This window comes from Chenopodium album, chromosome 9, assembly GCF_948465745.1.
Source record: "Chenopodium album chromosome 9, dcCheAlbu1.1, whole genome shotgun sequence".
Lineage (NCBI taxonomy): Eukaryota > Viridiplantae > Streptophyta > Magnoliopsida > Caryophyllales > Amaranthaceae > Chenopodium > Chenopodium album.
The window spans coordinates 45,135,849-45,207,937 of NC_137842.1; the positions used below are offsets into that span (position 1 = coordinate 45,135,849).

At 36.4% G+C, this 72,089-nt stretch overlaps 1 long non-coding RNA gene across 3 annotated transcripts; it reads left to right on the plus strand.

Annotated features, from left to right (window-relative positions):
• Positions 1 to 22,693: 22,693 nt before the first annotated feature.
• Positions 22,694 to 26,623, plus strand: LOC145559792 (uncharacterized). 3 transcript variants are annotated; one of them, XR_014092958.1, is made up of 5 exons: positions 22,694 to 22,886; positions 23,763 to 23,852; positions 25,029 to 25,180; positions 25,857 to 25,931; positions 26,015 to 26,623. It is a non-coding gene; the product is annotated as an uncharacterized LOC145559792 (long non-coding RNA). The 3 variants fall into 3 exon arrangements; XR_014092957.1 differs by having other exon boundaries at positions 26,147 to 26,623; XR_014092956.1 differs by having other exon boundaries at positions 25,857 to 26,623.
• Positions 26,624 to 72,089: the final 45,466 nt, after the last annotated feature.

The window sequence follows — 72,089 nt, forward strand, 5'->3', positions numbered from 1 at the left end:
TCATTTGGAGTATGTTGCATAACATTAACTCAACCTCTGTGGTGGAGATGTCTAAACTAGCCAAGACTAGATTATAAATGCCAACATCTACCAGCACTTCCAAATGCTTCACTCATAGCAGGCGAGCCTTTTTTAAACCTTGTTTTAGTAATGATAAGAAAAGAGTGATAGGCCAGGCCCTTTAACTTTAGAACCAAACCCGACCACCCAGTTCTCCTCAGCATTCCGTAATATGAACCCACCCCTACTTTTAAATGCACCATCGGAGATAGCTGCAAAGGAGAGTGTGTAAGGTTTTGAGTGCACCCAAGGATCAGTTATTCGTGCCCTTGAAAATATGTCCATTAAAGAAAAAAAACCCCTTTGGCCTATTGTCCATAATGTTTCGGGAATCGCAAATGAAGGAATTCTAGATTCAGGTATTTTTTGGAGGAAACTTTCTTTAAAACGCAAATAGCTTGATGGCCCACCCATTGCTGCCTTAATCGATCATGAGAAGCAAAATCCGATAAATTTAACCAAACCTGGTTAGCTGAACTTTGGCTCGGACCCTTCCCTTCTCCTAATAGAACCTCTGAGGAAGTCCTACGATGCGAAACATAGGCAGATAAACTTATTGAATCTGCAGTCACTTGGTTTATAGAAAAGAAATATGTTTCACCCCACAAGAATAAGATTTGGTGGGAGAGGGCCGGACCCGCGGAAGACTGAGTATGTTCGAATACCAAAACCCTTAGCCACCTCTTCGCCTATTCTAAGGTCCGAAAGAAGAAGCACAAAACAAGTAGGTTGGTATGTTTTGAGTAGCATAAGGAGATGACCGGGAAGTCGAGTCATAGGTTGATCTCGAACATCCCACAACAACAACCTAAGTGCCCTAGGACTCGTAAGGTTGACAGGTAATGGGGATGTCGAGCTAGAACCCTCTCCGGAGTTATAAGGAAAAGGGAGTGTTTTGTGACTTATGATGGCAAAAATAGTGTAATTCAAGCTTAAAGGAAATTGTAGACTTAGAGACATGGCTAAAACCGCAGTGTCCGCCACAATTAGAACTAAGAACTCTGAAGGATCACTCATACGAAACGTTTGAGAGAAATTACCTACCAACACCGGCCTCACCAAAGGGGTAGGAGAAGTAGTTGTGGGGATAATTTGGTTAGAAAATCCCGCAGGAGAATCAACGACTAAGCGGTCCTCCAACGACATGGAAGCAAGAGCTGCTTCATTTTCCTTATCCCTTAAGTTTTGAAGAGAAGGAGTAGGGTATTCTGAGAAAAATTGGATCAACCTCCTCACACGGGATGAACAAGAACTTTGAGGAGGCAAGTTGAGATCCATGGGAAATATTCCTATATAATAAAAAAAAGTTTTTTTTTATTAGTTCTTTTTTTATCGTGTAATTTAAGGAGGGATAAGGTTACATTATGTTTAAGATAAGTGCTAAACTTATATATAAGCTAGAGTTTGTACTGGACCCACCGATAGTGTGTCACAAAATTCAAGACATAAGGAGATGACAAACAGAATCTCCAAACTTCTAACATAAGCTAGAAGAAAACCTATGAATCCCGACAAAACTTCTTTTTTTAGGAAAAGGGGAATCTTTTCAAATAAGTTTATATAATCATATTAATTGGTATTTTAGGTGTTCATATCTCAATTAAATATTCATTATTTGTATTTCTTTTATGTTTATTTGTTACAATCATGAATACTAACATCTTCCCTTTTTTCTTTTCTTATCACATTATCATGTCATTTTCGTTTACAGGAGTTCTATATGGACCCGTGCTGGATCTAGCCAAGCCCCTTTTAATTGTAGAAGATCCCTTTCTATAGAGTTCTCCCCTTGCCCGATATCAGTCATATTTTCCTCTCCTAGTTGTAGTAGCATGGCTGGAACTTCAAACAAGGAGCAACAAAATTCGAGCTTCAACTTAGATCCTTTCGTGGAACTTAAGGGGATGATGCAAGCTATAATCGAACGACAAGATACTGTAGAGCAAACTGTGGTGAATTTCATAAAGCAAAACACCCAGATGCATCCTAATGCACCAGAATCGGAGGTAGCCTCACCATTCCCACTAGAAGTTGGAAACAATGACAGGGAAATTCCCACCAAGATTGAAGAGGAAATGACTAGGATGAAAGAAGTTTTGAAAGGTATCAATCAGGCCGAACCATGGATGGACATCCATGGACTAACCCTCTTTCCTAAAGCGCGCCTCCCGTATGGTTTTAAAATGCCTGTTCTTTCACACTTCGACGGAACAGGAAGTCCTGCCAACTTCTTAAAACTCTATGTTTGTGCCATGAGCCCTTGGGGTGTAGATGAACCATTGATAGCTCAGTTATTTCAACAATATCTTGATGGAGCTGCTTCACATTGGTTTTTGAATATGGAAAATTCAAAGAAATCCACTTGGGCTGACATAGTGAGAGTGTTTTCCAACCAATATAAATACAATGAAGAAATTGACATCACGAGAAGAGATTTGGAGACAACTGCACAGAACCTTAATGAAACTTTTTCTTCCTTTATTACTAGATAGAGAAATAAAGCAGCTAAAATGATAAATAGACCAAATGAAGAAGAGCAATTGCAGATGATTGTGAAAAATCTCCTTCCTGTATATCAGAAACAAATGGCATATCAATACTTCCCATCTTTTAAAGCTCTTATCTCGACTGGGCATTGGTTGAAGATGCCATAAAGAAGAAAGAGATCAAGAAAGAAGACTTTAACAATGACAACTCATATAATTCAAGGTTCGGGGCTAATAAGAAAGTCACCAATAATGATGCATCTGCTTCAAAGCCTACCAACATGATATACAACATTGGGGCAACCTTAGCATTTCAACTTCGACCCCAAAGAGAATTCACTCCTTTAAATATGACATATGCCAGGCGTTCTCCAAACTTAAAAAGGCCAATCTTATCCAACCCTTGAACCCAAGACCCCCACCAAGGAACCCGTCACCAACCTACAACCCAACCAAACATTGTGAATTTCACCAAGGAGCCGGACACGTCATTGAAAGTTGTACGACATTCAAGCATCGACTACAAGACTTGATAGATGATGGAAGGCTCTCTGTTGGAATCTTTGCCAACAAACCTAATAACACGCAACCTAGCATCACAAATAACCCCCTTCCAAATCACAAACCCCCAACCTCCATAAATGCCATCTCCACCTACGAAAATGATTTTGACCCAATCTAATTGATCACAAGAAATGAATCATGTGAATGTGAAACACCAATGACTGAAATAGGAAAGTGTCTAGATCATGAACTTTCTTCCCATGGAATCATCAAGATAAGGGGTCACGACTATACTCTCCGTAAGGATCCTTTTGTTGAGATTTGTGGGACTATAGATTACGACAATGCATACTTTATAATTAGACCGTGAGGAGGATGAAGATGTTGCATCTGCAATGGCTATTGTTGAAAGAAACACCGGAGCTTATTTCTCCACTCCAAACAACTATAGGCACCCCATATGCCTTGATGACCTTAGTGATGATGAAGTAGTGGAAGTAACTTATTTAACTCGAGCGGGTCGACACTTCAAGCCATCTTACCTTGAAGAAGATAATCCATTAGATGCTTTACGAAGAAAAGAAAAGGGGAAAGAACTAATGGTGGATGAAGTCAACATAGAAGATGATGCTATCAAGCGAATGAAGGAGGTCAATGCTAATGTATCTATATGGAAGTTGCTTATGCACTCGCAACCTCATCGAAGCGCTGTCCTTAAGCATTTTAACAAAGCTTCGGTTGATCCTTCCATTACTCCAGATCAGATGGTAGGCCTTATTCATGGTATATACCGTACCATCATGTTCACGGACAAAGATCTCCCTGAAGTTTAAAACCATAATAAGTCATTACATATCACTGTCCGATGCAATAGATGGACTATACCTAGAGTTCTTGTAGATAACGGATCTTCTATCAATGTATGTCCTTATCGAGTGCTCACTAAGCTTGGTCATTCAAAAGATGATTTGGCACCATCAAGCCAAGTAGTTCGAGCCTATGACAATGCCACCAGGGAAGTTTTGGGTTCGATCGAATTACTTATTGAATATGGCCCGATGGCTAGAAAAGTGGACTTCACAGTGATTGACATCAAAGCATGTTTTAACTTATTACTAGGAAGACCTTGGTTACATGAAAACAAGGCAGTAGCCTCAACATTACATCAAAAAGTGAAATTAATGACCGATCACGGAGCAGTAACCATCCCCGGAGATCCGGATATTATGAAAATCTCACCTATCGGGAAATCTGTGCTCCACCTAGATGAAGAAGAAGGGAGTCGCTTGGACGGTTTTAATGTCTTTTGTATTCAAAGAGGTGGGTGGATAAAAGTATCTGAAGAGGACATTAATGAAGAACCAGAAGACCCAATTGAGATCCCAGAAGAAGGAAATGAACCTCTGTATCAAGAAAAGGAAGAAGAACCTAGAACCCCAAAGGATAGGATTCACAATGAACAACAAGAACGAGAAGGAGAGTCGTGGACTAGCAGCAATAGTCGTGCAAATAGCAGTGACGCACGCGATGACTTTGATTTAGATTTTGATGTTAAACTTTGTAAATTGGAAATTTGCCCAGAAAAATTAATTTTGTTTCCGGGCCATAAACATGAACCAAGATATTAAGATCTACCAAATCTAGAAAAATTTGACGGTACAGGTGACCCAATGATCCATCTCTGTAAGTTTGTCAATGTCCTTGTCCCCTTGGATGTCCCAGAAGAACACCTCCCTACATTATTTGATCGTAGCTTGGAAGGCGCAACGTTATCTTGGTATTACAGTTTTGAACACATTGGTGAAGCAACTTGGAAGGAGGTAACACAAGCTTTTGTTAATTGGGCTTATAATTTTAGGCAAACGGACCCTTAGAAATTGGTCTTAGTCTCAACAGTACAGACAAATCAAGAAACATTCTCTCACTTCTGTTCTCGATGTTCTGTTGTACGATCCAAGCTCTGAAATCCTATCACAGATAAAGATTTTATGCTCATCATGCTTAAGAACCTTAATGATTTCTATTATCGTCAAATGGTTACAATGAGATACAATATTCTTGGGCATATGGAACAACATGGTTTCGACATCGACACATATAAATTACTAAACCATAGGCCGAGAGTCAATCCATGTGCCGAAACATATGAAAGAAGATCATTTACAGAAATTGATGAGCCTCTAAGTGTGGTGTATCGTCGTTTACACAGACAAGGCCTTATAAGAACAAAGGGATACGCATGTGCAATCCCAACGCCCGAAGTAAATGTGGAGAGATATTGTAGTTATTGCAGTCAGTTCGGTCACACAACTGATTCATGTTATGATCTTCGATGCTCTATCCAAGACCTCATTGATCGTAGGATAATCGACCCAATCCACACAAAGCCCAAGTCTAGACACAATCTTGTGCGACGTTGTTCATCTCAACAATGGTGATCTCAATCAGCAATCTTTCGAGGATTACTCGATGAAGGCATTATCAAACCACTTCCTCGACGACCGGGAGCCAGACCTATTGGAGTAGACCTCCACAAATATTGTCATTACCATCAACTTCATGGTCACGACACCGACGGATGTCACGCTCTTCGCTTGCGCATCAAACGTATTACCAAGATATCACATTTGAGCCATAAAAGGTCAATATCCATTAATGTCATATCAACTTCTAATGATATTTAAGATCCTACGAGTCTTATGACATTTGATACTCTAAGTGAAGAAATGGGACGTATGACTGTGATTGAACCATTATCTCCTGCACCACAATCTGGTAGATCACCTGGTGACAAAGAGCTCTTTTGGATGAGTGGTGATGAATTTGTCGTGACTGCCTATGGAGAAGATACATCTGCAACGAAAGTTGCATCTATTCAATTAATCATGGAGCCACATATCTTTCTGAGACGGATCGACAATGAAACCAAGAAAGCATGTACTCAAGTATGTAAAGCGTGGGATAGATGGTTATATAAAATGAAGCAGGATGGTTATGGTGAAGAACCTAGCGAAGATTCAGGACATTAAAAAAAAGAAAAAAAGAAATCATGATCCACTTTTCTGTTCCTTTTTAGCCAACCTTGTTTAAACGTAACTTCTGTATACAAAAATAGAAAACCCAAAAAAATAGAAAAAATCACAAAAAAAACCCAAAAAATAGAAAAACTAACCACAAAAAAAACCAAAAAATAAAAAATCCACAAAAAATGCCTCCTCTTACTACCCTAAGAACTACGTGCAGCTTGATCCCCCATGGCACACTATAACACTAAAACTCCTATGATTACCCTACCCTTCATTACTTTCTTTTCTCACCACGCCATTGGGGGTACGTATGCAACTCAGGCATGAGTCCAACTGCTTAAACACAAAACCAACCTTCCACTTTATATGTGTATTGCAAACAAAATTGAGATTGTGCAGAATTTGGACTCGTACAAGAGACAAGGAAATATGCGATCGCATAAGAAAATTGTTGAATGTCTTAGCTTCCATCGAAAAAAATTATTAAAGGGATACAGGCCCATGTTCTACATCTTTGTCCTTTACTTTCTTTTTTAAAATTGGTATAACATGAGAGATGAACACCTATAAAATCTTTTGTTAACTCATATCATTTCCCTTATTAATTACTAATAATAAATCTTCGTGCTTGCATACCCAAATGGTTTTTGTAGCATGACTAAATGTCAAACAATGAACGAGTTCTAACATCTTAGGTACCTTGTATATAAAGAAACCCCTAATCTAACACCTTAATCAAAATTCCTTACTGAATTTTTCTTTCTTTTATCAAAAATCATTTACGTTTTTCAAACAAAAAATTCATATGTATGCACTTTCTTTCTAAGTTTCCCTTTTTTTTTTAAAAAAAAAAAAAAATCTTATTTGGCATACGAATCTGCATGATTTATACATATCTTTTCATTCAAACATTTGTTGACTGTAATACCCCTTGTATAGGTTACCACCCAGGATAAACATACGTCTGATTTGGAAGCCTTCTCTTTATAAATATGACCAATCACTCTCAAGAAACCAACCTTTCAAACCGACCAGAAAATCCCATCCTTGAAAACCAAGATTTGATATACCAGCCACTTACTAAGGGTCTGCAATTAATGATGAAAATGGGTTACGTACCTGGTCAAGGTTTAGGTCAAAACAGTGAAGGAAGGAGGGACCCCATCCCCATCACTGACAAGAAGAATCGCCATGGTTTAGGATATGATCCTAGCCACGACTTTCACGTTCACAAAAGATCATCTCTAACACTCAATGGACAGTTTGTTTTGCAAAATGATACCGAGCCATACCATGAATTTCCTGGGCCGTGGTATGACTTTGCCTCACAAAAAATACTCCCTGGATTAGAAATCTTCTTCGCTGAGGCTAGAGACGAGGATGTGGTAGAAAAGTGGTTTTACGAGAAGCCTAAACAAAAGGAATACATTGATTGGATAGAGTACTTGAAGCATGGTGTTCTGAGAAATTTATTTTCTACAAAATTTGGAGATATTAAAGACATGGATCCATTATCACTCATAGTACTAGTTGGGGGTGATGTTCAACTCCAAATGAAAACCGAAAAGACTCAAAACCAACCCTACCTAAAAGACCCTTCCCTTAATCTTCTTTTCAAAAACAAATGGTTATGAAACAGATAGTTCTTCATCCAGCCAATTTTCCCTTCACACACAATCTGACTTTTTTTATCACGAAGACATTGAAGCTCTTGTAGAATCTAAACATGTTTGTATGCAAGAAATTAATGTTGATTATCATGAGTTATCTGACAATGAATCTTTCAATGAGCCTAAATCATGCATGACACCTATAGAAGAGTCCATAGTCATAGATATAGGCATAGAAGGTGACAAAAGAGAGGTCAAATTAGGATCTTCCCTCTCCTTGAAGAACAAGTTGCATTCATTTCATTACTTAAAGACTATGTAGATGTGTTTTCATGGTCATATGCCGATATGCCAGATGTGGACCGTAACATAGCTGAACATCGTATTCCTCTCTATCCTAACAGCAAGCAAAAACAACAAAAGTTGCGAAGAATGAAGCCAAAAGTCAGTCTTAAGGTCAAAGAGGAGATCCAAAAGCAGCTTGATGCAAAATTCATCCGACCGATTAAACACCCCGAATGGTTGGCTAATGTGGTGATAGTTCCCAAAAAGGAAGGAAAGGTTCGAGTATGCATAGACTTCAGAGATTTAAATGCAGCATCGCCAAAAGATAATTTCCCACTGCCCCACATAGATGTCTTGGTGGATAATACTGCGGGACATGCAATGTTCTCATTCATGGATGGTTTTTCAGGCTATAATCAAATACTGATGGCGATGGAAGGTACACCAAAAACATCGTTTATTACCCCATGGGGGACATTTTGCTACCAAGCGATGCCCTTCGGACTAAAAAATGCTAGAGCTACTTATCAACGTGCTGCAACAACCATCCTACACGACCTCATTCATGAGACTTTTGAAGTGTGTGTGGATGATATGATTGTTAAAAGCCATGACCGTATGGAACACATATAGAAGTCTTTCTTTGATAGAATTCGGAAATACAACTTAAGATTAAACCCCCAGAAATGTGTGTTTGGGGTAACTTTTGGAAAACTTCTAGTATTTATCGTGAGTCAAGAAGGAATCAAGGTTGATTCAGATAAGGTTAAGGCCATTAAGGAATTGCCTCCTCCAAAGAGTGAAAAAGAAATAAGAGGGTTTTTGGGAAGAATTCAGTACATTAGCAGGTTCATATCACAACTTACAACTAGATGCGAACCAATCTTCAAACTTCCTCGAAAAAATGTGCCAAAAAAGTGGAATGATGAGTGTCAAGCTTCATTTGATTCAATGAAAAATTATCTTTCTAATCCTCCAGTTTTGATGCCACCCAAGCCCGGGGAACCTTTGCTCTTGTACCTTACAGTGACGGAAACTGCCATGGGTGGATTGTTTGCTCAATATCAAAAAGGTACCAAGAAAGAAATTGATATTTATTATCTAAGAAAAAAGTTCTTAGAATATGAGACTAGATATACTCCCTTAGAAAGCACATGCATTGCTCTAATCTACGCAACAAAAAAATTCCGACATTATCTACAAGATCATACAACATTCCTCATCTCAAGATTAGACCCTATCAAATATATCTTTGAAAAACCTATTCTGAGTAAAAGATTTGCGAGATGGCATGCTATTCTCTCATAATTCGATATTCAATGTGTTAGTCAAAAATCTGTTAAAGGGAGAGCCATATCTGAAGCGTTAGCTGATGGGCCTATATCAGGAGATGAATTTGATAATGACTTTCCGGATGAACATTTATTCAATATCACTACATCACAATGGAAGATGTACTTTGATGGAGCATCTAATAGAAGGGGGAATGCTGCAGGTGTGTTACTTATTGATCCTCATGGAGTTCATATTCCCTTTTCAATAAAACTTAGTTTTCCAACAACCAATAACACTGCTGAGTATGAAGCTTGCATCTACGGTGTAAAGGCAGCCTTAGCAACAGGGGCAAGAAACCTTATAGTGTACGGTGACTCAAACCTCATTATATCTCAGACAATTGGAGTGTGGAGGGTTCAAGATGAAAGGATGCAAATGTATACTGACCATCTCCAACAATTTATCCCCTGCTTTGAGGAAATCAATTTCAAACATCTACCTCGGGAACAAAATAGTTTCACTGATGCGCTAGCAAATCTGGCAGTAAATTTAACCTGGGAAGATAACGTTAAAGTTCGGTCTGTATCTATAGAAGAAAAAAGTTCCCCGGTGATCATGGATGAAAAAAATGATCGCATCATTAACTATACGAGATGAAGAGGACGCTTGGTATAGCGACATAAAAAATTTCTTGGCCATCCCGAAGGAAGTCATAAAAAAGATCAACTTGCAATCCGAAGAGTAGCCGCTCACTTTGTGATATTAAAAGATCAATTGTATCATAAAGGTTTCGATGGAACCTTGGAACTATGTATTCATGGTGAACAAGTCCGAAAGGTCATGGGAGAAATCCATGGAGGAGAATGCGGACCACATATGAACGAACGAATGTTAGCTCGTAAGATTTTGCGAGCCGGGTATTATTGGACCACCTTGGAGAAGGATTGCATACACTTTGTAAGGACTTGTAAGAAGTGTCAATTCTTTGCCAATCTCAACCATATGCCACCCTTCTCACTACATAATCTCACTTCACCGTGGCCGTTCTCAAGCTGGGGCATCGACATCATTGGACAAATTCATCCGAAAGCTTCAAATGGGCATCAATACATTTTAGTAGCGATTGATTATTTTTCAAAATGGATTGAAGCAGCATCATTTTCCAAATTAGGTGCAAAACAAGTCTCGAAATTCGTGATAAACAACATTATTTGTCGCTACGGAGTACCTTTTGAAATGATTTCGGACAATGGGTCGCAATTCGAGGGGCAATTGAAAGAAACTCTTGAAAAGTATAAGGTTAGACATTATCAATATTCTCCTTATTGCCCTCAAACCAATGGAGCAGTTGAAGCAGCCAATAAGACCATTTGGACGATAATCGCAAAAATGACTAAAAAGACAAGGGAATGGCCTGACAAGTTGCCATATGCTCTTTGGGGGTATAGAATTTCCATTCGAACCCCAACAGGAATTACTCCTTACTCCTTGGTGTATGGGATGGAACCCATCCTTCCCATAGAAATCGAAATTCAATCCTTACGGGTCATGAATGAAAGTGAAATCTCTAAAGATCAATGGCTCGAAATTCGGAATGATGAAGTTGCCTTAGCAAATGAACGAAGGTTACAGGCTCTTCACAATACCCAACTTTACCAACGACGCATTGCTCGAGCCTTCAACATAAAAAATTCGAGATAGAAACATCCAGGTGAGTGATTTGGTGCTAAAAGAAAACCGAGCTCCTCTTCATGATCCTCGGGGAAAATTTAAACCAAATTGGTCAGGACCATTCTTGGTCAAACATATCACTCCTACCGGGGCGGTAAAGTTAGTCGATATGAATGGTGATAGCTTCTTCCATTTCACCAATCTTGATCAGCTCAAAAAATATTACGCTTAGTATCCATACCCAAGTCAATGAGGGTAAAAAAAACAGAATATATATATATATATATATATATATATATATATATATATATATATATATATATATATATATATATATATATATATATATATATATATATATATATATATATATATATATATATATATATATTCGTACGTACTGTGGTCAATAAAATGAGGAAATTACTCGTCAATGTATGACATTCAATCAACTCTAAGGGTTGCATACGAATTACATTTTTTATAATCCCGTCTCTTTTAGATTTATCGATTGTATATTTAGACTTTAATGTCATTGTCTATACTTTTGACCTCCATTTACGGTTAAAGGACATGATTGGGCTCATAAAATGAAATATTCTAAATCATGATCTCATGATCATAAACTTTAAATTTCAAGCAACAACGTCAAAGTTTAGAGCAACAATTGAGTTGACTTTTGAAGAAAAACTTCATTCCAATGAGAAATTCCAACCTTAAAAACACATTTTTACATAAAATGACGTTCGATCCTAATTCGATGCTTCAAATGCCCATAGTGCTAAGGAAACCCTAGACTTATTACGTGAAAGTTTCATGTGCAAAAAAAAAAGGGGGGGGGGGCATTTGAATTTTTTCGTTCTTAACTTTATCACTTCTCTTCCTTAATCCTCTTCAAATTGCCAATCGAAGGTTCATCCTCTATCTTTGGCCTTTTAAAAGAACCCACATCTTTGAGAAGCCACCCTTGATAATAAAACATCAATAGTCGGATCTCTTAAGACCTGGAGAAATGGAATTTTCTTAACCCGTTCCCAAACTTTGAACAGATCCCTCAACATGTTGGTATCTATCCAATGAGTGGTACATTCATCAGTGGGAAGATCCTTTAGGAAAGTTTGTCGCTGCCCGAGCTGTCGAACACACCTCCACGAATAATAAAAAGTGATCTTGTTGATACTTGGAAGCACTACACCCCTTTTGTTAGCAGTACTATATATGACTTCTTTGATCCCCAAATGAGAGGTTACCCATTGGATTTCACCTTCAAGGGTAAAGCTCCAAGCATTACTTTTCTTTACCTTATGATATAAGGGTGAACAACCCCTACTAAGGATAATCTTAGGATGGTACTTGATTTCGTTCAAAGGTTTCACCAACTTAAACTTCTCCATCAGCCACAAGTGAAGCACTAGTGGACTCCCCTTCATGAAGGTGTATGGATGTTCCTTTTGATGATCAAGACTAAGGACCTACTCTCCCAAGATAAATGGCCCTAATCGCCCCCCATAAACCATTTGTAGTGCATAGCTAGCTACATTGTTATGACACAACCCAAGATCTTCCTCGAACAACAAAAGACCCATGAGGGCAATCAAGCATGCTCGACTTCGTGCTGAGCCATATGAAATATCAAGTTTAAGATTGGTACCTTTTGCTTTAAAAGGTTCAAGGACAAAATTGATAAGGATGGAATATTCATGATGGAAAGTCATACCATCACGATAAGATATGCCTAAAGCCTCATGTAAGTAACCACTAGTAGAAGTACACTTTTTTGTGGTAACCAATGGTCCACTCATAGAAAAACCCAAGAGGCCTTCAATTTCTTCTACCATTGGCACCATCTCCCCACCTTTAAACCTAAAAACATGTTTTTTCTCATCTTAATATTTAGTAGAAGCATAAATAAGGTCATAGCAAAGTGGAAGTTTGAGAAGAGGAAGAAGGGAATCAAAGAAAATTTTTGCATAACTTTTCTCTCCTAAAGCAACCTCTACCCCCATGGAAAATAAAGTGTTTTTGTAATCTACTTCATTGATTTCATTCAAGTAATGTGGTTCTTTTCCTTTCATATCCATAATTTTGAAAGAAAATTTGAGGAAAAGGAGGAAAGAAAGACAAGAAAAACTGAGTATTCTTGTTTCAGAGGAGAATAGAAGTGGATGATTGTGATCACCCAAACTCATGTCTTATATAGGCAAAGAAAAATCCCACCATATATTAAAGCACCAATAAGCTTTCATGCATTTAGTCCCACCACAACATGCCATTTTTCTTCATGCAAACTTTACTTACATGCATGTGTTATGACAACAATCAATTGTTTTCTTTTACTCCATATTCTCATGATTAAAGTATCCATGAGACTTGCTTTTGTTACATGAATATGATAGTCAAACAGAATCAAATTAATCCTTAGAGTGTCTTTTTAGCAAATTTTACGGTTGCACTTTGATATGTCTCAAATTGCTTATTATCTCCATGCTATATGGGATCTTTTAAGCCGGTTTTTCCAACCGTAATTAATGAACGATTAAGTTCTTTATTGAATTTTTCAAAGCTGGTTTTTCAATCACGACATATCAATAGATCAAAATTTTAAAGTCGGTTTTTCAACCGCAATCAAGTTTTTAAAGCTGGTTTTTCAACCACAACAAATCAATAGATCAAAGTTTTCAAGCCGATTTTTTAACCGCAATTAAGATTCCCAAAGCTGGTTTTTCAACCACGATTGATCATTGGTTAATCAACCAAGACTTTTATAAAGCCAGTTTTTTTCAACCGCAATCGAGATTTATCAAAACTGGTTTTTCGACCACAACTGATCTTTAGTCAATTAATCAAAATTTTTAAGCCGGTTTGTCAACCGCAATTAATTGACGATTAAGTTTTAACCACAATCAATATGTCGTATTTGATCACAAATATTCTCACGCCATAGTTAAGCAAATGATTGATAACTTTTAGCATTTTGTTTTAATTTACTCTAGTTTCTTTATAAGTTCTATTTAAGGATCAAAATTTACTATCCTCTAATCATTGATCATCGCTTGTTCCAAACTCGATCAATGAGGGGCATTCTGTAGACACCAAATTTTGATCCCCTATTTTCCATACTTTTCTTTGTTACTTTCAATTAACTAATAAATCTTGCATAATTTCATGATTATAATAGTAGCTTTAATTTTACTAAACAACAATGGCATTAAATTGGACATAAGAGACAAATTCAAGTATTGTTTATTTATAATTTTGGAGTATACAAAACCCTTACAATTTGTAACCCTAATTTACGAAAAAAACACGAGGTTAATTTGTAGCACAACTCGAACCTTGTACACTCCGTGCCGGAAACTTCAAGTCGTCATTTATTCATGATTATGAAAATCATTAACGCCATTAGTAGTACCACTAACGCCATAATCAAAGCTAGATATAAATTTAGCACTCGAAAATGCTCGTCGAACGGAGATGGAGCTTGACGGTTTTGGTTGTCGGGAGCCATGAAAACCGAAGAGGATAAGGCAAGGGGTGTGTTTTTTTTTTGAGTAAAGGGTGATTTCGGATAAGGGAAATCTCCCTTTTATAGGGGATAAATCTTATCCGTATTCTTATCATATCCCAATTGTGTAATCGTTTAGTCTAATAATAGTAGTAAGTGTATCTTTTAAATAATAACATAAAAGAAAAATAATGTGTTACCACTGACATATGTAACAATTATTCCGTTTGACATATCCTGACCGAAAATATCAAATAATGACCCTTTAATATGTACAATTTTAAAACTGTGACCGTTTCTACAGTATCACTTTCTAACCCAGGATAAAAGTTTAGTACTACTGATTTTATGTATCCTATTGTTATTATTATTCTAATATTTTGAATCATCTTTTTTTTTTTTATTATTTAAAAAAAAAAAAAAGAAAAACGGAGATACAAATCACAAAAGACAATGTAGCATATTTTGATAAATGGAGAAACATGCAAATCATGCATTCATGCATGCAAAAAAAACAATTCCAATGCATGCATACTAAGTTAATATCAAGGCAAAGTCACGACCACTTCCCCCCAACTTGCATTTTTTTTTTTTTTTTTTTTTTTTTTTTTGTCTTTGTTTAACTTCCTTAATTCAACTTGTTAAAATCCACCATTTTGCTTTGTGAATAGCGTACTACTATTCCATTTTTCATCTTCTTCCTTCCTCACCAAAACACCATTATAGCTATAATTTAATGACTCACTTCTTTTCTCTGTTTCATACACTCAGAAATAACAAGTGTAAGTATGCATGTTATTTCTCTTCCGGGTTATTGCAATGAAGACAACATTTGATAGTGAAAGAGTGGCTCTAAGCATAAATACCCATGCTATTACCACTCATTTGATATGTCAAATCCCTATAGAAAAAGAAAATGGTAAGCCGTGGTTGTAATTTAGCAACGAAAATCAGAAAATGGTGTGATATGACAATACGTTGTATCACTGAGGTGTATTTCTTCCCAAACGGTAAGGTGATATGACCGTCCACAATCAATGGCAAACAACATTTTTCTCCTTGTTATTTTCTGATAAGTGGGTTTTGTAATAATCTTTTTTAGCTATGGTAAGTTTGAAATACGAAGAGTAAATACACTCTTCGAAGGAAAGTAGTACTAATTAACAATTGTGTTAAAGTTATATTAGTACTTTTAATTATTTTTAGTCGTTAATAATATTGTGATTTGTTCAGTCAAATTAGTAATTAGGTTTTGCATAAAGTAGTAGGCTATTCTATTTGTCCTCTACCTCAGTAAGACGAATTTTGGTTACAATTTCTACCTAACTCTTGTATTCGTACGTATTTATTTCGTATAACAGTATATTCTTTGTAGTTTGTATTTTAGCTCCCATTTACTCCCATATATATACTACCCCACTCTACACAAGAGAGGACGGGAAAAAAAAAAAAGATCGAAGAAAAGAGCTAAAAAAAAACTCATAAAAGAAGTCTAAATTATTTCAGCACTATAATTAGATAAAAAAAAAAAAGTAATCAAAATTTTTATTTTCAGTAAAAAAAAAAAATTTGTAAAAAGACTTGGCCTAAAAATTAAATCGATCATTTTAACACTACCTTGACTAATTCCACAAGATAGCTACTCAAAGCCAAAGTTAATATCTTCTTTCTTTTTATTTGTGATTTCATATTATTTTTTACATACGTTTACTAACTTTTCTACTTTTGTGTGTTCCATAACCTCTTAGGGCACTATACGTGTCGGTTTTCTAATTTGGAAACCAAGTAGAATTTGACCGACCGCGAGCGAGTTTGAGAGTAAATATACATGGTTTGTTTTTTTTTTCTTGTATGTATCATCCTTATGTGTAGTATGAAATGGAAGCAATGATAATTGTACAAAAATGCATAAGGAAGCTCCAAAGAATGAATAATGGAATTTTAGCAAGATAACACTTTCGACTACTTTATTTTTTATTTATGTGAAAAAAATCAATTTTTTATCATAAATTTAAAAAATAAATTTTGTAAATTAATCGTATGTATTTAGGAGTGTATGAGACTTGGAATTTTATAAAAATAAATTTTAACAAACTCACAAAAAATCTTATATTAAGACATAGTAACACCACAAATTTCTTACTACAGGTCTGTCTATTTTCCAATTTCGACCAATGTCCTTTTTTAATAATAAAATTTGAATTGACTAACTAGAAAGTAGATTCCTTAAGCTTTGTAAATTGTGGTCACACGTTTTCATAGGATTAATACTCCATTTTTTTTATGATTTTTACAAAACTAGGTATTTAAATGTCAAACTGATTTGAGGCTGTTTTTCCCAACCAAGAATACTTTATTATTTGACATATCAAATGACTTCTAAAAAGAGAGAATTTTCTACAGAGCATCTAAATGTTTGTCCTTAACATACCATTAAAAGGACCATGCCAATTTTGAATTACTTTGACCATTATTACCCAATTCCTCATGAACGTCCCAAATTAGAGTGTTGTTAAAGAAAATTAATTATCTTTCATTTCAACCGTTGGATGAATCCCAATTTTTGATATGTTATATAAGACTTGTAAACCTTTCCAAAGACTTATTATATGCTCAAATCCGACAGTTAAAACATGAGTTATAGTGTCAGAAATATTAGAGATATTTTAAACCCTTAAGATTTTAAAGTAAGAATAGAATGAACATAATTATATAATTTGTGTCACCCTATTATATATACCTCTGGTATTTTTTTTTTTAAATTTTTTTTAATTTAAGTAATTTGAGGAAGCTATAAAATACTCATGCCTCAAGTTGATATTAATCCAAAAAAGAGATACATTTGTATCACTTTAAGACTAACACTTTTTTTTTTTTAAAAAAAAAGTCTTCTTCATCCTATGGCTATATGAAAGGAGCATTATAAATAATTCATTTAGTTTGGAATAGAATGTCTTATAATTTTTAAATAAATCTTGTAAGTTTTAATTCCATCACCATTCGGAAGAGCAAAATTTCCTTATGCATTTCTTAATAAAGAGACAACTAACTTTTAATTAAGCAAAATATGGCCTTGCATGCTTGTATCATTTCATTAATAAAATAAATCTTTCGAGTTATGGTTTATGGCTTATATTTAAATAACAGGGTAAAGTTGAATATTCTATCATGATAGGTTATAAGATGATCTATTTGCCACAAAGAACTATACTTTTAAAGTTTTATTATCTCTGATAGATCGCCTACGTAATATAACATGATTAAGGTTTTCAATATATACTACCTATCATTTAGATTTAAGCCACATAGAATGTCCATTATGCATAAGTCAATTTCATACAATCCAAATACATTTCCTTCGTATTCTTCTCGATTCATACCAAATAAAATTCCCTTTTTAGCACACTCAAACAAGCCCACACAATCTCTTTTTGGAAGTTGGTGAACCCTAAATAAAGTCGTTAATGAAACGCATTTTACAAATAAAATCATTCTCCTCAATGAAACTCCTATGGTGTCGCTGATTCTAGTGACTTCCTCAACCTTGATAAATTGACCTCCACCTTGAAAGCAAGATTGCTCAACCTCATATGGATCGACCACCTCTCCCAAAAAAAAATATAAACCTTCTTGAAACCTCGTATGAAATTTTGATCATGTATAAATGGACGTTTGTAAGAACTACGTAGGGTTTTGATCTGGGAGTGGATTCAAATCCTACAATGAACGGTACGTAGGGCAACTTTAATGCTCAAACCCACCATATATCGTAAGGTTTAATTCACTTTTATTTTACATTTGAGTGTGATTGACAATGTGGAAATTTTCATGTTTATATGCATTCGTTTAAGGAAAAGTATGTGAATAATCATAACCAATTAACAACGTATTAGTAAGAGCCTATTCGTTAGAACAGAGGAAGAGACGAGTTCCAAACGTTCGATCTTCCTAACTTATACCCCGTACCTAGATCTCTAATTTTCTTAAGACCATACTTATATAGTGCCTCACCTAATGGAGTCAATGTCGTTTTCTATTTGAAAACGATCATAAACAAAAAGACCGTCTCTATTCGGGCAAAAATAGAGTGGCGACTTTAATTTTTATTTTTTAAGTCAAATTATCGACTTACGTGGGATTTTGACTTCTAATTTTAATTAGTAAAAAAAATGGGTACCACAATAGGCCATAATTAGTTTTGGGTGATTTATTAAAAGTGTAAAAATATGATTTAAAATAATGTATCCACTGCATGCCAAGTAAGAGGTATAGTAAACAAATACTCATCTAAGACAATACTCACCAGTAAAATGTTTCTCCAAGAGATTTAGACCGTTTAGCGTATCAATTCCTTTAGTAGTTAATTTATAGGGATAAATATATTGAATACATATCGGTTACAATTTTACAAATTAAAATGGGTCAAAGCAATTTAAAAACAATGTAATAATTATTCAACATTTCAATTGTGACCAAAAGAAATACTAATTTATTAAGGGAAATTCTCTTTGGTAACACCCAAATTTTCATTATTCTCAATGGTAAATTGGAAAAAAAGTTAATATCATTAGTAAACCTGTAGTATTATATTAAGTTAAATATGACATTAATGATGATTTTTTAATGAATATTTAACTATGGTTGGATAATTTTAATTTTTTAACTTATTAAAAAAGGATAAATACAGTTTAAATATTTTGTTAACAATTTATAAAATAAATAAAAAAAACCCCTCCCACCTACTCACCCCCTTTCCCCACCAGCCATCTCCCTCTTCCGTATCAACGGCCAGCCCACCCTCGCCGGCGCCGGCCTCCCCCATCTTTCTCTCTCCGCTGTTTTTCCCCTTTTTCTTTCTCTATTTCCATGGATCCTGCTACTTAATATTCAACTCAATTCCTTCTTCAAACATATTGTTTTTCCTCAAACGTAATCAATCTCTGAGAATATAATCTTCAACTCAGTTCCAAATTTTTCCTCAAACCTCCATGAAAACTTAAATCTCGAGCTCAAGGTTCAAGCTTAGACCTTGCAATTTCGGACGCTAATTTTCGCATTGATTTGAGAATTTGTTCGCAGTCTAGGTTAGGGTGTTCTTCGTTTGGATTGTTGACGGATTTTTTTAGATGATCTTGAGTGACGACGAGGACATTAAGCCACAAAGGAAATTCATAGGAAGGATAGAGAAAAATTAAAACGATGATCCTGAATCGTTGCCGCATTTTTCGCTGTCGATAGGTCGTTTTGTGGGGGAGTGGGAGGAGGAATCGATGGGAATACGAGGCGAGGGGGAGTGGTGAGCAGTCACCGGTAGATTAGGAGGGGTGGGGGTCGCCGGTGGGGGTGAGGGAGCTTGGCGCCGCCGGCCAGGGGTGAGGGCAGGTAGTGGCTGGGTGGTGGGAAAAGGGGTTTGGTATTTTTTTTTTTTTAAAAAAAAAAAAATTATTTCTAAAATAATTTTATAATTAAAATATAAATAATTAACCCTGGTTAAAGATTTTTAATCAAAATAGTTATTATCTTTGGTAACATAAAATTCAATGTTACCAATGATAATAACTTTTTTTTCAATTTACCATTGAGAATAATAAAAAATTGGGTGTTACCAAAGAGTTTAATTTTTTTTTGGAAAAAATAAATACTAATAATGGCTAGTAGTTTATTGGTTTGCAAGTAGCACCTTCTCTTTCTTTAAATTTGAAACCAATAACTTCTATTAATCTAAGGTGTAAATCAAGCACATTTAGATACAATAATACAATTGCAAAAGTGACATGGAAAAAAATTAAAAGTGATGTGGCGAAATGACAAAAAAATTGACACATGACATAATGACACTCCATGCTTTGGAGTTTTAATAATAACTGGGAAGCCTCGCGCGCATGTTGAGCGCGCTAATTAGTTACGTAGCTTAGAATTTTTTTTTCTCGATTATGAATCATATAGTGGTTATATAATTAGGTTGTAAAATTTGAAGTTATTGCAAATTTTGTTGCATGGAAAAGAAATGATGAAAAATTATAAATGATTGTAGTTTTAATACGTTTTGCTTACAAATTTTGTATAGTTGAGAATTAAATATTGATATAGTTTGTGTAAATAATTATAACGGTTTAATAGTTAAGATTGTTAATTGCATTTGTTCTATTTATGGCCTTAAGTGATTTCATGATGAATTGTTTAGGCTTTATACATAAGGTATGTATGAATAGGTTTTTAAGGAGATAAGCCCATTATATAAGTTAGCCCAATGAGTTATGTTGTTAATGGACTCATTGGGCAAGAATTTGGCTTAAAAATGATTATATATTTATATATAATCGGTCAAAGCTATGTATAGTATAGGTTTTGATATGTAAATGGTCAAAGTTGTAAATGAGAGTAGGTGTAATTGGTCAAAGTTGTATATGGTATAGGTTATATATTTATAAGTTCCTATATAGACCCTATATAGCAATACATTATCCAACTGTACGTCAATTGCATGTACAAAGGATATATATAAAAGTATATAATGTAGTATATGTATAAGAGCTTGCCTTTTATTTTGTTCTTCTTTTTCGAATATTGCGGTTTTCTCATATATTTTGAGAGTTTAAAAATGGCTAAGAACGATGATATTGATGATTTGGAAATGCAACTTGCAACTTTGTATGCTAAGCTAAATAAAATTATATCAACTCAAGAAGCTTAAGTAGATGAAATGGCAAAGCTTGGAGTAGCACATGATGCTAAGCTAGAAGAAGTGAAGGTTTTACAAGACAAAATAAGGGAACTTCGAGACAAGCAAATTGCTGAATTATGCAGGAATTGATGAAATTTTGAGAATAAATTATAAGGATTATGTTGGTTTGAGAATGTTTTTGTCGGAGAAGGTGTTGATGAAGGTAGAGATGATGCTGGTTAGGAGAATGTAGATTATGATGGTGAGTTGAGTTCTGGTTTTGATGAAGAGGATGAGGATATGAGCTATGATAGCTACTGGTTTTTATTTATGGTAATCTTGATTATAATTTGTTATGAAATGTATCTTAGCTAGACTAAAGTTTCTATTGGATTTTGTAGTTGATAAGCTAACTATGGCTTGATATTTAACAGATTGTAGTACTTTATTGTAGTTGATAAGCTAATTAATCTTGAGGTGTTTGAATATATAATGGTAAGATAATTGGCTTGATATTTACAAGTTGTAGTAATTATTGCTTTTATGAAAAGATTGGAATGGAATGGAGTAGAATAAATGACTGAAATTAGTAAAATGCCACAACTTAGTTATTTTTGTGTTGACAACAAGTGTTTAGAAATTTTTATTAGTTTAGGAAAATTAATTGTATTTTTGATTTACAATTTGATATTATAAATGCATTATAATCTAGAAAAAAAAAACAATTTTTATCGTTCCTCTTTATAGTTCTTCTTTATCGTTCCACATTTGTGCATAAGCATGGTTAGACTAAGGTAAATTCTATCAAACTAATTATTACATCAAATAAGTTTGAGTGAGTTCAATTCATTGTAATCTACAAAAAAAAAAACAAACAATTTTTATGCAACTTAATAGTCCTTAATTTCCTAATAATTATTTACAAGAACATAATTAAATAATCAAATCTTCAATTTCATAATAAACTTAAAAAATGCCACAATTGAACTTAGCAAACAACTTAACAAAATTGTACGATAATTAGCCCTCTCATAAATTCAAAAAATGCTACAATTGAACTTAGCAAACAACTTAACAAAATTGTAGGATAATTAGCCCTTTCTAAAAAAAATTGACATTTTGAAATAAATTTGGATATTTAGTAGTTGAGTTTGCTAGAATTATTTATTAATATATTGAATAACAAATGTTTTCGGGTGTACGATACACCCGGGTGTATATAATACGGAGTAGATTAGTTTACTGAATAATTGTTTGTCGTACTATATTCGAAGTAGGATACTAATTTTCTTTCTATTTTAAGAATGTTCTTATGTAGTATATTTATGAAGCTTCTAACTATTAGACAATTAGAACAGAAGTATCACTAGTACATAATTGAGTTTATGTAACACATAATTGGTAACACTTTTTAAAATGCAAAATATAAGATTTATAATTAACACTTTAGTAACACTTTGCTATAATGTAACACACAATTTACCACTTTTAATATCAGTAACATTTTAAAGTAACACTTTTAAAATAAGTAACACATTATGGTATCACTAAGAGGTGTTATATGACTTTTAGGTGAATTAAACATTTACGAGTATAATAAAGTAACAGTTTTAATCCCCAAATGAACAAAAGAAATAAAAAACACGCTCCGCTTCTTCTTCACTCTCTCTTCGATTCTTCGTACAAGTGAACAACCAACAGTCAGTCAGCCACCCACTCACCCAGACCTACCGCTGGCTTGCGCCTTCCATTCCGTTCCAGGCCTTCCAGCCACCGCACTTCTCGATTTCTGATTTTAAGGTAATTATCTCATTATTTCCCAATAAAGCGCACTCCACATTCTACTTTGAGGCGAAATCTAAAATCATTTGAGGCGAATTATGATATCCATTAAGGCGAATTCTCTCATGTAACAATTCAAGTTGTTTCTCAATGCAATGAATGAATCTTAATTTTATAATCTACGTTTTATCCTTAATTAAATTTTCAGTATATTCAATTTAGGGTTCTTCTAATTGAATTCGATTATAAGATTAAACTATTGATTATAATTAAGTTTCCATTGAACTACTACTTGTAAACTCCATTTTAATTGCCCTAGGTGTTCGAAATATGCATGTTGTTATTGATTTTAGACTCCAAGAGGCAAAAATTTCTAATTTTTTGGTATTTTATTAAATTTAATTAGTAGGATTATATATAAAGGTGCCATATTTTTTTGATGCATCATACTCTCGAGAGAAATAACTTCTAATTATAATACAACATATTACAATACCAGTCAAATCTTTCCTTAGTTTTTGTTGTGATTTGATCTGCAAATTAGGTTACAGCTATGATGGTACCTAAATAACTTAGGTGAATCAATAATTATTTGTTAGTTAATGGTGGCTATGACGTTTTGTCTCCTACATTAGCTATGTAAATAGACTTTTACTTGAGTTTGGACTCAATTTTGGTGTCCTTTATCTTCATACTGTTTTGAATGGTTGTATAATATAATTAATGTTCCAGGAAAAAGATGAACTAGACACAATTCAAAACAAACTGTACAAGTAGTGTTTCTTTATATGGTTGAGTTGTCTGCCAACTATGAGTTTAAGTCATAAATTTGGGTTAGATGGCATGGTTTATCTGCTGAATTACTAAATATGACTAATACATTGTGTTTTAAAGGTCATGTAGATAAATCCAACAAAAAAGGATGCATTTGGGACTGCTAAGGCTGTTATGCATGCTTTTTAGGTGGACTTTGATATGGATAAGGTAGGTGTCTCTTGTATAAAGGGCTTAATTTTATTACCAACTCCTCCTTCCCTTTTTAATTATAATTTATTTTGTGAGGGAATTATAAGTAAATACTTACTTTCTTGTGTTTTCCACCCCTGAAGCTTTCTTAAGGTGAAGAGAGCAGTGTTATAGTTCTCTTCTGGTTGTAATAGATTCTGGGATGTTGAATTTGAATGCTATTAAAAGGGAATTACTGGTTTTGATTATACATCAGTGCTAATTTTTAACGCTAAAAGTGTCATTTGTAGGCCACATTCAGGTTGTTCTCTAAGATTGACTTATAACTTAAACATCTCCCCAATTGTGTTTGCCATTTTGGCACGCAAAGAAATTGTTTCAATAGCATCAATAAGGATTTATGCAGGGATTTGGTTTCCAGCACTCAATAATGATTGTTAGATTGGATAAACTTGCATGTCTTGTATCACTTAATAGGTGATGTATGATGCCTCTGGTGTGAGACTTCATGCTGGTCAGCAAGCTCAAATAAGTTGGCTTGGATTTGGTGATATTATTTATATCAAATTATTCTTTAAAGGGTAATTATAAGATTTTTAGTAATTGTAATTGAGAAGCCTATAAGAATTATAAGCTTTTCAGTAATTTAGAATCTTTAACTGCGCATATGGGCTTGCTATTTGGCCATTTACCGGCTACACTCACACCTTAAAGTTTGATTTCAAAGATGATGTCCCCCCTCTCCTTCAAATTGGGTGCTAGTGTGGTTTCCCCACAAACCCTCTTATGATCTTTCCCAGAAACCAGAAGGAAATGCAGAGCTACCATATCTTGAAACAAACCACATACTTAAAAAATTGACAAACATAACTTTTCAAGAGTGTCAATCTAATGGAACTCAATCCAACATACAAATAAGAATTTTAGCCTATCGGATCTGCATTATGACAAGTCAAGGACCTAGTAGTAGATCTGAAAGTTGAGAATCTCATGTCTTAGCAGCAAGGATTCAAAGAAAATAGATTCAAGAGGGGGCAAGGGGAAGATACTTATATTTGAAGTTTCAGCAAACTAGGAGCAATTTGCACCTGCATTTCACATTAAATCACTTACACATTGCCTTTATCTCATAGATTCAAAGCCAACTGATTAGCTAGAATTACAATTAACTATCCTTCTTCTTCTATGCTGTAGGTGCTGCTGGTGAGGCTGCTGCTGCAAGTGCAACTTTAGCTTTATCGCCTTTCTTTTCCTTTGGCTTCTTTGTCTTTTCCTTCGGCTTTCCTTTTCTCTTCATGAAACAGAAACATGAACAACAAGGACACTGGAATAAGAACTTCATTATGGTTTTTCCCTGGAAATTTCTAAATTCTCTGTCTTAATTTATGATACTATTTCTTACTAGAAAAAGTTCAAGTTTTTTTTATTCTGTTGTATCTATTACCATCTTTTATATTTCTCTAGCATTTTCCCCTAACCAACTGGACAAATTGCTAAGCCCTTTGGATCTCTATTCAATCATTTTCAACCCTACGAAAAAGGTCATCTATCAATAAAGTATATGGTTGTGGCAATTATCTTGCATATGTGAAATAGTGCAATAAGAATCCAATGTCTGATTTTTGTTCTATTAATTTGATATAGGGATTTTGGGCGTGGTGAGTGGTGTCAAAGGTTTTTGAAGCCTAGCCTTTAAGTCGTCTTTTACAAATTTGATAAGTTAATTATGAGCTAGAATTTTAAGAATAGCCTTAATCATGATACTTTGAGTATTTTCTTTGCCAAAATTCAGTGGATGTCATAATTAAATTCAAGTAGGATAGGAAATTTACTGCTTGTTTAATTTGTAGCTTGTTATACATTATGGTTGTAATGTTCTAAGCTGCAAATAATGGTCAATTCTCCAAGACCCTCCTCGAAGGTGAGGGATTTTTATACTGATGAGCTCACTCAGAAATTTAATCTCTTTTGCTGTTTTTTTTTTTTTTTTTTTTTTTTTTTTTTTTTTTTTTTTTTTTCCAGAAATATAATCCCTTTGTTGTTGAGGTGTCATCCAATCCAGAACTTACAAATCATTTTCCCAATGTACACTCTAAGGTAATGATTAATATATTCTCTTTTAGAAAGCACTAATTCTTATTATTGCGTTATTTCCTTTTTGTTCTAATTTTTTGATGTAGGATGCTTTCACACATATGTAGTATTAAATGGATCAAGATGATGGATTGGGATAACACGTAATGATGCCACAAGAAGCTTGCTTGCATATACAATATCAAGATAAAGTTTGTTTTTTCTTTTTTTTTTCCCAGGATTGAAAAGTTGGAGCTTTTTGCTCACTTACTGTTACTGCTGTTTTGCTGTTACTACTGCTTACAACTGTTTATTACTGCTACTGCTGTTTGCTACACTGACTGCTACTAGTCTTCTAATGGTGTTTGCTGCCACTGTTGTCTACCACCGTTGTTTACTGCCGCTGATATCTGCTACTGCTATTTGGTGCCACTACTATCTGCTACCGCGTTTGCTGCTACATATGGTTATCTTATGCTTCATAATGCTGTTTAATCTATAGGTGTTGCTGCCGTTATGCTAATTAGCTGCTCCTATCATGTTGCTACCTCGTTGACTTTTTTTTTTCCCTATTTCCTCACCTTTTCCAAGCTACAGACCGAAGCTAAATTTCTTTTTGTTTTAATTATTACTTGTATATTGTTTGTCCAAACATAAAAATTGGCGTTTATGGATATTTTTTTTGTAAGAATTATGAAATTATAATTAAATTCAAATTTTTGTCTATTAGATTTTTTTAGTAAGAATTACGAAATTATAATTAAATTCAAGTTATTGTCTATCATGTGTTAAGTTCTCATTCATGGTTATAGTGATGTACTTATATTAATATTATTCATATTTATAATAATATTATTCATATTTATAATAATAATAATAATAATAATAATAATAATAATAATAATAATAATAATAATAATAATAATAATAATAATAATAATGATGATGATGATGATGATGATAAATGCTACCTAATAATAATAATAAATGTTACTAAAAATAAGTAAGTGTTACCTATTGTCTATAGTAACACTTTTACTACTTTATGTAATTGTAGGGAATATTTCAAGCATTACCCCAAACTTGAACCCCACTGTGATCATACACTTAAGCATGGTGGCGTCCAAAGGGAAGAAAGCTAGAGCAAAAGAGTCGCCAACAAGTTTTAGGAATTTGTAAACCGTTCACAGGGTGAAGGTTACACCCCTTAACGATCCAAGAGATCGTTAACTCCAATAGGTCAGGAACCAAGACTGGAAGTTCGGGGATGAGGGTATGAATCCAATCTAAAAGAGAAAGAACCTGCCCTAATAATAGGCCTCTACTTTATTCTTCTTGTATTCATGTGCGCTTTCTGACTAACATGCAATCAATAGGTTAACCCTAAACCTGTTTAATCTATGTTGGTTGAATATTAATGCACAAATAAATCTATTATTGGCGATCACTTGAATTATAAGCATATTAGTCCTAAACAAGATTATTAATTATCTTATAAAACGTGATTACAAGTACAAATTCCCTTTAAACATGCATAAAACGTGTGATCAAGCAATAAAAATAAATATAATCAAGCAACATAATAATCATAATCAAAATAATAATCATAATCAAAATAATCATATCAACGCTAAAGCATAATAATAGCAAGATCCTAGGCATGATACTAACAAGATTAATAACAAACCCTAGCATGTCACTAAGCAATAAAAATCAAAGCTTTAGCCTTAACATGATACTAACATGCTATTAGGAAAGAAAATAGGAATCATCACAACAATCATACTTGATATTATATTCTTTACCCTAAACATCATACCAAGGAAAGCATCCTAACATGATACTAGCTAGGGAAAACATCCTAAACATGATACTAAGAATCAAAATAACAACCTAAACATGAATTCTATATCATAATATCAATAAAATAATTAAAGCACTTACTTGGATGCCTCATACCTCTTTTTAATAACAAAATACACAAGTTAGTAACTTCAAGGAAAATAATAAATCAAACAATTAAATTAAATAATTGAAAGAAAGAATTAAGAAAATTTAGACTAGATTTGGGACCAAACCCTCAGAAATATCAAACCTTTCATGTTTAGGGCGAAGGAAACTTCAAATTATGCTAGGTGTATCTAGATCTTGTGAATGCGGAATTTTGTTTGTGAAAAGTTGGTTTAGAAAAGAGAGAGAATATCAAGAATTTCTTGATGAGAGTTGGTTAGAGTTGATTGAGAATTGATGATTAAAAAAACGGAGGTCTAAGGACGCTATTTATAATGAAAACAGTCTGAAATGATAAAAAAGAATCGGAGTTTGAAAAGGAATAAAACACGACGCTGTCGCCGCAACTGCCTATGTCGCCGCTCGACAGGGCGGTCGTCCGGCGCTGCAAGACAGCTTTGTGGATTTCGTTTTTATCATATATTTTGATCCAGAAGTCCAAATAAGACATATAATATGTCGTTGGAAAGATCTTGAATTCTTCTTTCCAACCCAATTAGAATAAGATTAAAATATTTTGTAGATAAAAAGATATAGCCGAAATAGTGGAAGGGTGTCAGTTTTGGATAGAGTTTCATATTCCATTCATATCTTTTTCGTTATAGCTCCGAATTAATATTATAATATATCATTAGAAATATAATTTCAAGATCTATTCAACCATATAATATTTGTATAAATATTATGAGGCACGAAAATAATATCTGAATATATTCCATTTTGTACAAAATAAGGATTCTCAAAAGGAGTAGTTTTATTCAATTTCAAACTCTTTGAAACATAATTATCAATCCTAACTCCATTATGATTTAAGAGAACCTTCTAGAGTATTCTAGAAGACTATAATAAATCCTAATAGCTTTAGGAATGATAATTAATAATAGGCCCTCCTCTAGATCATTGGGCCGTATGTAATAACCAAACCGGACCCAGTCTAGTACTTTGGCCATAACTTCCTCATTATTCATCGGAATTGGGCTTATATATATCGTTGGAAAGATCTTTTCAAGCCCTATCCATCTACACTATTATTTGACCCTTATCATGGACCAAACTAAACTGAAATGCACGTTTTTCATAAATAGGGTAAGAAAAGAAATATTTTCAATAACAGAAAGAAGAGATATTTTAATGAAAACATCCTCATCACTACACTTTTCACACTTTCACTTCGTTTGATAATCAAATGACATGAAAGGTATTCATCACTGGGTTTTGGTTTTGGGGAGACACAAATGGGTGTCTACAGTTACTGTAGACACCCATTTGTGTCTCCCCAAAACCAAACCCAGTGATGAGTGCTTTTCACGTCGAATCATAATCGAATGAAGTGAAAGTGTGGAAAGTTTAGTGTTGCGGATAGTTTTAATTTCTTTTCTCCTCTCTCTGTTTTTGAAAACCTATTTTAAGAAAATAGCCAATCTAGTTTGGTTGGTCCATGATATGGGTCCAATAACAGTGTAGTTGGATAGGGCTTGAAAAGACATTTCCAACGATATATTATAAGCCCAATTCCGATGAGTATTGAGGAAGTTATGGCCAATTTACTGAACTGGGCCCAATTTGAGCCTTATATGCGGCCCAATGATCTAGAGGAGGGCCTAATATAGATTTATCATTCCTAATGCAATTAGGAATGGTTTTAGTCTTCTAAATTCTTCTAGAAGGTTCTTTTCATTCCTAATCTAATTAGCGTTGATAAATTAACTTTTGTTGACTTTTAGAGTTTTGATCAGAATAAAAGAACGTTTTTTGAGGAAAGTACGATTTTATCCTCCTGTACGGCAATTTCTATCTGATTTTAGAAAACGCGTCAAATTCTTAGTCAGCGCCAAACGCCAGCATTAGCGCCTGACGCTAAGCTTGGCGCCTAGCGCTAGCGTTAGCGCCTGGCGCTAATGTCAGCGTCTGGCGCTAATCCCTGTTTTATGCGTCAGAACTCTGTTTTGATTTTTTATCTTTTTGGTTGATTTTCTTTATAAATAGCCTTCTAAAAACCCCATTTTCATTCACCAACTCTCATCAAGATTCTCTTGATTACTCTCTCTCTCTTTTTTCTAAACTAGCTTTCTCACAAATATAAAAATTCCGCATTCACAAGATCTAGACACACCTAGCCAAATTCGAAGTCGCCTTCGCCCTAGACGTGAAAGGTTTAATTTCTCAGGGTTTGGTCCCAAATCTCTCTTTCAATTATTTAATTTAATTGTTTTTTTTTTATTATTTTCCTTAAAGTTACTAACGTGTGTATTTTGTTATTAGAAAGAGGTACGAGGCATCCAAGTAAGTGTTTTAATTGTTTACATTGTTATTATGATATAGAAATCATGCTTAGGTTGTTATTATGATTCCTAGTATCATGTTTGGATGTTTTATTGCTTCCTAGTATCATGTTTAGGGTAAAGAATATAATGTCAATTATGATTTCTATGATGCCTTTTATTGTCTTTCCTAATATTCATGTTAGTATCATGTTAGGGCTAAAGCTTTGATTTTTGATGTTTAGTGACATGCTAGGGTTTGTTATTAATCTTGTTAGTATCATGCCTAGGATCTTGCTATTATTATGCTTTAACATGATTCATGATTATTTTTATGATTATAATATTATGATTATTTTTATAATTGTTATTATGATTATTATGTTGCTTGATTATATTTATTGTTATTGCTTGATCACCTTTATATGCATGTTTAAAGGGAATTTGTACTTGTAATCACGCTTAATAAGATGATTAATAATCTTGTTTAGGGTTTATATGATTATAATTCAAGTGATCCCCAATAATAGATTTATTTGTGCATTAATATTCAACCAACATAGATAAACAGGTTTAGGTTAATCCTATTGATTGCATGTTAGTCAAAAGCGCACATGAATACGATCAGAATAAAGTAGAGGCCTATTATTAGGGCAGGTTCAATCTCTTTTAGGTTGGATTTGTACTTTCATCCCCGAACCCTATTTGGTTCAAGACCTTATGGAGTTGACGATCTCTTGGATCGTTAAGGGGTGTAACCTTCACCTCGTGAACGGTTTACAAGTTCCTAAAAAACTGGTTGGCGACTCTTTTGCTCTATCTTTTTTCCCTTTGGACGCCACCGTACTTTAGTGTATGATCACAGTGGGGTTCAAGCTAGGGGATTAACGCTTGAAATATTCCCTACAGTTTTTGGCGACTCCACTGGGGAGGATTTCTATTTTAATTCTTGAAATTTATTTCGGCAATGATTTAGAATGAGTGGATGAGACTCGAAAAGTTCTAAGTATTTCATGTGCGTAATTTTGATTAACATTATTGCCATATGCATAAAAAAGATCTCATTGAAAAGACCATCCGTAATGAGTTAAAACATAGGATTTTACACGTAGGAAATTTGAGGCATATCTTTCACAACTAGGACCGAAATAACACTGCGCGAAACTGGAAAATTTTATCGAGCACAGAAAGCTGATGAGGCATGTAGGAATTAGCGTCAGCGAACAGAAGATTAGCGTCGAGAATTTGACTGTAGCGCCAGATGATAGCTCTGTCGCCATGCGCTACAGCCAAAATCCGGCGCCAACTCCTGTTTGCTGGCGCCAAATTCTTCCAATACCGAGCCAGAAATATGCGTTCTAATTTCGACCAGTTTTTTGCATTGTTTACTCGATCCTACTTCCTGATTGAGTTTTTCTCACTTTTCTGAAACCCATATGTGTTCTACATATGGATATAACCCTCTGGGAATTCATGCTCCATCTACCTGATTGAACGCTCTGAGTAACAAAGGGTACATCCGAGATTGTTGAATTCACCAAACCATGGAAGCGAGTTTTTTCTAAAACTCGCGGTGTCCCATCCACTCGCGCCAACCCTTCACGGTTACGCTTCGGCGCGGTGCATCCAGACAATTAACCATGGACCCTCTATTGACTTACCCATATCCTGAACTTTAGAGAACTAGAGCCATGGTTAGGTTGCAAACTCATTGCATCATATTGTGCCTATTTGACTAATTGTGCACTGTTTGTTGTGCATATGATATATGTTTTTCTTAACCGTTTGTTCTACTTGTGCTGAAATTAATTAAATTAATGACTAAAAGAAGTTTTTCTAATTAATTAATTAATTAATTAAATTGAGTAAATAAAGTCTAATATTTTAATCAGAATTGACCTAGTACGACTTTAGGCATACCCCTGTTGATTAATAACACCGAAAACAGTCTCAGATCGAAGCTCCAGCAATGGCGCCAAAGTCTGAACCGTAGCGCCACTCTGTGGAGTGTGGCGCCTGGCAACAGCTCTGTCGTCTAACGCTACACTGCAAAGAGAGGCGCCAGTCCTGTCGTTTTGACGACAGTTCGGATTATTGATCGAGTCATCATTTTGCGTCTAATTAACCAGTTTACTAATTAATTCGGTTAAATTTTACTGTCAATAATACCTTGTTAAGTCATTAATTGAGTCTAGGCACCAAGTCCCATGGTCTTACACAAAAAGTCAAAGCATGTCACTTACACTTAACGCACACACCAATACACGTACTTTGACCATGCTTAAGAGAGTCTTTTATGCGCGTCTTTTCCGTCATTTTTTTAGGGGGGTAAGTCGGATATTAATCCTCCAATGTAAATACCATACTTGGTCCCTAAAAATATATACATTATTTTTGCCAAAAAATATGCACCTATTTTTTTTTTATTTTTTCCTCTTTAAAACCATAAAGTCAAGGTCGATTTGAGTCAAGTAATTAAAACAAAATGGTTTAAATTTCAGCGCGTGGTCAAGAAAGGAAGGGCGGTTAATCAAAGACAACCTTTTCGTACAAGTCTAACTTTTCAACAAACCCATTGCTCGTAAGAGGAAAGCTAGGACAATAATGACAACGCAAGAAGAAGTCAATGAGCTAAGGATCCTACTGGTTACCGTGACTGAAGCACTAAAGCTCCTAACTCTTAAGATCGATGATCCCGTGAAACAACAACAGATGGACCTCATGCAAGAGAGTCTAAGAAAGCTATCTAGCAACTACAAGTTTTAAGGGATTAGTTCACAAGGGGTCTCGGTGGACAAAGATCATCTTTCGCAGAAGTTCAATGCCAACGACATCCCGAAATTCAAACCAATCGATAACCCTTATTTTCATTTAAGAGCCTTTGAGACAATACTGACTATTAAGGGTATCGATAAGAAGGTTTTCCCCTCTTTGTTCTCGCTATCTCTCGAGACCGTTTGCCAGCAATGGTTCTTTTATCTCGAGAAGGAAAAAACCTCCACCTGGGAGTCCATAGCAAACGCTTTCGTTGATAGATACAAATGCAACATTCAAGTTGAGACTGACCATAGGGAACTTGAAATCCTCAAGCAGAAGGAGAACGAAGGATTCACCTCCTTCTTTAACAAATGGAGAGAAACCTCAGCTAAGATGATTGAGGTGCCGAGTGAAAAAGAGTCTGTAAGGTTATTCATAAAAAACCTTCAAGAAAAATACTCCAAGCATCTCAAGTATCAAAATAATCTCCATACCTTCAAGGTCGTCTACGACATTGGAATCAACATTGAAGACGGCCTGGCTAAGTTGAAAGCTGCCAACAATAACTCAAACAGTGGCTAGAAAGGTAAGAAGAACAACAATCCTTCTTCTTCCAAAACCACCCACTCAAACAATGTTAGCACTTTTAACCTAGGTGAAGTCCTTGCCATGAATAATCAAGGGCAAAAGAAACCATTTAGGAGGAACTTTACTCCTATTGGCATGAGTTATGACACCGCATTTGACCGACTAAATGCAAAAGGTCTTATAACTCCCATTGGACCGTTTGGGGACCCACCAGTCGAAAAGAGGTCGGCTAATTGGAACCCCAATGCACATTGCAAGTATCACCAAGGTAGGGGCCATCTCACCGAGAACTGTTGGAAGCTTAAAGAAGCTATCCAAGACTTAATCAACAACAACAAGCTGTCGTTGCCCCCTGCCAGTAAAAAGCCAAGTATTGATAATGCGCCTCTCGCCCATTCCTTGGCTATCTCTGATGAGGAAAACGAGGTTGACCCCTCGTCTCTCATCAAACCTGTTAAAGAAATCCATGCCATCGAAGAAGAGGAGGAGATCTTTTTTGACGCCATGGATAATCTTCCTGAACTAGCAAGTAAAGAAGACATACAATCGCTTACACCGTCTATGATCAAAGGATCGCACTTGCTACGTGAAAATCTCAAGGCTTTAAAGGAACTTCAGAAGAAGTATGACGAGGTTCCACTCCCGAAAATGAGCCTAAGAGAGAATTCACACCCATGGGAACGACTTACGAGGCGACATGTTTTCCTTTACAAGTCACCGAGAAACCCAATAAGAGTAATAGACTCTACACTCCAATTGGGATCCCATATATACAAATGTTCGAAATGCTCTCCGAGAGTGGCGAGATCAAACCTCTCGAACCGAGACCATTCGAATCATTGAAAAGGACAGATGGATATTACTGTCAGTATCATCAATCAGGAGGTCACACTATCAAAAACTGTTTTAAATTCAAGGATTTAATTCAGAAAATGATTGATGAAAAGAAACTAGTCCAAGTTCCACAAGAAGAGGATGCAAGTATTAATGGAGTTTGGGACAGCGATGAAGAAGACGTCTATTCAAAAGACATGGTAGGACCTCCACCTTCAGTGTCATACGCCATGGATGACTTTTGGGTTGAAGAAGATTCATCAATAGACGTCCTCACAAGATCCGGGAGAATGCAACCTCCCATTTCAACACAAACCATGCCAACCACATAGCAAGTTCCCATGCCTATCATTGAAGATAATGATATCGTTAAACAGTTCAAGAAGACAAAAGTTGAAATGAACGTATGGAAACTTCTGGCAACATCCCGAGAACATAGGTTGGCTGTAATGAATGCCTTAGACAAAATAGGGATAGATTCTGACACCACTCCTGAGGGGTTAGCTAACTTCCTCACGAGTGATCTACCTAGTCCCATCAATTTGATCACCTTTTCTGACAAGGATTTACCCCCTAGAAGGTGACAAACACTATAAGGCATTAAACCTCACAGTAGTTTGCAAGAGAATGAACGTCCCTATGACTCTTGTAGACAATGGATCAGCCATTAACGTCTGTCCACTTAGAACTGCGAGGATGTTAGGCATAAGGGATGAAGACCTAACCCCATCAACGCTAGGAATAAGAGCCTACGACAACACTCATCGTCAAGCTCTTGGTAAAATTACCATGAATGTAATGGCGGGAGCGATAGAACATGCTACTACTTTCCAAGTAGTAGATATCAAGGCTTCATTCAATTTGCTGTTGGGACGCCCTTGGCTTCTTGACCTAAAGGTCGTCCCCTCATCTCTCCACCAAAAAGTAAAAGCCATAGTTGGGGGAATTCCTATCACCATCGATGCTTCACCTATGAGAATCAAGTTTATAGAAAACCCAATAATTAACGTGGAGCACGACGAGGATGATGAAGATTTATGGGGCTTTAGCGAAGAGGTCTCCTTAATCCAGGAAGATGAAAGGACCCCTCTCTGCCACGACCCCCATTCTAACATGATCGTGAATGCTATTTTGAAGAAACAAGGACATTTTCCTGGTATGACCCTAAGGAAGAAAAAGGGAATAGCAAAACCGCTGGAGTCACCTGGCCTCCCTAAATTAGATACTTTCGGACTTGGTTTCGAGCCGACTCGGAAAGATCTTTAGCGAGCCCAGGTAAAATCAAAGGCACTATCCATAAAAGAGGGAGAGGACTATCCATGCCACGAATTTCCCGAGCCATTTGTAGTAAAAAACATAAGGCAACCGGGATTTGAGATTTTCTTGGATTGCTATTTCACAGATGAAATCCCAACTCCTATCCATAGGGAGAAAGCACCCCCATGCTTTGACTTTAACGTCATGGGACTATTATTTGGGCGAGAAAAGAATGAGCCAACATACAAAGAGGATAACTCCTCGCTCATACAATCAGTCCTACAAAGTGAAAGCTTCGATCCCTCGAAGTTAATCACTCCAGCGGAAGGATCACTACAAGAGTGGCGCAAGACCGTCAAGGTGACGACTCCAAGTGGAAGAAAGATATCAATCACGACGGGGCAAGGATTGATGTTCGAAGAGTCGTCTGAGTCAGAGTCTCTCCCTATAGAGTCATCTAGGTCTTTAGTAGTAGCATCTTCTCCTTCTATTTCTCCTAGAATAGTTACTGCTCAAGTCCCTGAGGACATATCACTCTTTGATGTAATGATCTCAGAGTATAATAATACAATTTCTTCTCCTTACTTCTTGTGTTCTTATTTATCCCAAGATGACGAGCATTTCTTAACTAACAATGAAAAAGACGAAGAACTTATTAACGCAATGGAAACACTTGAAAAGAAAACACTGGTAATTGAAGAAACTGAGACGGTTGATATCTCAAATGATTCAACCAATAAAAGAGAAGTTAAAATCGGACTAACACTTAATGAACAAGAAAGAACCAATTTAATTAACTTACTTAAAGAATTCATCGATGTATTTGCTTGGTCATACGAAGATATGCCAGGCATTAATAGAGAAATAGCTCAACACACTATACCACTAATTCCAGGAATGAAACCTGTAAAACAAAAGTTACGTCGAATGAAACCCGACATAGCTCTTAAAATAAAAGAAGAAGTTCAAAAACAGATAATTGCAGGTTTCATCAAGGTATCTAAATACCCCGAATGGGTCGCCAACGTCATCCCAGTTCCGAAATAAGACGAAAGGGTAAGAATGTGTGTCGACTATCGAGATCTAAATAAGGCAAGTCCAAAGGACGACTTCCCTTTACCACACATCGTTATTCTGGTAGATAACAAGGCAAATCACGCACTTCTCTCGTTCATGGATGGATATGCAGGCTACAATCAGATTCTCATGGCAGAAGAACACATGGAGAAAACAACCTTCATAACACCATGGGGCACTTACTGCTATACGGTAATGCCATTCGGGTTGAAAAACGCGGGTGCCACTTACCAATGTGCAGCGACTGCCTTACTCCATGACATGATGCACAAAGAAGTCGAAGTATATGTGGACGACATGATTGTAAAATCAAAAGACCGTCAAGGCCATCAAGTAGCCTTAAGAAATTTTTTCGAAAGGCTAAGAAAATATAATATGAGGTTCAACCCATCTAAGTGTGCTTTTGGAGTCACCTAAGGCAAGCTTTTGGGTTATGTCATAAGCTCTAGAGGAATAGAGATAGACCCAACCAAAATCAAAGCAATCATGTCAATGCCACCGCCCAAAACCTAGAAGCAAATTCGAGGATTCATTGGTCGGTTGCAATACATAAGTAGGTTCATATCAAAATTTACAACGATATGTGAACCAATCTTAAAAAAGCTTAAGAAGAATGTACCAGTAATATGGGATGACGAGTGTTAAAAAGCCTTTGAAAAGATCAAAGCCTATCTCGCAAATCCTCCCGTATTAGCACCAGCACTTCCAGGAATACCTATTAGGTTGTACTTAACAGTTACCAAAAAGACAATGAGAGCTATGCTAGCACAAGAAGTAGAAGGCAAAGAGAACGCAATCTACTATCTAAGCAAGAAAATGCTCGAATATGAAGCACATTATACGCCACTTGAGAAATTGTGCCTCGCCTTGGTGTGGGCCACAACCAAGTTAAGACATTACATGCTAGTGCATACCGTCTTCTTAGTTTCTCGATTAGATCCACTCAAGTATCTATTCGAGAAATCTACACTCAACGGACGCATATCGAGATGGATAGTCAATTTAGCCCAGTTTGATGTAAGGTTTATGCCACAAAAAGCTATCAAAGGATCTATGGTGTCAGACTTTCTAGCAGACTTTCCAATAGAAGACTCGACGCCAATACAAGACAATGAATTTCCAGATGAAGACTTGATGGTCACTGAAGATGATACTTGGACCTTATAATTTGACGGAGCCTCAAACCAAAAAGGATGTGGCGTTGGAGTATTGCTAGTATCACCTAAAGAAGAGCATGTTCCAATCTCCATAAAGCTCGATTTCGACGTTACCAACAACGCTGCTGAATACGAAGCATGCGTGGTAGGCCTTGAAACAGCGTTGGTATTGGGAGTAAAAAAGTTACGGATATTCGGGAACTCCTCATTGATCATCAATCAAATCTCCAAAAAGGTGGAAAGTAAGGAGCGAAAGTTTGGCCCCTTACCAAACCTATCTGAAAACCCTTACTAATCAGTTAGAGAAGGTAGAATACACATATCTAACTAGAGAAGAAAATCAATTTGCTGATGCCTTGGCAAGACTAGCATCAATGGCTAGGATTCCTACGGAAATCGAGCAAATGCCTCTAACTATAGAAAAAAGGCACAAACCAGCATACATTCAGGCTATAGAAGATGATGAAATAATCCAAGACGAAGAAGAAGAAGAAGAACCGTGGTACACGGATATACTCAATTATGTCACCAAAGGAGAATACCCTCCCCATGCTGACAAAAGAGCAAAACGAGCATTAAGACTCTTGGCTTCCCAATACGTACTCATAGACAACGAGTTACATAAAAGGGTACCTAGGGGCCGAGCTCTCTTATGTGTAGGAAGAAAGGATGCCCAAAGAGCAATGAGGATAGTCCACGAAGGAATTTGTGGGACTTACATAAATGGCAAAATGTTAGTCCAAAAGATAATGGGAGAAGGATACTATTGGACCACAATGAATAGGGATTGCCATCAATACGTAAAAAGATGCCCTAAATGCCAAATCTATGCCTATTTACAACATGTTCCTCCATCCTTGCTCTATACCTACACATCGCCGTGGCCGTTTTCTACATGGGGAATTGACATCATCGGCAAAATCACTCCCCCAGGAACAGGAGGCCACGAATATATCCTAGTAGCAATTGACTACTTCACAAAGTGAGTTGAAGCACAATCATACGCTAAACTCACTGCAAAACATGTAGCACTCTTTATCGAGAGAAATATTATTTGTCGATACGGAGTCCCACATGAAATGATAAGTGACAATGGAACTCACTTTCAAGCCGAATGTGAAGAATTGATACAAAAATATGGCATTCAACATCATCATTTTTCCCTTTATAGGCCTCAAGCAAATGGAGCAGTCGAGGCAGCTAATAAATATCTAAAGACTATCATCGAGAAAATGACGGAAAATTATAAGGATTGGCCCGACAAACTTCACTTCGCACTGTGGGGTTATCGCATGTCAATTCGCACATCAACAGGAAATACGCTATTTTCTTTGGTTTATGGAATGGATGCCGCACAACCTGTTGAACTAGAAACAATCCTATCAGGAGGTGCGGCAAAATTAACTGATATGGATGGCAATGAGTTCTCGAACATGACGAATCTTGACCAACTTAAGAAATACTACCCATAATTACTTGAGTAGGATACTCAAGAGAGCTACGTTTGGCCTGATTCCTTAAGAAAGGATACGTAGGCAACCCTTTACGGGTACGACCACTTTTTTTAAAAAAATCTCGCTTCCCAGAATTAATAAAAAAAATTCGACAGAAGATCGACGGAACATTGGCGTCACAGAAAAAGTTATGGCGCCAACCGATGAACGTCAGCGCCAGACGATGGCAACCGTCACCTGACGCCAGACTGCCGCAGCCGGCGCCAGTCGCAAAATCGTGGCGCCAATTTACAATTACAAGTCTTGGAATATTTTGGTGTTTTTCGGAAAATTTTCGACTTCCGTACTCGAAAAATTTCTAGAAAATTAATTCTTCGGTTTTCATTGCTTTAATAAAATAAATTTAAAGTAAATAATTTAACTAAAAAGCTGGAATTTCATTAATAAAATAAACTACATTATTGATGGAATTTAAATAAAGTTGTAAATAAATATAAAAATTAAGTCTTATAATTGGAAATTAAGCAATGCTCTTAATCTTCTTTCTCTTTCTTAGCCCTTTTCCAACTTTTGTCTGCTTCTTCTTCCTCATCCATTAACCTTAGCTAGTAGGCATCCTTTAGAGGACCTACATTCAATCTTGGAGTAAATAGTTTCCCCCTCAGCTAGGACTCCATGCTTCTTTTCTACCCTGGCTTTCTTTTCTGTGGTGTAAGCTTTCCTTTTTCCCTTATCTTTTGCAGTGCTTTTCTTCTTAGGTATTATAGGCGTCTTAAATTCGATCCTTTCACCCAGGCGTTCCTTAGCAGGAATTACCTTGTCACCTAGACGACTCTTCACATCAGTTTTACTCTGATTTTTCTTCACGTCCTTTGAGGGTTTCTTTAGAAGCCACTTTTTCACATCATTGGGCAAGGAAGGAGGAACCTTTTGGGTAATTATTTTCCATAAAGGTCTGGCATTCCAATAAGCATCAAATTTGTCTACTTCCTGGGAGACAGGGAACTCGTAGGGACGACAAAGATCACCGGAAGGAATAGTCTGAAGTAGGCTGTATTGTCTTTTTACCCTGTAGGGATAATAAAAAGTCATACGGGACAAGCTTGGAAGACAACAGAAAGGTTGCTTGTTGACACCAACCATCCTTTATATTTTCCACCAAGGGATGACCCACTTGATGGTAAAATTACAAGACTCGAAGTCCTCTTCCATTCATGGCACCCCATCTTAGAGAAGTGGTTCTTCATTCTCACGAAGCAATTTGGGGTATACTTCTCAATGTTGTCTGGAGGGCTAATTAACTCCAGTCTTTCCATTAGCCACATTTGTAAAAAAAAAAAAATTGCAATGCAAATAAATTATTATTACTTTACAAAAATATATTTTTGATTTCTGTAATTAAAAATATTATTTTTCTACCTGTAATAAAATTGGAGAGCCCTGAAAAGGTGCTTTTGGATTCCTCTTTAATTCATCAAGACTAAGCATAGTCTCTCCAACTATTAAAGGCATTGGATTTCTCCCTAATTCAATTTGTTCTAAAACAGTGGATATAATTGATTGACCCTCATTATTTTTACCACTAGTAAGGAAAAATTGATTAAGCATGCAAAATAAGAAAGCCTTTCTTCTATAAACATGAAAAGATTCAGAATAAGGCCTATCAAAATAATGTCGAGAAAATTCTTTTAAATTAACTATGCTACCATCTACTATTTTTTTTATAGATCTTTATCTTTTAAATTGAAGAAGCGTTCAAAATCCTTATAATAATATTCATTTATTCTAGGGATTACTACAAGATCTAGTGTAGGGAAGCCTAAAATAGCACCAAACTCTTCCGGTAAAGGGCTAATTTCATCATACCCTATTCTAAAGCAATGAGTATCTACATCCCAATATTCTAGAGCGGTATGAATAAAATCTGAATTAAGATCTACCCCTTTGACACCATAAATACCCTCCAAGTAAAAAACATCTAATTCTTTTCTCTCTTTGGCATTAAGTGACCGACACCATTCATGGGTGTAGTTGGTAAAACTTTTGGAGACTAAAGACATGATTTTATTTTTCTAAAAGCTAAGAAATATTTTATCTGCTGAAATTATGAAGAGAATCGGCTGGGCAGGGGGCTATTTATGCACAAAATCGGAGTAGTTTTCATCTACGAAGGATTCGGGGTCAGCGCTCATTAGCGCCAGACGCCAGAGCCTGGCGCCAAACGCCAAGTGTAGCGCCTGGCGCTACAACAAAACGCGTGGCACCAGCTGGCGCCAATATGCATCATTGTACGCGCTTTCTAAAAACCGCGTTTTTGACTTAATTCGAGTCTGCTAATGACTTTACGATTTCCTTATCTTTTTCTAAAATATTCATTTATTCCTCTCTTTTAATTAATATAGTTATTACATTAATCATATTATTTTTCTTATTTTATTTAAACTAATTTCCAAGTTTTTATAAATCCAATATTTTTATTTCACTTTTCCTTTCCCATTTTTTCCTTTTGGGGGAGAAAGTCGGATACCCTCCATCAATAATAAAAATGACGGAATTTTTTGCGCAAAATTTATTTTACACATTTCCTTGCACACACAAACATGCACATAACAATAATAAATAAATGAAAAAAAATGATAAATAAGGAATAAACTCATAATAGTATGTATATACAAAACATGTCTAAATAATGAGTCTAACTAAAAGGCAAAGTTCTATACAAAGTCAAAATAAAATAAATGAAAAGCACAGGAACAGACTACGGCGCCGGGGGACGTAAACCCATCATCTCATAAAACTCCGCCGTACGAGGAGTAACCGCTCCACCAGCTCCAGTTCCCTCAGGAGGAGGAAAACTCAACTCAGGACCCGTCCACCCAAGATCAATCTGAGGCTGAGGCTGCGGAGGCTGCTGTGATGACGAGCCGACCTTGTACATCCCACCACCTCTAAGAGCCGAGGTAGCCTCTCCCTGGCCTACCGGCGCAGCATGTGCACCCTTAGAGGAAGAGCCTGAGCCCTCTACCGCCTCAGTACGAGCAGCCTCAAAACGACCGCCCCGACCTCCCGAAGTAGTGCGGCGACGTCTCGAGCTAGACCTCGCCAGATCCCTCCGCACCTCAGGTCTCGTGCGAGTACGAGAATGAATGGGCTGGTGACATGGGAATAAACGCGTCGTCAATTGTCTATCCCTAGATCAAATACAATTTATACAACCTAAACAAACCTAATACGAGTATAAGGCAAGCATAGGGGTCGAACCACAGAGAACGGTAAACACCACCAAATGTTATCGACAATTAAGCTAGTCCGGAATAGGAGATAAATAAACTAAAGTCTAAAGATGCTAAAACAAGAAATAAAACATTAAGGGAAATGGTTTAGGTATAGCATTCACTTGAACATAAACAAAGGCATAGAAATTGAATTAATTATGAACTAAACATGCTCGAATATCGAAATTAAGAATCCAATCTAGCCGCCTTCCGGGGTCAATTGGCTTCTCCTAACATAGCCTCTATGTTTCCACATTAGAACCATATATTAGGAGGTACTATTAAATAACAATCGATAGTAATGAACCTTAACTAAGTCAACTTCCGTTTCTTGTTAGCAAAGATTCACCTTTAATCAACCAACAATGTGCACTTGCAAGAAGATTAAAGAATATCAAGCATATAAAGACTTTAATCACAAATAAATCAATTCTAAACCCTAGAACATGCTCAAGGTCCAACTACACCACAACCATCCCCTTAATGGGGAAATTACTCACTAATCATGATAATAACAAGATTAACCAACAAATAATCAAGAATCAACATGATCAACAAGCAATACCAACAACTAAAATAATAATCAAAATAAACAAATAAAAATAGAGGAGAGAGAGTAAGAAATTGCTCATTAATTGAAGATGAAGGTCTACAAAGGATTGAACAAGCTCCTTCTTCAAAATCCAAGTTCATTAATGAAGAAAACCTCACTTTCTCTCTCTACCAAAGAAGACTAATCCTAATCTAACCTAAAACTAATTAGAGAGATCAATAGATAGTTATTGAATGTCCCCCCAAAACGTTCTAAAAAAAGGGACTTATATAGTCCGTATAGAGTCAGCTGAGAAAAGGAGAGGTCCGACCGAACAAATGGGAAGGTTCGGCCGGACTACAGGGTAGGTTCGCCCGAACCATGGGTAGGTTCGGTCGAACCTCCCTGATCCTAGTCTGGTCGAATTCCTGTGGTTCGGCCACTCTTGCAAAACTGCCAATTTTCATCTTGCTCCTGCCTCGAAGTTCGGCCGAACCACTGAGCAAGTTCGGCCACACCTTGGTTCGGCCACACCATCAGGAGGTTCGGCCGAACCTCTTCTGAATCATGCTTCCTCTAGCTTCCTTTGAGCTTAGCTTCCTCCTCTTGAAAATCTCGATGGTTCCTATAAAGCATAAGCATGAAAAGCACAATAAGAACAAAGCGGGAAGACTAAGAAAAAGGAGGATAAAGGAGAAAGAAAAGAGAAAGCAAAGCTAAGTAAAAATGCTTAGAAAGAGGGCCAAACAAGTGCAAACGAGGGGAGAATCCTTAGAGAAAAAGGATAAAAGAGTGGCATAAATGCCACTCATCAAAATAAAGAACGAAATATAACAAATCAAAAGCAAATAAAATACGAAATAAGACTAATTCTAATAAAAACTACGAAAAGAACTAAAACACGACAAAATTACCAAAATAAACAAGAAGCTTTATTAAAGAGAAAACAAGAGAAAGAAATGAAAATAAGATAAAATAAACACGAAAATGACTCTAAAACTACTCCCTAAGAGTGACATAAATGTCACTCATCAAATTCCCCCAAGCTAGACCTTTGCTCGTCCTCGAGCAAAGCTAAGGCAAAAGAGAACAAGATGGAATTATTTAAAGCAAAAGAAACAAAATAGAAACAAAGAGAAAGAATGTACACTAACTCACTGTCGTAGGAATCACGGATGCATTTAGCGTATGCATCAAGCCCTTTAAACCCCTATGTCGCCAAAGAGGACGAGTAAGCTCTCGTGAGGGTTTCCTAAGAGATTTAACCCACAACTCTCGACAAAAACCAAGGCAAGGCAACAAAAGGAAAAAGGAAAAAGGAAAAGGAACACTAAGAAAAAAAAAAAAAAAAAAAAAAAACGAAACACAAGCTCACGTATGGACAAGAAATAAGGACGAGTACTAATGAATGCAAACCTTTCTAAATGGACAAATGTATGCACGTTCCAAGATGTCAATGGTTGATTGAAACATAACACATGCTAAGCATAGAGAACTACTTAGGACTCAATCCACCCTAGCCCCAACCAATTGGGCCGCGTTCTCTCCACTAGCTTCAAATCAACCCTTAAACTAGCTTCTCAAGATTCCACGAAGGAACCGAAAAAAGATAAAGAAATGAAAAACTTTGAGAAGGTAATCCCGACGTCTCAACTATGCATACTCTTTCCATAGGTTTGAAGTCTATCTCCCTCCACCGTTCTTTTGACCCAAACCACTAGAGTCTAAGGGTCTTTTTATTGGTTGTAACGTAAGGCTAAGGGTTAAGGCGGGGTAAAAATTTAAAATTTGGTGATAATTCCTGAGTGAAGCAAAAAGTGTGGCCGACACTCAAAAATAACTCAAGAATTCACTAAATATCAAGCAAAAATACCACTAATGCCATTCCCCCAAATTTATTCAACACAAACACACAAAATATACAAAATGAAGGAACGATCCCCCAAGCTTGAACAAAGAATTGTCCTCAATGCTTAAACTAGGGAAGAAAACGAAACCATCGAAAATATTTTTGTTGTTTTTGTTTCTTTTCCAATTTTTTCTCTTTTTTTTTTTTAACTTTATTCATTGTCCTTGCCTTTTTTTAATTTTGGACGGCTTTTTTCTTCAAACTTCACTTGATTTTCATAAATTTGCATATTTCTTTACAAGCTCAACTCTAACCAAATCTCAAAGTGCTTCTTGTTTATGATCAACATTCTCAAAACTCAAACCTCACATGTCAATGCTTCACTAACTATAAGGGTTGGTTAACATAGGCCATTAGGTTTGTAATGTGGTTTAAACAAGAGCGGGAAACATAAGGCTCAAATTGGTTAGCAAGTAGGTTTATGCAAAATAGAAAATCAAATTTGTAACAAAACAAAAAGAAGATAAAGAAAAAAATGAGAAAGAAGTGCCCTTTTCCTCCCCTAGAGTGCTTCGGTCACGATCTTGGGAGCTATAAGTCGAAACAAGGATCAAGACATGCATAGCTAAGGATCCAAATGCGCCACACAACAAAGTGATGAAGGCTAGAACAATGTTACCTCACACGGGATTATAACTAAGAAAATACCAACTAAGGGTGCCAAATCCACTATAGAGAGCAACACCATCTTACCACATACCCTTGAACTAGGGCTTCATGGATTCCTAAAAGTTCTCAACCCGGCTACCTTAGCATGTAATATCCTAGAGTCAACCAATGACACTCTCAAATCGTGCACACATTAACCACTTAGGAAGAAAGACATTCAAGAGTAAACAAATCCAAAAGATATAATGTCCAACTAAGAACAAACAAAACACAATTTTGCTAAACTTGCCTAGAAGTAAACAAAAATCTTTTTGGATTTTCCAAAAGCATGAAAAACATGGAAATGCATATACTCACGTGCATGGCATATATGAATCAACATCCCACCAAACATGATAGAATACCCTCCCCCAAGCTTGAATGAAACCAAGCTTTCAAATCATAAACAATGAAACCAAGGAGAGAAATACAAGGAAAAATTAATCCAACATTACCAACACATGATCTTCAAGTCACAATAAGTAAGAGAGAGAGGGAAAAGAAGGATATTACCGGATATGGGATAAATGCAAAAAAAAAAAAATCACACAAAAAACCCGAAATAACCTCATATGAGCCATAATCTCTACAAATAAGGCTTGAATTCCACATGATAGGTAAGTTGAGGCACATTTCCTTGATTCTTGATCATCACCAATGCGCAAGAGTATATCAAGTTGTGTACCTAGCAAGGAACACAAACACGTCCATGTGAGAAAATCTAATCTAAAAACAAAAGAAAATGAAAGCAATAAAACACGGGTTACTTCCCGCAAAGGCTTGTTTGACGTCCAAGCGAGACCGCTCTAGGAAATAAAAATTCAACGCACGCAAGAGCTTGTCAAATGCACTACTACACATTTCATGGGGGTGTAAATAGGCAAATGACGGAATAAGAACGTGCAACAAAATCATTGCACGCAAGTGAAGAGGGAGATGCCAAAAGAAAGAAGAAGAAGGATCGAAAGGAAACTCAAGAAAGTAAGAAGTAGAAGAAGGAAAAGAATAGTGGAAAGAAAAGGACAAAGGCAAATCCTCATCACATATTTTTTTGTTGACAAAATTCCTCTCTTCCTCAATGATGATGGAATGAGAGGCATGAAAATCATCCATAGAGGGCGGCTTCCCAATAGGTTGTTTGAGATAGGAAGGGAGAGAAGTAGGGTAAGGAAGGATGTGGTCGAACCTTAGAGAAAAAGGGGTATGAGAAACGGGAAAAGGGGTAGCTACTCCCTCACCACAAGGTCTCACATCGCCAATGAGAGCATGAAAATCAATCATAGCATCCTCAAATGAAGGGCACTCACGATCTACACCTCCCTCAAGCTCAAAAACTCCAAGGGAGTCAACCTTATCCTCCTTTTCACCACAATAGACAACCTTTCCTTCAACTATCTCGAAACCCAAGGTCCCAAAATCGTGCATGAATGGAGGTAGAGTCATCTCAAACTCATCTAAGTCCCAAGAAGCGTTCTCGATGAAATCATCCAATAATCTATAAGTCCTCATATGAATCTCGAAAAATATGTGGGACATTACCTCAAAAGAGTTTATATACTCATAGATTGAAGGGTCACAAACATACACTTGAGACTCATCAAGATGGGAAGAAGGATTAGGATTTTCAAAATCAACACTCTTTTCATTTTCAACTCCTTCACCATCACTCGAATCCTCTCTAATGGGATCCTCACTCATATGGGGAAGAGAAGAAGAAGGAAGGGCATTTTCTTGAGAGTTGGCTAGTTGGAAAATTTGGCTCTCAAGCATCTTCATTCTAGCTTCTGTCTCCCTATTCTCAGCTTCCCTAATCTCGTTATACTTCTTCATCATCTCCATTATCCTCATTATCTTCTCTTCCTTCAAACTTTCCATAGAATTACCCTCATAAAAGGACTCATTAGAAGCATAAGGGAAATCATTTGAAGCCATGTAAGAACAAGAAGATGAGGAGGGAGGATCATTCACATTATAAACATGAGCATCATCATAATATTGGGGAGAGGGGGCATAATCAAGAAAATGAGATTCATTATCAACAATACGAGAAAAAGAGTTGAAATCACTTGTACTAGGTTCACAAATAGGATCACAAGACAAATCATGGGGATGCATGCCACTAATAAAACTATTATCACATTGAGAATCAAAATTAGCAACATTACATGCCCTATTGCGTACTTCCTTAGCAAACCGTACAAAAAAGCTCCAAGCACTATGAACCGATAATGCTTGAAATTCGCCATTAAACCTACTTTCAACTTCATATCTCGTTTGTTCATTCATGCCATAGTAACAAATCTCACAAGCTTGACAAGGATTACAACCATTATAGTTCAAAAACCCCACAAGTCTATGGAAGTAGACACAAAAAGGCTCATCATCATATTGAGGAAAAGAAAGATGTGTCATTTTTCAAAATCAAAGCAAAGAGAACAAAAATAAATCAAAAGAAATATATACAATGGACTAGTCTCAATAAGATAACATAACGGTAATGGAAGCCGTTCCCCGGCAACGGCGCCAATTTGACAAGGGAATAAACGCGTCGTCAATTGTCTATCCCTAGATCAAATACAATTTATACAACCTAAACAAACCTAATACGAGTATAAGGCAAGCATAGGGGTCGAACCACAGAGAACGGTAAACACCACCAAATGTTATCGACAATTAAGCTAGTCCGGAATAGGAGATAAATAAACTAAAGTCTAAAGATGCTAAAACAAGAAATAAAACATTAAGGGAAATGGTTTAGGTATAGCATTCACTTGAACATAAACAAAGGCATAGAAATTGAATTAATTATGAACTAAACATGCTCGAATATCGAAATTAAGAATCCAATCTAGCCGCCTTCCGGGGTCAATTGGCTTCTCCTAACATAGCCTCTATGTTTCCACATTAGAACCATATATTAGGAGGTACTATTAAATAACAATCGATAGTAATGAACCTTAACTAAGTCAACTTCCGTTTCTTGTTAGCAAAGATTCACCTTTAATCAACCAACAATGTGCACTTGCAAGAAGATTAAAGAATATCAAGCATATAAAGACTTTAATCACAAATAAATCAATTCTAAACCCTAGAACATGCTCAAGGTCCAACTACACCACAACCATCCCCTTAATGGGGAAATTACTCACTAATCATGATAATAACAAGATTAACCAACAAATAATCAAGAATCAACATGATCAACAAGCAATACCAACAACTAAAATAATAATCAAAATAAACAAATAAAAATAGAGGAGAGAGAGTAAGAAATTGCTCATTAATTGAAGATGAAGGTCTACAAAGGATTGAACAAGCTCCTTCTTCAAAATCCAAGTTCATTAATGAAGAAAACCTCACTTTCTCTCTCTACCAAAGAAGACTAATCCTAATCTAACCTAAAACTAATTAGAGAGATCAATAGATAGTTATTGAATGTCCCCCCAAAACGTTCTAAAAAAAGGGACTTATATAGTCCGTATAGAGTCAGCTGAGAAAAGGAGAGGTCCGACCGAACAAATGGGAAGGTTCGGCCGGACTACAGGGTAGGTTCGCCCGAACCATGGGTAGGTTCGGTCGAACCTCCCTGATCCTGGTCTGGTCGAATTCCTGTGGTTCGGCCACTCTTGCAAAACTGCCAATTTTCATCTTGCTCCTGCCTCGAAGTTCGGCCGAACCACTGAGCAAGTTCGGCCACACCTTGGTTCGGCCACACCATCAGGAGGTTCGGCCGAACCTCTTCTGAATCATGCTTCCTCTAGCTTCCTTTGAGCTTAGCTTCCTCCTCTTGAAAATCTCGATGGTTCCTATAAAGCATAAGCATGAAAAGCACAATAAGAACAAAGCGGGAAGACTAAGAAAAAGGAGGATAAAGGAGAAAGAAAAGAGAAAGCAAAGCTAAGTAAAAATGCTTAGAAAGAGGGCCAAACAAGTGCAAACGAGGGGAGAATCCTTAGAGAAAAAGGATAAAAGAGTGGCATAAATGCCACTCATCAAAATAAAGAACGAAATATAACAAATCAAAAGCAAATAAAATACGAAATAAGACTAATTCTAATAAAAACTACGAAAAGAACTAAAACACGACAAAATTACCAAAATAAACAAGAAGCTTTATTAAAGAGAAAACAAGAGAAAGAAATGAAAATAAGATAAAATAAACACGAAAATGACTCTAAAACTACTCCCTAAGAGTGACATAAATGTCACTCATCAAATTCCCCCAAGCTAGACCTTTGCTCGTCCTCGAGCAAAGCTAAGGCAAAAGAGAACAAGATGGAATTATTTAAAGCAAAAGAAACAAAATAGAAACAAAGAGAAAGAATGTACACTAACTCACTGTCGTAGGAATCACGGATGCATTTAGCGTATGCATCAAGCCCTTTAAACCCCTATGTCGCCAAAGAGGACGAGTAAGCTCTCGTGAGGGTTTCCTAAGAGATTTAACCCACAACTCTCGACAAAAACCAAGGCAAGGCAACAAAAGGAAAAAGGAAAAAGGAAAAGGAACACTAAGAAAAAAAAAAAAAAAAAAAAAAAACGAAACACAAGCTCACGTATGGACAAGAAATAAGGACGAGTACTAATGAATGCAAACCTTTCTAAATGGACAAATGTATGCACGTTCCAAGATGTCAATGGTTGATTGAAACATAACACATGCTAAGCATAGAGAACTACTTAGGACTCAATCCACCCTAGCCCCAACCAATTGGGCCGCGTTCTCTCCACTAGCTTCAAATCAACCCTTAAACTAGCTTCTCAAGATTCCACGAAGGAACCGAAAAAAGATAAAGAAATGAAAAACTTTGAGAAGGTAATCCCGACGTCTCAACTATGCATACTCTTTCCATAGGTTTGAAGTCTATCTCCCTCCACCGTTCTTTTGACCCAAACCACTAGAGTCTAAGGGTCTTTTTATTGGTTGTAACGTAAGGCTAAGGGTTAAGGCGGGGTAAAAATTTAAAATTTGGTGATAATTCCTGAGTGAAGCAAAAAGTGTGGCCGACACTCAAAAATAACTCAAGAATTCACTAAATATCAAGCAAAAATACCACTAATGCCATTCCCCCAAATTTATTCAACACAAACACACAAAATATACAAAATGAAGGAACGATCCCCCAAGCTTGAACAAAGAATTGTCCTCAATGCTTAAACTAGGGAAGAAAACGAAACCATCGAAAATATTTTTGTTGTTTTTGTTTCTTTTCCAATTTTTTCTCTTTTTTTTTTTTTAACTTTATTCATTGTCCTTGCCTTTTTTTAATTTTGGACGGCTTTTTTCTTCAAACTTCACTTGATTTTCATAAATTTGCATATTTCTTTACAAGCTCAACTCTAACCAAATCTCAAAGTGCTTCTTGTTTATGATCAACATTCTCAAAACTCAAACCTCACATGTCAATGCTTCACTAACTATAAGGGTTGGTTAACATAGGCCATTAGGTTTGTAATGTGGTTTAAACAAGAGCGGGAAACATAAGGCTCAAATTGGTTAGCAAGTAGGTTTATGCAAAATAGAAAATCAAATTTGTAACAAAACAAAAAGAAGATAAAGAAAAAAATGAGAAAGAAGTGCCCTTTTCCTCCCCTAGAGTGCTTCGGTCACGATCTTGGGAGCTATAAGTCGAAACAAGGATCAAGACATGCATAGCTAAGGATCCAAATGCGCCACACAACAAAGTGATGAAGGCTAGAACAATGTTACCTCACACGGGATTATAACTAAGAAAATACCAACTAAGGGTGCCAAATCCACTATAGAGAGCAACACCATCTTACCACATACCCTTGAACTAGGGCTTCATGGATTCCTAAAAGTTCTCAACCCGGCTACCTTAGCATGTAATATCCTAGAGTCAACCAATGACACTCTCAAATCGTGCACACATTAACCACTTAGGAAGAAAGACATTCAAGAGTAAACAAATCCAAAAGATATAATGTCCAACTAAGAACAAACAAAACACAATTTTGCTAAACTTGCCTAGAAGTAAACAAAAATCTTTTTGGATTTTCCAAAAGCATGAAAAACATGGAAATGCATATACTCACGTGCATGGCATATATGAATCAACATCCCACCAAACATGATAGAATACCCTCCCCCAAGCTTGAATGAAACCAAGCTTTCAAATCATAAACAATGAAACCAAGGAGAGAAATACAAGGAAAAATTAATCCAACATTACCAACACATGATCTTCAAGTCACAATAAGTAAGAGAGAGAGGGAAAAGAAGGATATTACCGGATATGGGATAAATGCAAAAAAAAAAAAATCACACAAAAAACCCGAAATAACCTCATATGAGCCATAATCTCTACAAATAAGGCTTGAATTCCACATGATAGGTAAGTTGAGGCACATTTCCTTGATTCTTGATCATCACCAATGCGCAAGAGTATATCAAGTTGTGTACCTAGCAAGGAACACAAACACGTCCATGTGAGAAAATCTAATCTAAAAACAAAAGAAAATGAAAGCAATAAAACACGGGTTACTTCCCGCAAAGGCTTGTTTGACGTCCAAGCGAGACCGCTCTAGGAAATAAAAATTCAACGCACGCAAGAGCTTGTCAAATGCACTACTACACATTTCATGGGGGTGTAAATAGGCAAATGACGGAATAAGAACGTGCAACAAAATCATTGCACGCAAGTGAAGAGGGAGATGCCAAAAGAAAGAAGAAGAAGGATCGAAAGGAAACTCAAGAAAGTAAGAAGTAGAAGAAGGAAAAGAATAGTGGAAAGAAAAGGACAAAGGCAAATCCTCATCACATATTTTTTTGTTGACAAAATTCCTCTCTTCCTCAATGATGATGGAATGAGAGGCATGAAAATCATCCATAGAGGGCGGCTTCCCAATAGGTTGTTTGAGATAGGAAGGGAGAGAAGTAGGGTAAGGAAGGATGTGGTCGAACCTTAGAGAAAAAGGGGTATGAGAAACGGGAAAAGGGGTAGCTACTCCCTCACCACAAGGTCTCACATCGCCAATGAGAGCATGAAAATCAATCATAGCATCCTCAAATGAAGGGCACTCACGATCTACACCTCCCTCAAGCTCAAAAACTCCAAGGGAGTCAACCTTATCCTCCTTTTCACCACAATAGACAACCTTTCCTTCAACTATCTCGAAACCCAAGGTCCCAAAATCGTGCATGAATGGAGGTAGAGTCATCTCAAACTCATCTAAGTCCCAAGAAGCGTTCTCGATGAAATCATCCAATAATCTATAAGTCCTCATATGAATCTCGAAAAATATGTGGGACATTACCTCAAAAGAGTTTATATACTCATAGATTGAAGGGTCACAAACATACACTTGAGACTCATCAAGATGGGAAGAAGGATTAGGATTTTCAAAATCAACACTCTTTTCATTTTCAACTCCTTCACCATCACTCGAATCCTCTCTAATGGGATCCTCACTCATATGGGGAAGAGAAGAAGAAGGAAGGGCATTTTCTTGAGAGTTGGCTAGTTGGAAAATTTGGCTCTCAAGCATCTTCATTCTAGCTTCTGTCTCCCTATTCTCAGCTTCCCTAATCTCGTTATACTTCTTCATCATCTCCATTATCCTCATTATCTTCTCTTCCTTCAAACTTTCCATAGAATTACCCTCATAAAAGGACTCATTAGAAGCATAAGGGAAATCATTTGAAGCCATGTAAGAACAAGAAGATGAGGAGGGAGGATCATTCACATTATAAACATGAGCATCATCATAATATTGGGGAGAGGGGGCATAATCAAGAAAATGAGATTCATTATCAACAATACGAGAAAAAGAGTTGAAATCACTTGTACTAGGTTCACAAATAGGATCACAAGACAAATCATGGGGATGCATGCCACTAATAAAACTATTATCACATTGAGAATCAAAATTAGCAACATTACATGCCCTATTGCGTACTTCCTTAGCAAACCGTACAAAAAAGCTCCAAGCACTATGAACCGATAATGCTTGAAATTCGCCATTAAACCTACTTTCAACTTCATATCTCGTTTGTTCATTCATGCCATAGTAACAAATCTCACAAGCTTGACAAGGATTACAACCATTATAGTTCAAAAACCCCACAAGTCTATGGAAGTAGACACAAAAAGGCTCATCATCATATTGAGGAAAAGAAAGATGTGTCATTTTTCAAAATCAAAGCAAAGAGAACAAAAATAAATCAAAAGAAATATATACAATGGACTAGTCTCAATAAGATAACATAACGGTAATGGAAGCCGTTCCCCGGCAACGGCGCCAATTTGACAAGGGAATAAACGCGTCGTCAATTGTCTATCCCTAGATCAAATACAATTTATACAACCTAAACAAACCTAATACGAGTATAAGGCAAGCATAGGGGTCGAACCACAGAGAACGGTAAACACCACCAAATGTTATCGACAATTAAGCTAGTCCGGAATAGGAGATAAATAAACTAAAGTCTAAAGATGCTAAAACAAGAAATAAAACATTAAGGGAAATGGTTTAGGTATAGCATTCACTTGAACATAAACAAAGGCATAGAAATTGAATTAATTATGAACTAAACATGCTCGAATATCGAAATTAAGAATCCAATCTAGCCGCCTTCCGGGGTCAATTGGCTTCTCCTAACATAGCCTCTATGTTTCCACATTAGAACCATATATTAGGAGGTACTATTAAATAACAATCGATAGTAATGAACCTTAACTAAGTCAACTTCCGTTTCTTGTTAGCAAAGATTCACCTTTAATCAACCAACAATGTGCACTTGCAAGAAGATTAAAGAATATCAAGCATATAAAGACTTTAATCACAAATAAATCAATTCTAAACCCTAGAACATGCTCAAGGTCCAACTACACCACAACCATCCCCTTAATGGGGAAATTACTCACTAATCATGATAATAACAAGATTAACCAACAAATAATCAAGAATCAACATGATCAACAAGCAATACCAACAACTAAAATAATAATCAAAATAAACAAATAAAAATAGAGGAGAGAGAGTAAGAAATTGCTCATTAATTGAAGATGAAGGTCTACAAAGGATTGAACAAGCTCCTTCTTCAAAATCCAAGTTCATTAATGAAGAAAACCTCACTTTCTCTCTCTACCAAAGAAGACTAATCCTAATCTAACCTAAAACTAATTAGAGAGATCAATAGATAGTTATTGAATGTCCCCCCAAAACGTTCTAAAAAAAGGGACTTATATAGTCCGTATAGAGTCATCTGAGAAAAGGAGAGGTCCGACCGAACAAATGGGAAGGTTCGGCCGGACTACAGGGTAGGTTCGCCCGAACCATGGGTAGGTTCGGTCGAACCTCCCTGATCCTGGTCTGGTCGAATTCCTGTGGTTCGGCCACTCTTGCAAAACTGCCAATTTTCATCTTGCTCCTGCCTCGAAGTTCGGCCGAACCACTGAGCAAGTTCGGCCACACCTTGGTTCGGCCACACCATCAGGAGGTTCGGCCGAACCTCTTCTGAATCATGCTTCCTCTAGCTTCCTTTGAGCTTAGCTTCCTCCTCTTGAAAATCTCGATGGTTCCTATAAAGCATAAGCATGAAAAGCACAATAAGAACAAAGCGGGAAGACTAAGAAAAAGGAGGATAAAGGAGAAAGAAAAGAGAAAGCAAAGCTAAGTAAAAATGCTTAGAAAGAGGGCCAAACAAGTGCAAACGAGGGGAGAATCCTTAGAGAAAAAGGATAAAAGAGTGGCATAAATGCCACTCATCAAAATAAAGAACGAAATATAACAAATCAAAAGCAAATAAAATACGAAATAAGACTAATTCTAATAAAAACTACGAAAAGAACTAAAACACGACAAAATTACCAAAATAAACAAGAAGCTTTATTAAAGAGAAAACAAGAGAAAGAAATGAAAATAAGATAAAATAAACACGAAAATGACTCTAAAACTACTCCCTAAGAGTGACATAAATGTCACTCATCAACTGGCTCTGCAAAAGAAATTAAAATCAGGAACTGGCAAAATAGAAGCAGTAATGCAAAACATATGAAGGAAAGACTACCTCCTGAACGGCGTCATCTCGACGGCAGGTAGCCACGTTTCTCATCCGGACAAGCCGGCTCTAGAAGGCATCTATGCATCGTGCCATCGCTGAAACCACCTCGCGTGAGAACTGTCAGAGAAATAAAGTCAGTAAACATACATAACATATATGTACAAAAGTTGCAAATAAACAAGCTTACCCGAGTCTGGTGGCGAGGAATCGACCGCTCCACAAAGCGCTCATCCTTAGGAGCCGGAGGAATCATTTCCTCAATCGACCCATATGTCCCCAGATAATGGATAGACATACGGGGTGGCACGAACTCAACAACATCGTCCTGACAAGGCAAAACAAAATCAGTAAAGCATTACTTGGGGGCTACTTAACTTAAGGTGAAAAGCTGAAAATCATACCGCCACATCCTCAGCAAGTACAGGAACTGGAGCCAACAACGGCAGTAACTCCTCCCCATAGCATCGCCCAGGGATCGTGCAAGATCGCCAAGGGGTACCGGCTCCCTCTAACATGCTCACCAACCTCGTGGCGTTAAACATGTGACGTGGTGGAGGAGCAGGGACAACAAAGGTGTCGAAGGAATGCTGAATAGTAACCCTCTCTCCAAGATATGCAGCCGCTCCATAGGTCTCCAAGAAATAGCAACGCTCCGCAGATTACTACGCGGCTAGCCCAGGGACTGCCAGGTTGACCCATGGTCGGTACATCACCTCAGGATCCTGCAAAGAGCGTCAATCAGGCAAGAGTCTATCTAAGGCACCACAAAATGTCAAATAAGAAAAAAAATCATACCGAGATGATCCAATCTCGGACATAAGCAGTGGACATCCCCACACGGCGGCTGCCCCAGGAAGCGCTAACTGGAAGCCTGCGCGGAGACGGTCTCGCCGGCGCAACTGAGGGGAAGTGCTCGTAGAACCAGATCTACAAGAAGCTAAAGTTATCAGCAAGTGCTAACTAAAATGTAGAGCTAAAACTTTATAAGGAATAAAGTATACCTCTACGACCCTCCAAAAGCCGGACAGAGCAACATTCGACCCAAAGGACCGATGTCGACATGAGTCCCGCATCGCTCGAATGAAATCAGCATAGGCCAAGCTGGCCCAGTCATAAGTCCTGATCCGGTGTAGATCGCGTACGGCGGGAAGGTAGTAAAGCAGCGCCCTACTACCCTTGTCAAGGGAAAATGTCCCTGACAGCAATATTAGTGCAAAGATGCGTACCCGCTGCTCTCGGGTAGTCACACCATCGTCAAAAGCCGCTGCTAGAGTCGAGTGGCGAATCCCCCTAACACTAAACTAAGTCGACTCTACCTTAGCTCGAGCCCGGATAGCAATCGGACCCAACAGCTCCTGGACCTCAGGAGAAAAGACGTCGATCTCGCTGTCGAACGACAGGGGCACGGAGCTAAACTCCAGTCCTGTGATGAGACTGAAGTCGGTAGGAGTGACCATCATCTAACCCCAAGGGAAGTGGAAAGTGTTGGTGGTGTCCCAAAAGAACTCCACCAGAGCACGAACTACATGGTGACCCTCGCTAGAGGCAACCATTGCCTCGGAGGTCTCGTACAATGCAGTAAGACCGCAAGACTCCCATAGAAGTCTCGTCTGATCATCTCTGGCGATGTACATCTTGTACAAATCGCCCAAGCTATCATAGCCGGAACCATGACAGCGCGTCCTCCCAACAGTGATGCCCCGTCTCACCCTCTCAGAGATGTGGTGGACGGGAGAGAAGTACAAGGTCCGCTCATCCCACTCAGGGAGTCGACCAAGCGAAGTGGACGATTCAGCATCGTCCTCTACGGGCTCGTGCTTCCGTCGAACGTCTCGGGACCGTGAACCCGAACCTTGCTGTCTAGTCATGCTACATTGTGCAGAATTATCACAAATTAAGGTTCTATAGTATCTAAGGTTCGCCTAGCCGCATGATACTATGTTCGCAAAAAACAGAGTACGTAGTACTAAAACAGAGCACAAATTCAAATTGAGCATGCACGGCATTTTTTAAGCAATCAAACAATTTCTTGCAATACTATAGTAATTATTGTGACAAATTGGACAAGAATTGCTAGAAAAAACATCAAGAACGAGCCACATTGTTTTCCCGACCTTAAGAGGTCCAACAATGGCAATTTGTTCATTTCTTCACCAAATTGAGTCAAACAAGTCTCAAATTACTCCTAAGGCAATATATAAACATAATCAAGCAATTCTTCACCAAATTGAGTCAAACAAGTCTCAAATTACTCCTAAGGCAATATATAAACATAATCAAGCAATTTCATGGCATAAAATTTGACAAACAAAGAGAATTAAGCATTTTAAATTTCGAATTTTCAAGAAATTCATGAAGAAAACTTACATAGATCGAGAAAATGGATGGAATAAGATTTGATTTGCAACAAATTTGAGCGAATTTGGTTGAGAAACGAGCAAGAACGGACCAAACGAAGTTCTGAGAATTCTCGAGCAAGAAACACGAGCAACAGCAACGGAAATGAAGAAGAGAAGGGTATTTAAGGAAAACCCGACTCTGGCGCCAAGCGCTAGACCTTGGCGTCAGTCGATGACTTTAGCGCCTGGCGCTAGCTCCAGCGTCTGGCGCTACAGCCAGATTATTGGCGCTGATGTTATTTCAGCGGCGCCAAAATGTTCAGCCACTCAGTACGGTTGTTCCAACTTTTTTGCAATATGTTTCAGGTTCCTTGGTACGCTTGTTAGCCCCTCTAAGAAATTAGACACAATTTTTAGTAATTGGCTTGATTATATAAAGTGATCAACCTGATGAAAGATCGTCTCACTTAGCTTAAAGCGCCTAATCATTGGCTCATTGCAAAAGGCACCGACATACTGGTTCATTCAGAAAAAGCACCGACGTACTGGTTCATTCAGCAAGAGGCACCGACATACAGGTTCACAAGCAGCAAAAGCGCCAACGTACAGGAATAGCGGAAGCAAGATCGACAAGCGGAGATCTTCGGCAATTTTCTTTGGAAAATTATCGCAACAAATGAGGATAGCTTCAAGCGAGGATATCTTCGGCAGCATTCCCTAGATTTCGGAGAGTTGTCACAAACAACTGAAGATGATTTCAAGCGAAGTTGTCTTCGATCGTGTTCCCTAATATGTGGAAGATGGACACAAAGCGGAAGAGGATCGTTTCAAGCTAAGCGATCTTCGATAGTGTTCCCTGGTTTGTGGAATATTATCACAGCGGAATTGGAGACAGTTACAAGCGTAGCAGTTTTCAAGCGGGATGGCATTCTCTTGCAGGAGGTCGTCAAAACAACAAGGAAACATGCAGCAGCAAATCGGTTATTTTCAGAGACGTGTGCTCGACGGTGCAAGATACGCGCTTCTTAACTCTTTTATCTGTTTAACTAATGCTAGTTTGCAGGTATCGGCGTTACAAGAGTGATTTTGGATCACAAAACGTTCTGAATCATTCTCCGTCCCTATCGCTACTTTGACTTTTGTTTTCGAAACTTGCGTTTCTCCAAACTCAGTCAAAGTGGGGGCTTCTTTAGACACCCATTTTTGTCTCTTCAAAACCAAACCCGGTGATGAGTGCTTTTCACGTCGAATCATAATCGAATGAAGTGAAAGTGTGGAAAGTTTAGTGTTGCAGATAGTTTAATTTCTTTTCTACTCTCTCTGTTTTTGAAAACCTATTTTAAGAAAATAGCCAATCCAGTTTGGTTGGTCCATGATATGGGTCCAATAATAGTGTAGTTTGATAGGCTTGAAAAGACCTTTCCAACGATATATTATATGCCCAATTCCGATGAGTATTGAGGAAGTTATGGCAATTTACTGAACTGGGCCCGGTTTGAGCCTTATATGCGGCCCAATGATCTAGAGGAGGGCCTAATATAGATTAATCATTCCTAATGCAATGAGGAATGGTTTTATTCTTCTAGATTCTTCTAGAAGGTTCATTTCATTCCTAATCTAATTAGCATTGATAAATTGACTTTTGTTGACTTTTAGAGTTTTGATCAGAATAAAAGAACGTTTTTTGAGGAAAGTACGATTTTATCCTCCTGTACGGCAATTTCTTTCTGATTTTAGAAAACGCGTCAAATTCTTAGTCAGCGCCAAACGCTAGCTGTAGACACCTAAAAATGTCTCCCTAAAACCAAACCCGATGATGAACAACCTTTCACCGCCATTATTGGTCTGGTTGAGTATTTAATCTTTGGAGTGCTTAAATCCATATTTTCATTTCATAAAACAACCCAATTCCTAGCTCATTTCCCCAAACCATAACTTATTTTTCTCTTTTCGTGCCTTTAAACCCCAAATAATTCATTTTGTGTCCTTTAAAATAATTCATTTCGTGTCCTTTTTATAAAAACGTTTAATCCAGTTTATTTTGATCCATAATCTGGGTCCAATGATTAAATAGTTGGATGTGGCTTTAAAAGAGCTTTCCAAAGATATATTATAAGCCCAAATCCGAGTTATAACGAATAAGTTATGGCCAAAATATTAAATTGAGCCCAAACCGAACCTAAGCCCACCTTACCTACGACCCAATGATCATGTGGAGGGTCCAAATTATTTAATCCCATTCATAAACTAATTAGGATTAATTGGAAGCTTCTATAAGTTTCTAAAAGATCTTAATTATCATTTTTAAAAAGATAAGATTAAAGAGTTTGAAATTGAATAAAACTTTTCTTTTTGAAAATCCTATTTCTAGCCGAATTGAAAGATGTTCAAAGATAGACAGATATTATTTTCGTGCATCATAGTTTTTATCCAAATTTTATATGGTTGGATAGACCTTGAAATTATCTTTCCAATGATATAATATAATATCAATTCCGAGCTATAACGGAAAAGATATGAATAATATATCAAACTCTATCCAAAACTGACAGCGTCTCACTATTTCAGCCATATCTTTTATTCTACAAAATATTTTAATCTGATTTTAATTTGGTTAGAAATTATACTTCAAGATCATTCTAACAATATCTTATTCATCTTATTCCGATTTCTGGATCAAAAGATATGATAAAAACAAAAACCACAAAAACTGCTGTCTATCGAGTTTTATTCCGATTTAATTCGGATCTTATCTTGTTTTTTCGACCCTTCTTTTTTTTCTCTATAAATAGAGGTCATATCACCCCTTTTTCCGATCATCAACAAGCTTGATCATAAAATAATTCTCTTCTTCCTCTTTAGCCTAAATACTAGCCATCCTATTTTCTCAAAATACTTTCCCTAATTAAGCACTTCAAGGAGGTCATACAATACCCAAAGTTCTATACTTAAACCAAGGAGTGAAAGGTATAATTGACTGAGGGTTTTGACCAAATCAACTCTACTTTAATTTAATTTTCATTTGATTTATATTTTTATTGAAGTTACTAACAGTTTATTCATGATGTAGCAATTTAAAGGAACGCGCAGAATGTGAGTAATTAATTAATTTAATTACTCTTATTTTTTTTTAATATTGCTAGTATCATGATTAGGGTTGTTATTATTATTATTTGATTTTTCTAACACTATTATTGTTAAATTGCTTCCAATATTAATGTTTGTTCTATTATATTTTTTATTGATCACCATATTGCATGTTTAAAGGGAATATGTAAGTGAAAACCACGCCTAATAAGATAATTTGGACAATCGGTTTAGGTTCCTTTTTAATCTTGTTCTTTAATTCAAGTGATCACAAATATTTTAGAATTATATGTTTCATTAATATTCAACCAATTTAGCTTAATAATAGATTGGAGCAAATTGAATATTTTATTTGTATGCCTTTGAGGTCGCAGGAATCACTTTTCACTATAAGAATCGAGTAGAGGCTAATACGGGCGAATGTGACTCCATGACTCACTTCGTACTATCATCCTCGATCCTCCTTTCGTGGTTCCGAACCATATGGAGTTAGTAATCTCATGGATTATTAATGGGGTGTAACCTTCACGGGTCAATCGTTGTTGCATGTCGTTGTCCCTTTATCGTGGTTGCCTTTTATGATCCGTGAACGGTTTACAAGTTCCTTAAAAACTTGTTGGCGGCTCCCTACTTTATTTGTCCCTGATTGCATACGTCAATTCCCACTTCCTATGAGTGCCAAGCATATTCACCACATGCTTAACGTAGGCGCACTTCGAGCGACGCCTACAATTTGGCGACTCCACTGGGGAGGATTCTTGATTATTAATCGATTTGAGTGATCGGTATTTAATTGAGATGAGTGGATGAGACTTGAAAGATTCTTGAATTGTATTCCTGCGATTTAATTGGCATTGTCACATATGCATATGCTTTTTAGGTTACCTATTTTGCCACAATAGTACGTGTTCTACGTATGTGGCTAGCCCGGGGGATTTATGCTCTATCAACCTGAAAACGCTCATGGCAATAAGGGTTCATTCGAGTTTTTAAATCCACCCAAACCATGGAGTCGAGTTCGATTTCATCACGAACTTGCGGATCCGCCCGTTGGCATACACCCTCAAGGGAGGCTTCCTTGCTAACGCGTCCAAACTCTTAACCATGATACCCTTTGACACCCAAAAGCTTGACCATAGTCGAACATAGAACTTGACTTTAGGTTGCGAACTTCATTGCATCATGCGTGACAATATGCTTATATGTGCATTTTTTTATTGACTTTTTTTTTTAATCAAACCCTTTTTATTTTATTTTTTTAGAGTCGAGTCATAGATTTTTTTTAAAATTTGAGTCAACTCGGATTTTTATTCCCGTATACTGCACAAGAGTCAAATTGTTTTGGTCATAGCCGGAGTTCTAGAAAAATTTACGTGTTGTGCCACCTACGGATCTATAGCCCCGAGTTTTATCTTTGATTTAGAGTTGGTTTCGTCCAAATCAGAGTCACAGATCAAAAGTTATAATCGATATACTACAGCCTGTCCAGTTTAGATGTCTTTTTAGCGTTACCTTTTTTTATTTTTTATTTTTTATTTTTATTTTTTATTATTTTTTTTTAAAAAAAAATCGTGTCAAGCTAGTCTTACCCGGTCCTTTAATCCGTGTCAACTCACATAGGATTATAGATTTTTATTTTTATTTTATTTTTTTATACCCATGAGTCATAACTCTTCTAGAATTCTAGTCCTCTTCCTAGTTTCTTGTGATCGATTTTTGTGCTAACCTTAACATGTGTTCTTTGTCTTTGATTGTGGTTGATCTTATTTATGACTAATGATTGCCAATGGACCGTTTTCACCTAGTAAATAGCATAAACATTAAAATTGGACAAAATTAATCAAGTTAGTTTGTCTTTTAGTCTTCCGTGCTATTTGGTCATTGGGTCCTTTGTTTTTCACAACGTCCTCATGTCTAGCCATGCGATCATACCACGAGTCTTAATAAACTCACCTAATCACACATGTTGAGCCGTTGCACACACTTTGTCTTCGAATAATGCACTATATTGTTTATGATCGTATACTAGGACCATGCATGCGTCGTTTTCCGTCGTAATAGGAATGGGTGGAGTATTCCCCATTGGTTTTCAAAATTCTTTCATACACTCTTCCTTTCCAATCCGAGTATTGAGTCAGTGCATTAAGTGAGCTCATTTTGTTCCATAATACTCGAGTGCAAGAATCACTAGGCAAGAGTTGGAAGAATAAGGGGAACGTCGTTCCTTCCTTCTTTTCTTCCAATCAAAGCATCAGCAATAACAAACTTCTTGTTCCTCTTGGCGGTAACAAGTAATTCATAAGCAACCATGAAGACGAAGCACAAGACAAGTTTCCATACAAGATTTCATGCTTTTTTCTTTCGTTTTAACCCTTTTCCCCGAATAAGTCTAGCATAGGTTCTCCTTATCCTTATGTCTATATGCCATGTTCATCAATGATCATTTCTTTCCTTCGCATTCGATCATGTGATTAGCAAAAAAAAAAAATCAATTACCAAACTAAACACAAGGCACACCAATGATTTGAGGCACCTTTGCAACCCTGTCATTCCCTGTTATCGTTCAATCACATTCCATTTCTTCATCAACCACTTTGAGCCACGTTTAACGTTTGACCTTCATTTCTTCAACCCACATTCACTTAACCCTGGAATTGGAAGATGTGTAATTGTATAACATTCAAAAAACAAGTAAAAAAAAAAGTAGCAAAACAACAATAAAACAATGTCTAAAGGCAAGTGTTCCAATGTCTTTGATATGAACACGTCTCAAATTGCGTCTCTCATCGAGTGCTTGGTACCGTGTCTGAGAAACATGAATGCTAAGTGAGTGACGGACCGCATGATCTGAGATTGCCTACATTGATACAAAAGAATAAAAAAAAAAAAATCAAAAAAAAAATTGGACAAATTGTTTTTTACCACCTACTATTTTAAAAGTTGTATTTTACCCCCAAATAATGTTCTAAAAATTGTTTTTCACCACCTACCGTTAAGAAAACCGTTAAATCTAACGGTGTTAAAAAACATTCTCTGATTTTCGTGCCCGAAATATTTTTTTATAGGTTTAGGGGGGCATTTTGGTCCTATGGGTCCAATTTGAGGTCAAAATTGATAAAAAATGATCGGAAATACCTCGTTTTGCGTGTTCATGCAATTCGATGTATTTTTAAACACGCAAAACGAGGTATTTCCGATCCTTTTTTATCAATTTTGACCTCAAAATGGATCCATAGGGCCAAAATGCCCCCCTAAATCTATGAAGAACATATTTTGGGCACGAAAATCGATGAATTTTAAAAAAATCCGTTAGATTTAACGGTTTTCTAAACGGTAGGTGGTAAAAAACTATTTTTTGAGTTTTATTTGGTGGTAAAATACAACTTTTAAAATAGTAGGTGGTAAAAAACAATTTGTCCAAATATTTTGGTGGTAAAAGTCAAAATTTCTAAAAAAAATGAAAATTGAACTTGCAAAATTCAAAATTTTCAAATTCACAATTACACATCTTGGGAGCTTCTCTCGGGTCTTGAGCCTTTTGCCCCTTTCTTCCTTAAATCATCAGCTTAACCATATTACAACCCTTGAAAGACCTCTTTGAGGTGTACATACACTTGTGCAAAGTTCGGTTAGAGCTACGTGCGGCCTGATTCCTAACGGATACGTAGGCAACCTCACATCGAGGTGCGGCCACATTCACATTCATATCCACATTCATATTCATATCCATGTATGATCGAGTCAAAGAATATCTAATGCTTACCCCTACCCATTTAGAGCTAGACTTGGGGGCTTGAACCCACATCATTTAGCCTACCCAGCCTAAAGAGTCATCATCTTTGACTCTTCTCACATATATTTCCATCACCATAACCCTTGCAGCCATCCTTAGTATCACATTCACACACTTCACTCACACATACATATCCATATCACCTTTCCTTCTAGGAACCTTCTATCATGAAATCAATCTTCAACATTGTGCATGTTTCATCGTCTTTCGGGACAACATTCATTACAAGAAACATTGTATACTTGCTTAGCTTCCTGACCTGAGCAATATTCATTGTTTCACGCATCGCATAATGTGCTTAGCAACATTTATATATCAATGATTTTTAATCATACAAAGAATATCGTGCTTAGCTCCTAAGCAACATTCATTTTGCAATACTCAATAATCACTTCATCTGTATACGTGCTTAGCTTCCAGACCTAAGTGACGTTCAAGATCGTTTCTTTACACCATATATGATGCTTAGCTCCATGACCTAAGTTCATTCATCGTGTCACATGATGTAATTGTCCTTAGCCTCCTGGCCTAAGGACATGCATCATGCATACATTACTTTCAAGAAAGGCAATTCAATCCATGCGATTCATTTTGTCTTGCTCAACGAGGAAGTTCAAAACTTCTTTCCTTTTTTCGCGTCTTTTCTTTTGGGGAAGTTTTTAAAAAAACTTTTTCAAAATTTTCTCATCGAGGAAAGTTTGAAAATAAAAGTTCAGTTTTCACATCTTTCTTTTTCGAGAGAAAGTCAGTACCTTCCACTCGTCTCATGACAAAAATTGACGGAAATTTTTTGCTTTTGCATCTTTGTTTGCTTGTGTCTGCACACACACATATACACACACACACACTCACAAGTCATACACATGTCATGTCACATCAAGTCAAACTTGGTCAAGTCAATCACAATATATACAAGTCCATTGGCAAATTTATTTTTGCAGGTCTCATCTACAGCCCACGTTCGGGGACAAGCGAACCAAATACAACCCACGTCCGGGGACAAGCGGACCATCTACAGCCCACGTCCGGGGACAAGCGGACCATCTACAGCCCACGTCCGAGGACAAGCGGACCATCTACAGCCCACGTCCGGGGACAAGCGGACCATCTACAGCCCACGTCCGGGGGCAAGCGGACCATCTACAGCCCACGTCCGGGGGCAAGCGGACCATCTACAACCCACGTCCGGGGACAAGCGGACCATCTACAGCCCACATTCGGGGACAAGCGAACCATTTACAGCCCATGTTCGGGGACAAGCGAACCACCATCATTTCATGACGCAAGGTTCTCGATACATAGAGACTTGCAATCTCATCATCTCTCGACTTTCCTCAAGCATGGAAAGTATTATCCGGTGGATTTCTTCAAGCATAGAAAATCGCCAAATTCCTTTGTCGGCTTTCCTCAAGCAGGGAAAGCATTATCGGTGGATTTCTTCAAGCATAGAAAAACGCCAAAATCATATGTCGACTTTCCTCAAGCATGAAAAGTGTCATCCGGTAGGTTTCTTCAGGCTTAGAAAGCTACCAAACTCGTCAGTCGGCTTTCCTCAGGCATGGAAAGCATTTCAACAAACGTCATCCGGTGGATTCCTTCAAGCATAGGAAACTACCAAACTCATTTGTCACCGATACACTGGTGTCAGATAAGCGTTCTATCCCTTTACTCTTTAATCTGTGGAATTAACATTTTTTGCAGGTATCGGCGTATACAGAGTGATTTAGGATCGCAGAACGTCTTAAATCATTCTCCGTCCCGATCGACTACTTTGACTATCGTTTTCGAAACTGACGTTTCTACAAACTCAGTCAAAGTGAGGGCTTCTGTAGACACCTAAAAATGTCTCCCCAAAACCAAACCCGATGATGAACAACCTTTCACCGCCATTATTGGTCAGGTTGAGTATTTAATCTTTAGAGTGCTTAAATCCATATTTCCATTTCATAAAACAACCCAATTCCTAGCCCATTTCCCCAAACCATAACTTATTTTTCTCTTTTCGTGCCTTTAAACCCAAAATAATTCATTTTGTGTCCTTTAAAATCATTCATTTCGTGTCCTTTTTATAAAAATGTTTAATCCAGTTTATTTTGGTCCATAATCTGGGTCCAATGATTAAATAGTTGGATGGGGCTTTAAAAGAGCTTTCCAACGATATATTATAAGCCCAAATCCGAGTTATAACGAATAAGTTATGGCCAAAATATTAAATTGAGCCCAAACCGAACCTAAGCCCACCTTACCTACGACCCAATGATCATGTGGAGGGTCCAAATTATTTAATCCCATTCCTAAACCAATTAGGATTAATTGGAAGCTTCTATAAGTTTCTAAAAGATCTTAATTATCATTTTTAAAAAGATAAGATTAAAGAGTTCGAAATTGAATAAAACTTTCCTTTTTGAAAATCCTATTTCTAGCCGAATTAAAAGATGTTCAAAGATAGACAGATATTATTTTTGTGCATCATAGTTTTTATCCAAATTTTATATGGTTGGATATCCCTTGAAATTATCTTTCCAATGATATATTATAATATCAATTCCGAGCTATAACGGAAAATATATGAATAATATATCAAACTCTATCCAGAACTGAAACCGTCTCACTATTTCGGCCATATCTTTAATTCTACAAAATATTTTAATCTGATTCCAATGGGGTTAGAAATTAGACTTCAAGAGACTTCTAACAATATCTTATTCATCTTATTCCAATTTCTGGATCAAAAGATATGATAAAAACAAAAACCGCAAAAACTGTTGTCTATCGAGTTTTATTCCGATTTAATTCGGATCTTATCTTGTTTTTTCGACCCTTCTTTTTTTTCCCACTATAAATAGAGGTCATATCACCCCTTTTTCCGATCATCAACAAGCTTGATCATAAAATAATTCTCTTCTCCCTCTTTAGCCTAAATACTAGCCATCCTATTTTCTCAAAATACTTTCTCTAATTAAGCACTCCAAGGAGTTCATACAATACCCAAAGTTCTATACTTAAACCAAGGCGTGAAAGGTATAATTGATTGAGGGTTTGGAACAAATCAACTCTACTTTAATTTAATTTTCATTTGATTTATATTTTTATTGAAGTTACTAACAGTTTATTCATGATGTAGCAATTTAAAGGAACGCGCAGAATGTGAGTAATTAATTAATTTAATTACTCTTATTTTATTTTTAATATTGCTAGTATCATGATTAGGGTTGTTATTATTATTATTTGATTTGGCTAACACTATTATTGTTAAATTGCTTCCAATATTAATGTTTATTCTATTATATTTTTTATTGATCACAATATTGCATGTTTATAGGGAATATGTAATTGAAAACCACGCCTAATAAGATAATTTGGACAACCGGTTTAGGTTCCTTTTTAATCTTGTTGTTTAATTCAAGTGATCACAAATATTTTAGAATTATATGTTGCATTAATATTCAACCAATTTAGCTTAATAATAGATTGGAGCAAATTGAATATTTTATTTGTATACCTTTGAGATCGAAGGAATCACTTTTCACTATAAGAATCGAGTAGAGGCCAATACGGGCGAATGTGACTCCATGACTCACTTCGTACCATCATCCCCGATCCTCCTTTCGTGGTTCCGAACCATATGGAGTTAGTAATCTCATGGATTATGAATAGGGTGTAACCTTCACGGGTCAATCGTTGTTGCCTATCGTTGTCCCTTTATCGTGGTTGCCTTTTATGATCCGTGGACGGTTTACAAGTTCCTTAAAAACTTTTTGGCGGCTCCCTAATTTATTTGTCCCTAATTGCATACGTCAATTCCCACTTCCTACGAGTGCCAAGCATATTCATCACATGCTTTTAACGTAGGCGCACTTCGAGCGACGCCTACACCAGCATTAGCGCCTAACACTAAGCTTGGCGCTAGCGTTAGCGCCTGACGCTAATGTCAGCGTCTGGCGCTAATCCCTGTTTTATGCGTCAGAACTCTGTTTTGATTTTTTATCTTTTTGGTTTATTTTCTTTATAAATAGCCTTCTAAAAACCCCGTTTTCATTCACCAACTCTCATCAAGATTCTCTTGGTTACTCTCTCTCTCATTTTTCCAAACTAGCTTTCTCACAAATATAAAAATTCCGCATTCACAAGATCTAGACACACCTAGCCAAATTCGAAGTCGCCTTCGCCTTAGACGTGAAAGGTTTAATTTCTGAGGGTTTGGTCCCAAATCTCTCTTTCAATTATTTAATTTAATTGTTTTTTATTATTTTCCTTGAAGTTACTAACGTGTGTATTTTGTTATTAGAAAGAGGTACGAGGCATCCAAGTAAGTGTTTTAATTGTTTACATTGTTATTATGATATAGAAATCATGCTTAGGTTGTTATTATGATTCCTAGTATCATGTTAGGATGTTTTATTGGTTCCTAGTATCATGTTTAGGGTAAAGAATATAATGTCAATTATGATTTCTATGATGCCTTTTATTGTCTTTCCTAATATTCATGTTAGTATCATGTTTGGGCTAAAGCTTTGATTTTTGATGTTTAGTGACATGCTAGGGTTTGTTATTATTCTTGTTAGTATCATGCCTAGGATCTTGCTATTATTATGCTTTAACATGATTCATGATTATTTTTATGATTATAATATTATGATTATTTTTACAATTGTTATTATGATTATTATGTTGCTTGATTATATTTATTGTTATTGCTTGATCACCTTTTTATGCATGTTTAAAGGGAATTTGTACTTATAATCACGCTTAATAAGATGATTAATAATCTTGTTTAGGGTTAATATGATTATAATTCAAGTGATCCCCAATAATAGATTTATTTGTCCATTAATATTCAACCAACATAGATAAACAGGTTTAGGTTAATCCTATTGATTGCATGTTAGTCAGAAAGCGCACATGAATACGATCAGAATAAAGTAGAGGTCTATTATTAGGGCAGGTTCAATCTCTTTTAGGTTGGATTTGTACCTTCATCCCCGAACCCTATTTGGTTCAAGACCTTATGGAGTTGACGATCTCTTGGATCGTTAAGGGGTGTAACCTTCACCTCGTGAACGGTTTACAAGTTCCTAAAAAACTTGTTGGCGACTCTTTTGCTCTATCTTCTTTCCCTTTGGACGCCACCGTACTTTAGTGTATGATCACAGTGGGGTTCAAGCTAGGGGATTAACACTTGAAATATTCCCTACAGTAACAGTATTGGGGTGTTACTTTAGGCTAGTTTCGTACTAGTGTATTTTCTTGGTTAATGTGAGGTATGTGAATAGTTGTAATTATTTTCTTTCTCCAAAAAAATGTCGGGAAATAAAATCAATAGACAAGGAATTGATAGAGTTACAAATGACGGTTATAAATCTCTAGATATCATCATCTATTTTCTGTTCAAAAATATTTTCTTTGTTAAGTCTTTACATCCTGCCAAAAAGATTCCTTCTTCTTTATTACTTCTTTTAAGCTTTCAACATGGTTAGAAATAATGGAAAGTTTGGATTTTCGAATGCATATCGCCAATATCTAGAACAAAAGAAAGCAAACGTTCAAGGACAACTCTCTGTAATTCTAGATATTTGATTGGACGCATTAAACAAGGTTGAGGAACTGTTGAAGGAGCTTGATGTTATAAACAAGCAGCTTTCTAATTACGATAATGAGACAAAATAAGTGGTAAACAGTTACGAATTGAGGAAAACAAGTGCCGAAATGTCATCGAAATAGACAGTGATAGTGATGATGACTTTGTTCTGCTAAAGAAGTCAAAATTTGTTGTTGGTGAATCATCTCAAATGCAATGTGGGTTGGTAATGGAAGCACTGTTGTGGCCGATGGTGTTGAGGCTGGGGAATTAGACATGGAGATAAGCGATGACGAAGGAGTGGCTAAAGAAGTTGTCCATGAGGAATCGGTTTGTCTTGGGTAATCAAGTGGAGCAGCATCCTATTTTGGTGGATGAAGTAGAGGAACCGTTTGCTGTGGCTGATGAGGAGGAAGAAGAAGAACAAGAACAGGAGCAGGAAATGGAATTAGAAGAAGAGGAAGAGGGTGAGGAGGACAATGAAGATGAGGAGGGAGGTGAAGCTGAAGAATATGGCTTTGAGGAGGAGGTTGATGATGATGAAGAACATAACGATGGAGGATATGGGTCTTTTGGCTCTGATAATGGAGATGACTTTGGGGGCAACGATGAGATTTACGGTTTGATTCTTCCAGTGATTCAGATGCATAACGTCGCACTCCTAGAAATTTCGATAGTATTTGCTAGGTATGGTGTTTAGTTAGTGCAGGATTTTGTTTATGGAATCTGTTAATTGTAGGAAATTATGGGTGGATTTTACTTATTGTTATTTGTTGGACACTTTTTGTAGTAATTTTTTGTAGTAATTATTTGAGTTTTAATGATTGTAATTTATATATATAAGTACTTATTGTAAGTTTGGTTCATGTTTTGTGTTATTGGCTTGTGTTTGGTTTTATTTCTTAAGTTGACCATAAAATGTCACCTTTAAGAAATAGTGTCTAACATGGATTTATATTAAATAAAGTCTATTTCAATCTTTTTAAAAGTTGAAATACAATAGATTTAATTTGTATGGACTGAATTTTATCGGTAGTAGCTATAAGCTTCAAAATAAAGTGCATGTCTTAGCTTGATAAATAATGATTGTAATGATAGGTTGCAATATAAGTTAATTTCATTTAACATGAAAGTGGCTTTTGAAATAGGTTGTTCATTTGTGGTTGTAATGTGGGAATACATGCAAAGTTATATGGAATTTCTTTGGTAAATTGTGAAAGAGAACTAATGGCATGAAATATAATTTGGGTAAATAATGTTAAAGAGTTAATTAGATTTATCATGTAAAGGTGACATAACTATTGTTAGTATAATAATGAATGAGCTTGCTATAGATTTGAACTATTGTAAGTAGAATTAACTGTTATAAGTGGAATTCAACTGTGATTAAGTCAAATGTTTAATAATGAATTTCTAGTTGTCTATAAAAGGCAAGGTGGTTGGAAATACATTCTCTTTATTTTGTTATATATTCTTTGTTGTTTCTTTGTTTTCTTATCCTTATATAAAGTTGTTCATTTCTTTGTCGTAATCCTATAATGGAAAATAATAATTCAGGCTCTTCAAGTATTGTTTCCTTTTCTACCCATGTTTCTTGGA